Below are 72,089 nucleotides of genomic sequence, written 5' to 3' on the forward strand. Positions count from 1 at the left end.
TGCAGACCAATTTTGTGGGGAGGAAAGGCACTGGACTGTGCGGCTTGGGAACAGAGCAGTGGAACACAGCACTTGGCAGGTGCCCATGGCCACCAGCCAGAAGCATCTCCTCAGCCACCCAGGCAGCAGAGCATTCCCACTGGGAAGCAGGTACCCTCCACCTACAAGCACAAACAGCAGAATGTGCCCCTTTTGTATGCTGATACATTGACACACATTACATTTTCCAGGACAATCTTATCTCCCAGCCAAGATAAATTAAATTGTGTATGAGACAACTTCTATTAATAAGTGAACTTTGCTCTTTTGTAAGGAAGCTTTCAATTTCATGTTGCTGCTTTAAGTATATTTACAAACACCAGGATCAACTACCTCAGCCCACTTGGATACATCATTGTTGTTAAAACCCCTGACGTCTTGGATTTTAAAAGTTCCTCTTCAAAAGCAAGAGGTTTTAATTAATTATTTTAATCTCTATATTTTCTTTAAAAATTAAGAGAAAATATTTGTGGTACTTTTTATTCAGAAGTTTGAAAGACCTCATTTAGAACAAACCTCCTTTTTCCTCAGAGGTGCTCAAAGTAGGTAATTTGAAAAACCGTAGAGAACGTGTTTTAAGGAAAATGCAAAAGCACTATAATGCTTTCCGAGCTGGTACAAGTGACAGAAAATGTAGGTTTGGATTCGTAGAATGAACTACTTGAAGAAGACAGAACATTTTCTTGCACAATGAGGCATTCTGTTTGATTATAATAGTCTGTAAATAATGGCTCTATTTTGCATCTTTTTCTCTCCAACTCAAGGGTATATTTTTGAAAAAATAATCTTTCAAAGCATTTGCCTCCCCTTTCAACCACACTACTGGGAAGCTACATACCTACGCAGAAGCTCTCTAACCACTCTAACAAGTGAGAAACCTCAGTGCTAAGGCTTCAGCAGCAGGAGCTCCAACAAGAGAGAAGTGTCAAACTAGAAATATGCACATTTATAAGTACCAAGTTTTAATTCCTCACGGCAATTCTGCCCTATGGGGAAACAGATAGGGTCATGTGCTTGTACTGAGTGCAAACAAATTCAAGAGAGAATGGAATGGCACCTGAGAGGAGGTCTAATTCATGTGAGAACATTTTAGCAGGTTATTTGTACACCTATTCACATGGGACTGTTCCTGTCCTTACCAGGTGTATTAAAGAAATGAAAAAGTCCACTAACTTGTCATTGTTTAAAACACATGACTATGCATGCGTTTAACAGCACTGTCTACTATAAGGTACAGTATCAAAAACAAAAAACAACAAAAACCAAAGAAATCAAGCTTTAACAATAATTAAGATATTGACCTATTAAACTAAATTTCCCTTACCTGGGGCTAAGCAATATGTAGGCAGTGATTGAAAGTTCTTACGTTACCCACAGAGCTCTTGCATGGCCAAATTATCCTCTGTTCTCAAGAGAGCAAATTTGCTGTGATGATTCACATCCTGTTTTGAATCGACAAACACCAGTGCTTCCTCCTAACTGTATGTGGTAATTTCTTAAGCAAAATACCATTCTCTAGGGGTATAATTTGATTTTTTTTATTTCATTCTGACCAGAGTGTGAAATAAAATGATCAAAATTTCTACAATGCTCTGGAAAGAGAGGCTATTGGACTGTGCTCAGTAAAGTGGTCAGAAAAAAAGGGCATTAAATAACAACAATGGACCTCAGAGAAATTAACTGTATCTCTTTATTGTTAACCAATGAATGTTATCCAAAATAGTAGATGTAATTGTAGCTTAATTGTACAACACAAAACATGATGCTAAAGGAAAAAGCATGTGGAAAATTACTTCACGAGTAATCATTAGATGTATTCTTAGTATTTCTGCACCAGTAAGTGTTCCCAACTGCTGGTGACAGCAGCTATTTCCACTTTGTTCATTGTGAAAACCTGTATTACAAATGGTTGTTCCTGGTTGTTTGAATTAAAAAAAAAAAAAATCACACAGCTTATAAATGGATCAAATCCATTCAGTCCTACTCTACATGTTGTAGATTTATGAACAACAATCTTTACTGGTGTTTTTTCCAAACACTGAAACTGATGGATCAGTGTTAGTGCACACTTTTCAGGGAAAAATGAAAACTCACTGGAAGCACAGTATTTCACCTGACAGGCCAAACTGTTCAAATACTTCAGAAATTTGCTTAAGCTTCGGTGTATGAAGCCCGTGAAACAAAAACTGTTCTTACAATGCACTGCAAGTTGAAACACCAACTTCCACCAAGCAGCATTTTAAAGCATGTGCACAGCATCTGCACATCAGTCTTCAAGGTCAAGCAGATATGTTTAGCCCCACAAACCAAAAATATATTAATGTATCTTTATTTAATTTTCATGATGTCACCCCACATAGCCAAACTTTTACTCCGCAAAATAAAAAAACAAACTTAGTCAGACTGTTCATGAGAAATTTAGACTTATTGTGCATGAAAAAATGTTTAATAAAATGGCAAATTTTAATAGATGAGTGTAAATTTATGAGTGCATAATATCAAACAGAAAAAAAGCTGAACCATCCTCAGAGAAACCTAGGTTCTTCCGCTGCCAATATTTACTAGGGTACTCTAACACAGGGAGTAACTGAAGTCCACATTAACTGTAAAGTTATTACTCAAGTTCAATTTCTAAGCAAATTTCTTAAAAGAGCAGGTTTTCTTTTCAAGAGGGAAAGGACTTAATAATCTGACATCAGATATGACTAGCTTCACCAAAAACTGAAGCTACAAACACTTTTACTCCAATTCTGGGACGTTTCATTTTGTATTTGAAACCCAAACTGACTGACACACACATTCTACACCCCTCCCAGAATATAGTATACCAGTGACAGATTACAGCTTTAAATCACACCAGATGCTTTTACAATTTAAACTCAACAGAAGGCAGTTAGACAGTACTTAACATTATAAATCCATAATAAAGTAAAATAAAATCTTAGGAGTAAGGGCTCCTAGCAATCTTTGATGTTACTGTGTAGTGACAGTCAATTTAAACAGTTATTTTCATGGTGTTTGAAGGACCAGTCATCATGTACATAGTAGTGAGGTAGGATACTGTCCCCTCCCTGGGACTGATGTTTTCATATGCTCCCTTGCCAGAAAGGTCCAGGTCTCCCTACTGCAAATAAAATAATTACAAGCAAATAGCACATTTAGCTTTGTTTATTTTTTCCCTCTTTGCTGCATTGGAACATTTTGCATATCTAAAAGAATCAGCTAGGAAAAGCAATACTTACTCAAGCCTATCAGCAGCAATGTGCTGCCCACAGGTAGTGTTCCATTTAAAAACATTTCCTGGAACTACCACCTGCCATCCAGACCTTTGTGAACAGGTAGGCAAAGAAAACCATCAATGATGACAGGACATGAAACACCAAAGAATTTCACTTGAGGAAAAAAAAAAAGACCACAAACACAAACCCCCGCAAAACAAAACAAGAAAAAAAACCAACCAAAACTGAAAGTGAGCAGTATTAAACTCTTAATGGAGTAGCTACATTGAAAACTAATTTCAAACTTCATACTGAAACAGTACCTATCTAGTTTAGGTACAGTTCCATGCTTCTTTCTATTTTTTAATGTTTAAGCAGTATTTACACTTGTCAGTCATTAAACACTTCACATCTGTTTCCAAAGGGGGAAAAAAACCCAAACAAACAATGAAACTGAAAACATAATGGGGAAAAAACTGCTCTTAAGCTCCACACCCTGCTCCCACCCAAAACCTAGGGTTAACAGACTGCCTTACTGTTGAATAGCTTCCCCTAAATTTGTCTTCTAGTCACTGTAGTCAACCTGGTATTAAGTGCTTTGGCAAAGTGGGGTGCAATCCATCAAATCTGCAAAGGCCTGCTTTTTTTCTCTGTTGGTGGTTCAGCTTTACGAGGAACATATATGCAAAATACCAGCTCTCACATTGCTTCAAACTCATCAATACGCTGCTTTGTATTGCCTTGTCGGATTTGCCGGAGAGTCTTGTACTTATCGCGGCCTGCTTTAACATTCTCAGCATGAAGGACATCATTTTGTGTTTTCTTGGTTTCATCTCTGGCTTGAGCCAACTCTGAACTTAAAGCCTGTTGAATAAAATATTTGAATTTAAGTGCTTTGACTAATCCTTTAACAGTTCTGGAGTTTCTGATAACAACTATTCTGCAATCTGGATAAGAATTTCTTGAATGCCAACCTATGGAATACTTGTTGTGCTCCTCAGTAACTCAAGTTCTGAGGTCTATCAGAAGGAATGCAGAAGGAAAGATAAGGAGAGCATAGGATTCTTTCCTTTCATGAGCGTAAACATTGAGCTATATTTAAAAAAAAGCTTCATACACCATAAAATCCAAGCAGAAAGGGACCAGCAGGATACACCAGGAAAGCCACCTTATTTTTTCCATTTTTCTGTAACTAAAGACTTATCTCCCTCATCCGGTCAGTGACTGACCAAGCAAGAATACTACACATACATGCTACTAAGACAATGCCGCCAGACAAAGTAGCAGCTTTCCTTTTCTTCTGTTTTCTTCCCAAATAAACGTTTTGTAAGCAGGGCTACCAGTACTATAGATAATTATGCTTTGAGGGCTAAGACTTAGCCTGGGAGGAATTACTCAGTTTCAGGGAAATAAGAATATCCAAAATGGGTGTAATTTGAGTTTTTGCATTTTCAACACCTATGAGTGACGACAAACATACATAAATACTACCAAGCAAGCATCTGTTTGTACCACTTAATTAGTTTTGATATTAAAACATAATGCTTTCCTTTTTCAACATGCAGAGTTCTGGAAATTATATAATTATTAGAAACATTTATGGCCAACACAACAGCATACTTACACTTTAAAGCTATAAAGCACAATCAATCTTATATCCAATCTTGCTATATACTCCATTTCTAGAACACTATGAACAATATTGGCTGGTAAACTGGTAATAAACCTAAGAAATGATAAAGAAGCTGTTTCCTTGGCAGACCATAATATCAGAGAAATTTCTCACAAAAGAAGGATGAAAACCCAAAGCCTGAATTGTGCTGATACAACTATGAATCTTCATTACCTGGAGCTGTTTCTTAACACGTTCATTTTTCTGTGTTTCTGTTACCCGTTCTTCCTCACTCCTGTGATTCATGACACCATCAGAAGACAGTTCTGCACTGGCTTCAGCATTGTTCTCATCATGTTCATCATGTTCATTCTCTGTTGGAGGAATAACTGGTGGGGGTGGAGGTGGAGGAGGAGCAGACATCACAGATTTCAGTTCTTCTTTGGTCTTTTCCAAGTCCTCTTGGGCTGCAAAAGCCTAAATACAGCAAACAGTACTTAGAATCTTTTTAAATGATTTATCAAGAGTCAGAAAAATAAAAATTTGAGATGTTCTCAGACAAATGGAACTGATCTTTATAACTGACATGACTAGCTTACACACTTACAATAGTCAAATAGAGACAGAGTAAAAACCAGATAGGGCTCAAAATAAGCTGTACTAGAGTCCAGCTATTTCCAGTAGTAGACAAGAGAAGAGTGAAGGAATAGGACAATCATACCAACTGTTTTCCAACTTTCCTAGCCTCCTGAAATTCAAGGCTCAGGGATTTCCTAGATCAAAGTGATGACTTCAAGTTTCATACTTAACCAGAACTTACTAAAATTTGTTCAAACCCTCTTGGAACCCATGCACAGTAACTACTCACATTCCATAGCTAATTATAGATTTTATGAAGAGATACTATTTAGCTTTAAATTTTTGCTCAGCTACATTTCACGTGCCTTTGTTAACTGTTTTGGTTCAGCTTTCCATCAAATCTCCTGATTTTATACACCTCCCTCCTGAGGTGCTTTCCTCTCTAACATAAAACTCCAATCTATTTCACCATCACACAAAAGGATGCAATTTCTAATCTTTGACCATACCTTTGTCATGAGACTGCCCCCCCTTCTCGACTATGTAATATCAAGAAATGAGTTAAACAGAAGCATAGGCTGGCTTCAGTAGACTGGAGGACAAAAACCTTTAAAGAAAGACTTCTCTGAAGCCTAACAGAAAGAGAGAGGTTTGACCCCATAGGTTTCTAGTGAGATTTCCGCACTCATTTCCCTTAGCCTCTTTGAAGTTCTGACTTCACACAGCATGGGCTCATTACTTTGTGCTGCCATTCTGAAGCTTCCTCTTCTTTCTTTTTCTTGGCCTCCTCTAGAAGTGCAATCTTGGCAGTGAATTCAGCAATTTCTGCCGCCTGAAACAAACAAAAGAACAAAGCAGAAGAAGTTTTAATTTGGTATCAGTCTGGCTTTGCAGTGGAAGAAAGCAGAGCCTTTGCTATGATCCAGCTTGAAAAGAGTTAGTTACCATTCACCACTTCTGTGAAAAATAGAAATTTTAAGCATACATGGCAGGGGGAATGAATCAGAGTACTCTTGCCTAACAGAAATACATCCAGGAAAAAAAATATTTCTCTTCTGCACTTCCAAAGCTTGCTGGGAAACAGCAAGCTGTTGTTACAAACCAGCATTTCAGGCTGTTTCACTCTAATATAACTTTAATGGTCCCACCATTAGGATTATGATTCTGGATCATAATCTCAGTACTATTAAGCTAAATCTTCCCATCAGAATTATGTGCTAAGTTTACAGAAGATCAAAAGCTCATTTATAGTTCAGAAATAATTTCTTCTATTTTCATGCCTTTCTTGATTATTATGCACAAATCTTGCATTAGAAGTAGTCTAAAACAATGTGAGAAGACACTGCAAACACCGGCAACGGGAGAGGAGAAGCAACAAGAACAACCCAACAAACCCCAGTGTCACCACCACCATCAAGCTTCAGAACAAACCTGACTCAGAGAACAGGCTTCCCAAAGAGCTGGAGAAGGAAGCTACTCTTGTTCTCAGCTGGATAAGCCTGAGACTATTAGAAAGAGAATGTAATGAGTGTTGTCAGTCTGAAAGGTGGTGGTCATCTTTTAATCTCCTACAGATCCAGAGTTTTATTTTTGCCTTGCAAAGTAGTGGCAAGTGTAGCGCATTTTTCTAAAACAGTTCCCACAACACTCTGTAACAGTATCTCAAGTACTTTTGTGTTTCAATGTACTTCTTCATTTAGCATAAACAAGGGTAAAGTCTAAATTTGCAACTGTCTTTTCCAATTTTGGTCCTATTTTGAGGAAAAAAATAGAGTTTCTTACTAGCTGCTCCTGGTTCTTCATTTGATCAGCTGCCTGCTTCGCTAGAGCAGCTTTGGCTACTTCAGCTGCTCGACGCTCTTTTTCCAGGCGTTCTGCTTCCTCTTTTGCACGCTTCCGTTCTTGATCCAGTTCTAGAGCTCTTCGAGTCTGCTCCTCTAGCTCTGCCAAGAGGAAAGTTTGCAGACAAGGTATCACTACCTAGCTCTTCCTCATATGTATCCTAGATACCAGCTGTAATATGCCCAAAATAAAGTAACCTAGAACACTAACCAAGACTTACAAGACCGCCTCAAGCTAAGAAAAGCTGTTGAGCATGTTACCCAGAGCTCCATTCCATGTCTGGTTTCCCCCTCACTTTAAGATGTTCTTTGGATATACTTCATCTCACCTGTCATTTCTGACAGCCAAGTGTTTCAGAAAAGTGTCACCTCACTGATAAAACTACACACCCAAATACAGGAACATATAAACGCACGTGCTTCTACCACGAGGATATTTCATATACATTAAATCACTTTCTTAAAGAAAGCAAAAAAACTCTTCTTATTGAAATGCCTGACAGATTCCTTAATCGCAGCTGAAAATTTAAGCACATGCCTCCAGCAAAATTACTTAAGACCCACTGGAAGGGTCAGAAAAATTCTTTGTGTATCAGAGGAGGGAAATTTTAAATGAAGGGAGAGATAATAGCTATCCAGCTGCCTGCGTAGCAAAATATTGAAATCTAAAGGGCAGAACCCTTAGTGAAATAGGAAGAAGTAATAATCTAGGAGTACTGCAAGGTTAGATTTACACAGACAAAATTATACTCCTCCCCGATAAGAAAAACTAGGTGACTATGAAAAAAGCCTTTCTAAAGCTCTTTGCTGATTCTAATGATAAAATTTCTGCTATGATCTTGGCTCTCAGACTCCTTCAACAGAAAACCTAAACAACTACTCATTTTTTCCAACAATCCATTTGCCTTCACCACAAGCTTTAATACTATAAAAGCACTTCCCCAGATATGCTGACACATGCATCTTTGTACTTCTAGTGTTAAGTAGTAAAGTAACCATTATTCTTCAGTTGGTTTCCCAGGCCTACTACTACCTCAGTTATAAAATTAAATGAACATCATTGCAAGTATGTGGGGTTCTACAAATGCAGTACCTAGAAATTAAATAAAACAAAACTACTTAAAAACACTACTCAAACAAATCTTCCTATGAAGATGGAGAACACAAAACTAACACAGACCATTCACATAAAGACTTTTCCACGTGCGCATAGAAGGCTAAAAAGACCAGCAACACATGAACATTTTGTATTGCACCAGAAATAAGGCTATATTGCTCACAAAGTTGTGAGAAAATGTTTATCATCAAACCCCCAGAATTACACTGACACTGTTTTGTCCTGGGCCAAATAGCTCTCTCTAAACAATTCCAAGGCACAGTTAGTGTGTTACTTGTCTGGATGTGTCCAAGCTGTTCTGCATTGACAGACTGAAAAATGCAGGGGTAGAGCTGGAGAGCAGTGCCAGGCATATGTAATTTATTTGCATAGAGTTTATCTGTGATTCTCTCTATGATGTTTGAAGCCAAGAGTTAGGAAAAGAAAGGAGCAACAAAACTTCTATGAATGTGAACCAAACCTGAAGTAGGAAAAAAGAAGAACATAGAGAGGAGGGACTGGGAAGTCATGGAGGCAGGGAATCTACAGGGTGAATAAACACAAAGAACTGTCATTGGTGAAACTACATGTTTTGTCACTCATGTGTGACACTTTCTCAAATCTTACAAGGGAATAGGAAAAGAGGAACGAACAAGGAATTTCCAAATTAAAAGCTAAATTCAACAAAATCCTAGAGAAAGTACTTTGAATCTTCCCCTCTAATTTCTCTGCTCCCTTCAACTCCAGGTTTAGCACTTCGAGCATTTCATAATTCTGAGTTGAAGTGTGTATGCATTAATTTTCATTTTACTAAATCAAAACTTTTTCTACATTAGAAATCGTTTTCTATGAAAAGGTTTTATATGTTTTATATTAGAAAAGGTTTTATATGAAAAAGATACAAACAAAAGCATGCACACTGTCATTTAAACACTGAAAAAGAGTACCCCTCTTCAAATAAAGACTAAATAAAACACCACTAAATTCTTGCCACTATTAGTAAAATAAACTTAGCCCCCCCCAAAGTAACAAAACACACTTTTGACATACAAAAAGAATTGTGGAACTGAACGACACAGCTAAACCAAACACTGTCACTAGATTTAAGAAATCTATGACCTCACCTTTCTGAGCTTTCATGGTTTGCTCCTCTATTTGTCTTAAGCGCTCCATTAATTCCTCCTTTTCACGCTCTATTCTTTCCTTTTCCTTTTCTGCTATCTCCCTTTTTTTCTTCTCATTTTCTAATTGTGCTCTGAAAAAAAAATAGTGAGAAAGTTTTTTTTACTCTCCAACATATTAAATTATACTCTTTGGATGCACAATTTTTCAGTAGCCAATTTTTCAGTTTACTCAGCTAGTAAGGAAGGATGATTTTAAATGCTTCTAATCCTGTTTCTGCTTCAAAATACTGTAAAGAACAATTTATGAACAGAACTGATAATCAACCCTGGTTATGGTTCAGCCAGGTAAATCCAGAACTATATCTGCATTTTAGGCATTATGTTTCATCTGGGCTAGAAACAGCAACAGTATTTTTTAAATCCACGAAAGGTAAGCCAGGACACTCTTCACTGAACTCGCTTTGAGGGTTCACCCGTAGAGTATAAAATTCCCTAAGAATCAAGCAACAGAGAGGTAAGACTTCCACAAAATACATAGCGGGGAACAACAGTACAGCTACTATTACTGTGCTGGAAGCTTAAAAAAGATACGTTTTTGTATTAAGACAGGGGAGCCATGCCAATTCACAAACCTGCTTACACAGTGCAGAAAGAAAAGCAGTTATCTCTTTTCTACAATTCTAAGATATACTATATTCTATGACTTTTTAAAAAGGTAGAATTTTTTTCTGTTTCATGGAAGTTTGTTAATTACCTTTCCAGTTGTTTCTGATGTTTCTCTTCTCTAGCCTGGGCCTTCATCTGTTGCACTTCAATTGTATCAGGTTTCCTCCGCCTCATGTACAATTCATGATTTCCCATACACAGTGCCAAAATTCGCTTGTTAATTCTCAGACGGGGTGCATAAAAAACAAAATCCTAGGGAAAAAGTAATTCCAGTATATCCATTAACTTAAAAAAATACACCTAGACAGGATTCAGAGCATTTACTGCATTCTTGCATTGGTTAAATGAAAACTTACAAGTATTTTGAGCAAGTGAACACCATAATCTGTAAGTCTAGTTACTGCCAGAGACTTAAAAGATAAATTCAAAATTGCACCATGAATACTCCAGAAATTAGGTGGTTTATATAAAATATTCTTTTTTTTTAATTAGACTATTCTCTATTCTGAAGCCTTTTGAACTAGAAAGTCTCATGAAATGTGCTGTTGTAATAAAAAAAAAGGCAAAAAGAAAAACAGAGGAAAGAGGTAGAGAATTTACCATCTTATGCTGTCTTTTCAATGCATCACAGAGTATTAGTTGACTTAAAACCTCGCAACAATTTAGGAGTATCAATGAGAAGGAAAAGAGAGAAAATAAGCATACCATATTTCAAAATGAATCAAATTCAAAATTTCTTTTGATTACTGACTATTCTATCAGTAAAAGTAATAAATGTCACCAATATTTACTCATGCCTTGATGCCAGAGCAAGTCCCTGCAGGCTTAAATCTCTTCATATAGCAAGTGATACTATTGTACACTACTTACAGGGGCCTTTTTGTCAATTGGCTTTATGACAAATTTTTTGTCATTAAAAGAGATGTTTCTTATTTCACTCCAAGGAAAACCAATCTTGGGTGTCAACCTTCAGACAGAAAAAGTTCTCATTAGAAGCAGCATGGATGTGCACCATATATATATATATATATATATATATATATATATGAATTCAATAAGGCTTGTGTCTGTACCATTCTCACTATCACACATAGCTACATTTAGAATATTACATTTACAAAAATTTTTACACCATTGTTTTAATGTAAACATTAACAACAGTTCAAGCACATTTTGGTAGATTTTTCTTTTTACAAATATTCCATCAAATTAATTACATTTTAATAAATTACATGGCATCGTAACAATAGGAATTTTGATTTGTGACTTATTCTACTACTATTACCTACATGCTAAACATAACAATCATGTACTTATTCCTTATATAGCACTGGTAACTGTATTTTGACTTGAAAGAGTAACTATTTAAATGTGAGAAACTGACACTTCAAATACTGAAATTAAAGTAACTTTAGCCATGTTGTAATTCTGTTTAGCTCAGATTTGTGTTCTTACATTTTGAGAATTCAAGTTAAATTTATTTCCTTTTCATCTTAAACAAAATACATTAAATTCAAAAATTGTTACAATTTTTACAGTAAATTACAGTAAATATTTTTCTGTCAGCACGGATTTTTTTTCAATTCATATTATCTTAATTATAAATATCAGAAAATATTTAAGTATTTGATTGCTAACTATCAGGAGACAGGAAATACCAAAAAATTGCCTCATAGCTCAATCTGATCTGAACATTTTGAATATTTCCTGCTTTCAGGAGTTATATTGCCATCTAATGGCAATTAAGGCTTACAGAATTTTGTTACAGAGTATGTACATCTAAAGTTGACTGCTCCCATCTGGAATTTGACATATCATGTCTAACGTCAAATCACTGTGAATGGTCTGTTGACATCAGACACTACTAACAAGTGCTTGTAAAGAAAGAAAAGAGCAAGTCAGCTGTTCTATTTCCAAATTCCTCATATTTCCTGCATTTCAGCTCTTCCCTCTTCAAGTAGAAGAGATGATTTGATCTCTTTATCAGGACACATGAATGATCTATTTTCTTTGGTGTCAAAAAAGTTTCACTTTAAAATATCTAAGTTTTTCATGCTCCAACATCTATAATCCTCGTCATGGCTCTTACAAATGTTTCTCATTAAATACATTGAGCTTTAAAATGTCCTTTTCATCCCGACCCAAGGGAATATTTTGAGTGAAAAGTACAGGAAGAAACCATATAGAGATGGTCTAGTTGTAGTAATCCATATAAAGCAACGTAAATTTAAACTTCCATAGAGCTGCTCTTCCTTTCCCTTCTTTTGCATCGCTAATTGTTAAAATTCAAACATTCTGGCAGTTAACTTCTCTCTCTCTTTTTCTATCTCTTACATAGATTAGAAGGAGAACCTGTTTTGCCAGATCTTACTGAACATGCAGTAAGGTGGGGGCTGTACAATCTCAGATAGTATCTCCTAGGACAGAACTGCAAAATGAGTATTTCCCACTTACTTATCATCGTGCTCATAAATATTCAGACCCAAAGCATCAACTCCTAGCCACAATTCAGTTCCTTTTTTATTCTTTATTTCAAAATAGTTGACTCCATACATTTCCAAGTCTTGTGCTATCTTAAGGTATTCCATCATAGAATCTTCCCTGATGAAGAAGAAAAATTGGTACAGTTTAGACAACAAATCATAAGTACATTGTAAGAATAAGGGAACTGCAGAATAAACAGCTAGGTTAGAATTACTTATGAATTAAATCTCTCTCTAAAATAGTTTGACTCAGATATTTTTAAGAGCTCTACACTCTAATATCCATGTAGAGTCCAATCACTGCACTTTGTCTTTCTGCCCCATGAGCTAAGCAAATACTAAATGTATTTTAGAGGCAGGCAACTGTGGATGAAGGCATCATCCTTCTACATCCTTCCTACAAGTTGAAATCATGTAGGTAAAACCAATAACCTAGCTGGAAACTCAACTCTCACAGAAGTCTTTCATAACTACCTACCTCAGTCAGAATAAAAGAAAGCCACTTCCCAAACAAATACCTCCCAAAATACACCCTAACAATAATGAAAGGTCTTGTGAACATTTTTTACATTACTACCTTAACATTCCTCTGTGCTCTTCATGCCAGTTCTGTATTCTTTCTTCCCACTGTTCTTTCGTCAGTTTGTGCTGTTCTAACACGCTGTGAACAGAAATTGTTGCTCTTAAATGACACTGACACCAAACTTAACCTCTTTTGTTGCACAGCACAACATACGTTTTAACTGGATAAACTTAGAAGATTACTTTCTATATACTGCTCATATTTTCAGCACAGAAACAGAAGCTTTGTATTTCAACAAATTCCTTTCTAATTTGTATTTCCAAATTCCCACCCTGAAATTTTAGTGTGACTTTCACACTAAAATAGTGTGAAAGTCACCTCTTTTTCCTTGGTATTCTATAGTCTTTGTAATATAAAAGTCACACCATTGCATACCTCAGCTAAGTCATAAAATGTAATGTTTACAACAGCTGAAAATGCCCACCTATAGAATCCTCTGGCAACAATGCTGCAAATTAATCTCTAGGTGTGCAAAGATACACCCAAGCTTTCATTTTGCTGTCACTTGAAAGAAAAGGACCAGCCTTGGTCCTTTCTAACCAACCAGTTAGCAGACAGCCTTGTTTTGGTTTTTTTTTTTTTTTTTTTGGGTTTTTTTTTTTGTTTTGTTTTGGCTTTTTTTGGTTTTTTTTGTGGTTTTAGGTTCTTTTTATTTTTCCTTTATGAATAAAATCAATAGGGAAGCAGCTTCAGAAAGCTATTTAATGTTTAATCTACAAGAGATTGCAATGATGGAATTATATTTTGGCCTACTAGAACTTTCAGTGTAATACTGAGTAAGAAATCAAATGCATAAGATAACTTTATTATGCTTTCATTCCATGCACCCAGCATTTCAGGTGATTCTGGAGAAGCTGTTTTAAAGGACAATTAAAAGATCATCTGAGCATTTGTCTTCTGAAAAGGAACACCTTAAGTATATTAATTTGTGTTGTACTCCAGCACTGCAATATATTTTACTTGCAGTTCACTTACTTTCAGGAAATTATTGTCATTTAAGTGTGCAAAAACATGAAAATTGAAGAAAAGGAGAGAGTATCAAATTAATTTTAGTTACTTCTGAATTGGAGTATTTTGATTTTAATTTAGCAGAAGTAGGCCTCCACTAACATTAAATTATTTTGGAGTACTTTGGAAATGTGTAAAATTAAATCTGTGCAGATGTTTGTGGACAGGACAGGAAATACATCTCAAGAAACATGTGGCTGCGATGCTTCTTTGGTAAAGTCTAAATCAGGATCTCTAAATTTTACTAGCAAAACGAGGAACTCTAAGAAAGCCACTATTAAATGCATGTTATCACTTAATATTTTATTTATAAAAAATGTGTTATAGTTAAATTTATGTGCACCATTTGGTGCAAAACCCATCTCACTCACCGCTGGGGAAGAAGCCTGTCATTGGCTAGGTAACCCAGTTTATGGATCTCCTTACTGTAATCTCCATACTTGGACTGGACAGCATACGAAGCCAGAAGAACTGCAGTTTCTGGTGGGCAATATATTTCATCATTTAGGATCGACTCTTTGACTTGCAGGAAGAAAAGTCTCTGAGTTATTTCCTGAATTAATTCTTCAGATACATCCTCTGGAAAAAACTTGGCCCTGAACTTAAACTGCAAAGGATTTTCTTTCCGTACATCTTGCTGTGTTACCTGAGGGAGAGGAATAAAGAGAAAAATTAAAAGAGCACTAAATGGTAAATTAAATGTGATTTAATAGTACTTAACTCTTTAGCTCCTCTACACTGAAACCCAGAGGTTCCAGACAAGCCCACTGTGGAACTCACTGAAAGGTTCACATGGTGCAAACAAGTTCGTCAATGTGAATAAACGAGACAATTCTGAAATACTACTTACAGACTGATTAAGAATTTTTTTTTTGGTAGGCTTATGTGAATTTTTATTTATAACAATAAAGACCTGGAAACTAAGAAGCTGCAAGAAATTGAAAAGATCAAAATTGTACCCAAGGATGATTTGCAGGAAGTAATAAATTAGGGTCTAACAATGGTTCTTCAGCAAGAACTACAGCACATTTCTTCAATGTGAGTATGAAGTTGGTTCTTTTAGAAGTCTTTCAACTATTGAAATAAATATATGTGCTTTTTTCCTGTCTCTGTATCTCTAGCACTACAATGTTTATTGTGTATGAAACAAGACACATATGAAATTCTACGAGACAGATTTGGTGGTTAGCAGGGTAAACTGACTGGATTTACCACAGAGGAGAAACAAAGATTACATAAGTGCAGACTGTGGCACTTGCTTCTAAAACCCACCCATGGGACTTGCTCCTAAAACCCACCCAATTTTCCTCCTAATACTGAAGATGAAAAAGGCATTCTTGATTAGGTTGAGCTAAAAAACAAGTATCTCCATTCTAAACCGTGACATTAAAAATAATCTGACAGTCAATATTAAAATAAGAAATGACTATTCAAATTCACAAATACAATTTAAAGTAAAATTACCCAGTTCCCAGTAACTGGGAGACACAAGGTACTCAATGCCATTTGCAAAAAAAAAAATATTATCCTACAGTCTACCTATCAGATACCTAAATTTAGAAGCTGATTATTTTGCCTTATTAAATGACTCATTGCTGTATGCATAAAAATTCCTGAAGGTCAAATACTTCCTGTACACATGCCCAAACTGTAAAACAATAATTCTATTATGTTCTGCTACATGAAAATGGGACAATCATATGAATTCAAGTTTTCTTAATGCATGCATTCCACACTACTGGACACTATCTCCTCAAATTAAATATTGATGCAGCTTTGCACATTCTTTATAACTAATGTAACTTAACACTATTTTGTCATTTAAAGCACATGAAAATCAATTTTTCAACTAAAATTAAAGCCTCCTATACCTCACTTAAGATATTAAATTAGCAAAGCTTATAAAATATATCCAAAATGTACACTTGGCTAAATATGAGGGAATTGTTACCTTTTTATTTAGCTTCAGCCAAGTTGAGTAGCCTTTGCTGTCCACATACTGCAGCCCAAAAAACCAGACTTCACGAAGACCAACAGTTTTCACCACCTAAAGATAAATGAACCATAATCATCAGTAATCACTACAATACATTTTTTTAACTGGCATTGTGTAGCTTAATAAAGCTACGTGAACAATTTCAAACTGAAATGTAATAAAGTCTTACAACAACAAAAAAAAGATAAAATAGTAGCAAAACATCAGGTTCAGAGAACCCCAGAGTTCCAAATAAACTCAAATGCTCCAAGCTATCAAATGGAGCATCCAGCCCACTGTATAGATCAGCACCTGAGGAACAGAAGGTAGTAACAGGACCCTGAGGTTATAAAGCACATCTGGGAAGTGACCTGCAGCCCTATGTGAGCACACTTCAACAGAAGACAACTGGTAAAATGATAATCAAGAGAGGATAATAAATATTTGTGGACAAGTATGATGTAATGAGGATGAACTGCCTCCTTCAAAGAGTTCTGCCATCTTCTAAGAGTTAATGATAAAAGGGGTAAGGATGATCTACCTAATTTAACATACATGACTTTTCTGTAAGATTTCAGATCAGGTCTCAGGTCTACCACCAGAAGCTACTATAGATGCAAAATTGTCCTTGGCTAGAGGAATGGTTGTTTTATGGACACACTGCTTTAAAAGATGGATGAAAAACACAAGCTGTTTTCATAACAGAACTGCAGTGTAACCACTACGGAAGTCCCCCAGGACTTCAAAAAAGGATGAAAGTGGCGTGACAAAAATCTGCCGTAAAAAAGCCTTACATAAAGATCTGTGAGTAACAGTAAAAAGATGAATCTCAATAAAAGATCATATTTAATAAAAGCAAAACACTGAACATAAAATACAATAATTTAAATTATGTGAACAAAGTTCTAGTTGTAAAGCAAAAAGGCAAGAAAGCTATTACATTATTATACACATGTATGGTATTCACAAATCTAATTCTACATAAGGACTGGTCACATCAACTTCTAAAAAAAGGATGCTGCAGCAATGGAAATGTTTCAGAAATGTTGAAAACAATGATCAGTGACTTGGAACATTTTCTGCACAGCTAAGACAAACTAGGGCTACTGACAGAGAAATAAGGAAGCTTATGATACAGATCTATAAAATTTGCATGGCATGTAGAAGGAAAATAGGGAATGATTGTTCATTATTTCTTAAAATGTAAGAATCAAGAGAATCAACAGAAATCATGACACAGCAGGCTCAAAGCAAACAAAAAGAAGCACTTTTACTACAGAGTATAATGAAACTGTGGAACTGTTTTACAAGTCTTTTGCACAGCAAAAGCATATGTGGATTTAATAAGCAATTAATAAGAAAGGTCCAGCAAAGATTATTAAATGACTGTAAACTCTGGCTCCAAAGATCACGTATGGTAGTACTTACATATGTCCTCAGGTTGGACCATGGTGCCCAGCTGCTTTACTGAAGGCTGTTTTATGGAAGCATTCAGATGCATGTGAAGTAAATAGAATTTTACACATAGATCCTCCTCCATTTTTAAGTAGTACTATCGGGTTGCAAAATTAAGATTTTGAAAATTAGAAAATGTCATAAGATAACTATGTAAACTTACTTCTGCTGCCTTGCATATTTGAATAATCACTTAACAACCATTCGAGTGTGCACCTTTTTTCCTCCTTTATCATTTCACCTTCAAATTCCAAAGCACAAAATGGACAATGTGGATCCAACCTGACTGATGCCTTTAGTGAGCATGGTTATATCCTCTAAAATTCCCACATCATTTACTTTAGACCATAAGAAATGCTTAGAACAGGTGTATGCTACTAGTATGGTCCCAAGCAGCATTAAATTTGGTGCCCCAAATCAGGAATTTCAGACCTGCTCTTTCTTTTGGCACAGATACAATGCTGATCAAACTACTTATGGTTTTATCAGATGACTGAGAATGCTCTTTACTTAGCAGATGTCCAAGCTGAGCCCTTGTACCTTATCAGCTCTCTGAGCTGCAAAGAACTGCAGATGCTCAACAGCTCTGCCCGTAAGGCATAAGGAGACAAGCGCTTATGCTCATGTCGAAACATTTTGCTTTCAACCCACTAACTACGGCCCCTGAGATGCACACGATTTAAATACATACAACCTGGGTACAGCAACACAGAGCTACACACGTTTGCAAAATCAACACTAAAACCAGCAGAATCCACGAATAAGGAAAAAGCATCACCTACACTGCCTGTCAGCTCAAAGGAAAGAGAAATAACCTTTCTGAAACTTTGTACCGAGATAATACATGCACTTATGCGCTGCAGTAGCATGTTAATGAAAACTAAGTAGACAGTGAAAAACTTAGAATTTTGGGCCAGAATCAAACCTATTAAGTAGTTTCAGGCAAGTGTTCATCCCATCTGTAAAACAGATTTATCCACCATCACATCCTACAACTTGACTATTAATAGGCAATAAAAACTTCTTGGAGAAGAAAAGCATTGAACAATGTATGTTTGGGCAAATCACAACACACACGTAACACAACAAGGATTTCATATGGTCACCTTCCACAAGATTGTAAAGAGGGCTTTGGAGACATCCAGAAAGGACAATGGAGAAAGGATAAAGGAAAATTACAACATGAAATAAAGGAGACAACCCTAACATTCCATCTGAATAGACAGCGACCAAAACCTACTAATGCACAGTGCTAACAAAACAAAACAACTGCCCCACTATTACCACCAGTGTGTGGAAACATCCCTCACAGGGTTCTTCCTCTCTCAGGAAAGCTACAGATGCTTAACTGGTTGACTACAGGAGGACAGATCCCCTCTTGCCTATTCTGACCAGGGACAGGACAGACAGAGGGATCAATGATAAGTATGTTAGTACACCTTCTGAAATGCAAGTAATTAAGAAAAAAAAAAAAAAAAAAAAAAAAAAAAAAAGCTTGTGCAATGAATAAGAAGTTTACTGAGTTTGACAACGGAAGAGAAAAGAGAAAGCCACAGATTTTAAATGCTGCATTCTTGCCTGCTAGCAGATGAAGAAGATGAGAATATACATATGGAATGGGAAAAAAATCAACAACTCCAGAAAATGCCAATTAAAAGCCTAAAAGAACACCGGCTAGTAAAAGTTTGAAAGGTCGTTCACCAAAAATGTAGGGGAGCACTAGATAACAGCTGAATCCATGGAGAGGTTATTTTCTGCAAACAATAACCAACCTGCTTGTCATGTTCACCACTTCTGCATAAACCTCGAAGGCCAATCATTCAGTAACAGTGCTATTCAATTCTCTTTCTATAGAGAAACAAGATAACTTTTTGTCTGGAAATTTCATGCTGGTTTCACAATACAGTTCAGCTCTTGGTGTTACACGATGGAACACACACATGAATTTAAGATCAGGCTAAAAAGTGTTTCTCACACACAATTTCTCTGGTTGATTTTTCTTGACCTTAATTTTTTTTCAATTTAAAACTCCAGAGGTAAGAGTTGGTGAGATGTCAAACACCACACAGAGAACTGAGGAACAAAGAAGAGAGCATGACAACAAATTCAAAACCGTATCTTTGTTCCCTGTGTGCAAATGCTCCAATTTGGATGAGCCTGATTACCTGGGCACAAGACATTACACAGCAGAATGTCACTCCACCCAAGAGTGAATGGCATAAGATAGCAAAGGCTGGCAAAAGACAAGCAACAGCTTGAGCCTTCTATGCCACAGAATACCATACTTTTATTTGATTATGATGATGCTGGTTAGACAAAAAGCAAGACAGCCACTTCATTCAAGAAGTCTTTCTAAGAGTCATGAAGTTTATTTCTATGTGGGGGCTGAAGACCTACTTCATAGGTATACCCCTACGCTGTTACTCATATTAGAGAAAAGGGCAGGCAGTAAGTGTTAAGAGTCAGTCATTTCAAACAAAAACTGCAAAGGCGATTTCACTCATCTAAAAGTTCGGTATTAAAACAATAAACATTCTCTTCTTTTCAATTTTTATAATAAGACATTTAATTGACTGTAAAAGGTTAACTAAAAGTCTAAAGACCTTTTTTGATGTGTTACTTTCACTTGGTACTCACCATTACATATTTCAAGCATCTATAGTGGAATGGACAGAAACAACTACTAGACATAACTGTTGATCTACTTAAACTATTTTTGAAGAGTAATTTCAGATATTTCCACGCTTCCTAAATAAAGGCATACATCTTGGATCTAGATAATAAAATATATTTATTGGTATCTTGTTGGAAAATGACACAATACATTGACAGGTTGTGACTATTTTTAAGGTTTCCTCTAACACCCCACAACACAGGTCAAAACCTTTTTTAAAGATTTTGATGACTAAGATCACCTGAGTGCAAGAACAGCCCTGTTTAAGAAATCGTTCACTTGGTCCATTTGACTGATGTACAACACACCATCAAGTGACAGTGTGCAGTTGTGATAGGTTTGCAGACCATAAGCACATTAAGGTCATAATTTTCAACTATTCTTTTTTCCTTCTCTCTTTTTTTTTAACATAAATTCCAAACTGGTTCACAGGACAACTGTGGGAAGTGAAAAACCATCTTAGAGTACCTATTGTTGAAAAGCAATTGTGTTAGCTTTCATTAATGAACTTACTGTCACATACACATTTCTAAAATATGCAATTCTAACAACTATACTGCTGTAGCGACTATAATGCTATTAGACATGAAAAGCACCATGAATTTCAAAGCAGTTCCATACACAATTTATCTGAAGCCTCACTGGTAACATATTTAGAGAGTTGTCTTTGAATTCAATATGTTCCATGAGAAGTAACGAGGAAATTAACACTAACTCGGAGCATAGCTTAGATAACATAAGGAAAAACAATCTGTACACGACAACACTACCACTTTTTCAGACTATGCCTTAATAACCACAATACTCTTCTGTGCTTGTACTTATATACATAGAGACATGTAAGTTACCTGATCAAAGAGCTGCTTGCCTGTTGTATTGGGCTGGATGGCAAATTCCAACTCTGCATCCATTGTGGTTACTCTGACATTGATCTACAGAACATAAGGAAATATTTAAATCATACTGTAACAGTGAAATGCTTCTATAGCCTGTGATTAGCCTGTAAGAAACAGTAAGTTCAACAACTTTAATGGTCTTGTGTACACACAGAACATAGCAGTAAGAAAAACAGAAAATTTAAATCTGAAAAAAATCCCATCTTTATGCAGTCTAAAAGCATAATCAGCATAGTACTTACCAGTAGGTCAGAAGGTTAAATTAGAGAACAAAGCTCAAAATTAATTTCAGGGGAAAGCTGACATCACTACTGAACAGCTGAAGAACATTGGGATATTCAGCTACTGGGCACTATCTTTCAGAGGGCTTCCCAAATGCATGCAAAAGAAAAAGTTCTTGTTCACATATATGCCATTTTAAGGTATTTATGCCTAGCAATATAAAAAGACAAGCAGCCACCTGCTTGCCATTTCTGAAATCAAGCAGTTTGGTGGTCAAAGTAGGCACTTTGACCGAGCTCTAGGACTAGAGCTTGTACATCTCAGGACAGACTAGAAGCAGGTTTTCACCAATGGAAAGAAAAACTACAGCAGTTAGCTCTCCTTAGTGCCAACCTCCTTCAACTCCCTCACAACAAGACTAAAGATCACCACCATTCAATGAACCTCCTTCTCCTGAAAGGGAGGACCATTTTCCAGATGACTCCTGACAATCACTGGCTTTGTTATAAAGCAAGAAGTCAAATATTGCAGGAGATAACTGCAAGTTTTACTTGGAAGTACAACAGTCTTTTCCAATTTCTCTTCAGCTGGTACATACAGAAGTTAGATTTTCCATGAAACAGAGCAAAGTATTAAATGCACAGCACTGTCTTCTCAGTGTTAGAAAGGTCCTCCAACTCCTACTGCCAGGGTATCAATCACATTTTATTAATCTTTAGTGCATAAGAATGTAAAGTATTAAAGGTCAAATATACCTTCCTATAAATGCAGAAAAACCAAACTCACACAGATATATTCTAATTTCTCTCTACTGTAAAAAAGGGCACAGGAATAAATTAGGACTTGTATTACAGGTTCTTACACTACTTGATCTATGCATGTGCAAACCATTTCCATTAACTATTTCCCTAATTTTGCCACCAGGTGGAATACTTTGAGAAGTGATTGTCTGGAAAAGAAGGAAAGACAAAACATGGAAGGGAGATCTAAGGTGGGGAAAAGAAAACTGCAGAGCAGTTTGTCTTCATGCAACAGAGGAAGCTTGATCACTGCTCCGTTCAGCGTCAAGGTAAACACGAGGGGGATATACAAGACAAGAATAGCAGGAGCCTGAGGACATCTAGGTTATAGACTTGCAAACAAGAATGATAGAGGGGGCTTAGCCAACTTTACTGTGTGTGTGCAAACACTGATAAAAAACAAGAGTTGAAGACTTTGGAGTAAAAGATAGTTTCATTTTATTGCAAAAAGAAAAATTAAAAATAGAGGGTATGGGTCAGGATGAGGGAAAAATGTTTTCTGGAGATTCTCTCCGTCTCTCCATTTCAAGAAAATAAAAAAAAACCCTTATAGAATATAATTCATCTAACAAAATAACTAATTTTAAATGGTAGTTCTAATTCACTGCCTAACACACACACACACTCACTAACTCACACTAGTTTAAGCATGAGAAATTGCCCCTTGATTACAGAAAATTAACTTTTAAAGACAGTTTTTCTACTTAAAAAAATGAAGCCTTCTTTAGGGCAGTCACAAGTAAGCAAATTACAAAGAATAAGGCCAAAAAATAATTTTATTAAATGCCAAAGTGCTCTGTTATATAACAGCACCATTGCCAAAACAAGAAGCATCACAGATCTACAAAGCACAGCAAGTTCAAAACTAATTGCAGCAGCAAAAACTTCTTATATAAATATCCTTACTACAAATGTCATCTGCAAATGCAAGAAATACTATCTGAGAGTTTATCCTTCACAAGAACTAGAATATCCAAACAGTAAAATAATAGCTATAATACAGACTCAATACAGCTCTAAATTCTGTCTGCTTCTGGATGTTACTGCCCTAAAAAATCTGAGTACTCTAAGAGTACAGAGCTACACCTCCAACAGGTACAAACAGACATTAAGAGTACCTAGCCACTTATACACATTACAGTAACTGCTTAAGCCTGCAGCATTTCTGTTTATCTTTGTACTTCCGATTAACAGATCACTCATATGCTAATCAGTATTTACACATTCAGTTCTAATAAAAAAGTTGCAAATTAAATGATAGCAATGTTAAAACATTACCTTTTGTGATATGAATTATTTAAGAAGAGACAAAAGTTAGCACTACAGTTCATTTTCTTTATGAAGGAATTTGGACTGACTTCAATTTTTGGCATACAAACACCAGGCTTCTACAAACTCGTAACATTGTTTCACACCTTCAATTATTGCTGGGCATGGAACATAAGAAAGTTACTTTTGTCACAACCTGAAGAGCCCTGAGGGTCTACTTATCTAATTCAAACGTTGGTAACAGAGCAACCTCTCAACAAAAATCAAACCTCTGGTACCAGTTGCATTGTCTGTAAAATAAAGCTAGCAAACTACATTAACAAGAGTCATTGGGGAAGTTTCCACATCATAACCATGGCAGGGAATTGAGAAAACACAGGTAGAGAAAGAAGGTCCAGGAGCTTCAGCAATGGTCTGTCACTCACATAACCTCTGCTGCGTATCCAGCTACTTTGAATCAATGCTCTTTATGTGACATCGGTGGTGCGGGGAAATTATCTGAACCACAAATCACGAGGACAGGCACTAATCTGAACCAACTTTACCACACAAATACAGAAACAGGAAGGAGCTCTTGCAATGGTGACAAGAGAAATGCATAAAGGCTTCCTGTACCGAGTATTGGAAGGCTACCACTACACACACCTCAAGATCCATTCAGTGCCTGCTTTCCAAACTTGCTCTCACCAGAATCCCACATCTTTGTTACAGAATCTAACAACTCCCTTCTTCACATAGTTCAGCCAATTACTATCTCAAGTTTGCATATTAAATAGAATCATAGAATAGTTTGGCTTAGAAGGGACCTTTAAAAGTCATCTAGTTCAACCCCCCTGCAACGAGCACAGGCACCTTCCCCTACATCAGGTTGCTCAGAGACCCATCCAACCTGACCTTGAACATTTCCAAAGATGGGACATCTACCATCTCTCTAGGCAATTGTTAGAGTTTCACCTCCTGTATCATAAAAATTTTCTTACTTGTATGTAGTTCCATATTCTCATATTCTTTCAGTTTGAAACCATTAGCCTTGTCCTATTACAACAGGCCCTGATAAAATGTTTGCCCCCACCCTTCTTATAAGCTCCCTTTAAGTACCCAAAGGTCACAATAAGGTCTCCCTGCACCTTTCTCTCCCCCAGGCAGAACAACCCCAACTCTCTCAGCCTTTCCTCAAAAAGAGGGATGCCCCATTCTGCGAACCATTTTTGTGATCCTCCTCTAGACCTGTTTCAACAACACCATGTCCTTCCTGTGCTGGGGCCCCAGAGCTGATGCAGCCCTGCAGGTGGGGTCTGAGCAAAGCAGAGGGGCAGAATCCCCTCCCTGGCCCTGTTGCCCACCATTGGATGCAGCCCAGGACACGTCTGGCTGTCTGGGATGTGAGAGCACACTGACAGCTCATGGCCAGCCTCTCATCCCCCAGCACCCCCAAGTCCTTCTCAGCAGGGCTGCTCTCCATCTGTCCATGCCCAGCCTGTGTTGACAGGGGAGCAACCCAGGTGCTGCACCTTGTGTTTGGCCTTGTTGAACCTCAGCAGGTTCACATTGTCCCACTTCTCGAGCTTGTCCAGGTCCTTGGCATCAGCAGCAGGCTGAGTTTATCAGTATTTTACCAGACTTGCTTCAGAATGATTAAACACGGCCAAAGGAAAGAAGAGCACACACTAAAGAATTATGCATTGATTATTCTTTGCCAAGGGAGCAACTGATGTTTTGATAACAAATGTTGCTAATGGGTTATGAGGATATTTGCCACAGCTCACAAAATACTATTTATAGAAAAATATTACACAGCAAATTATCTATTAAATAATTTATCCAAACCAATAAAGAGTACAGTCATTGAAAATATCTGGAATAACAAACACAGACTTGCACTTTATAAAAGCACACACTTCATAAGGGAATTATATTTTTATTGCATGCATTCTTTCACCTTTAAGGACTTGAAAAAGTATGTCTACATTTTCTTGTAGTACCTAAATTCAACCCTTCACAATTTATGGGACTATTACACCGTCACCACATTAACCTTTGAACCTCTCCTCAAACAGATACAGTCCATGAAACATGCACAAAATCTGGCTGTAATCTAAAACTTTCTATTACTGTACTTCAGCCATCCTTTGCAAATATTAGTTACGGCACTTCATCATGAACTCCAAAACTAAGTAGGTACCAATACTGAGGAAAAAAAAGCCATTTAAAATAACATGGAAATAGTTTCCAGAGGTTTTGCTTTGGTTTAATAAATGCAATACAAATTAGTCATTTGCAAAAGCCACAAAAACCAGTCTGATTCATAAGAAAATTGCATATGGCAAAAAAAGTTTGTTCAAAGAGTTTCCTCACATGGTTCAGCCATTTAAAATCTCAAGTTTGTGTATTAAATTGCGTTAAGAGTAGCAGTGTATTAGTCCCGCTGCTTTAGACTGCACAGCACTCTCTCCATACCAACGGCAAAGTAGATATAGGAAGAGATGAAAGAAAAAAACTTTATGAAGAAGATAAGGTAAAAAGGTAAGGATTAAACAGCATTAGGAACAGAAGGCTACAGAATAATGCCAAACAGATTTTACTAATAGATGAATCAAGAAAGCAGTCCTCCAAGCTGACATCAGTTGTCTATTTATACTACAGAACTAAATCATAAATTCAAGCCATAATTCAAATACTGCATTACACAGACTCAAAGATTTTCCTGTGTAACAGCACCGTAGAAAAAAAAAAATTATACACTATTTCAGTTCAACCACCTTACAGATATTAGTTTGATCTTGCAAATATTAGATTTTTAAACCACAATATTATTCCAGATTTTGTTATTTACTCCTTCTGAATATACAATATCATAAAACGTTAAATAAACCTAAAAAAAACCGCTTTCTAGTCTTAGTAATTTTGACATCTATCTCTGTTATTCCCCAGTGTAATGCCTGCTTTCTTTCATGCCTTGCAGTCCTGTACAAAAGTGCTGCAAATTATCACCAAAACCAGATGATAATTTAACTCCTTCTACACCCTACAAATACAATATTTCAGTCAATTAAATCTAATCTTCTTAGCGTATGAAATGATTAACAGTTATGTAACCCATGATGTCTAATTTTAGCTTCTATGTTTCTATTTTCAGTGCAGATCTGTGAGAATGCCATACAGCTGAGAAACATTTTGAATCTATTCTTTTAGGAAGAAAGCACTGAACATAAGAGTCAACAAATATTCTGTTCTTCAGCAAGCTGAGAACTAAGCATACTGAGAGCAGCACTTGCAACAGCTCAAATTTTGATTACAGCAGCAAAGATGTAATTAAACAAAGAAGTCATCAGTTTTATTCAGATGGATCACAACATGCCCCATGAAACTAAAATTCACACTGCTAGGTAGAACTGAGACTGGTAAGCCTCTTTTAAAAAGAAACTCTTTGGTTGTAAAATCAGAGTGGATGCTAAGTAACAGTTGAAAAACTGGAAAGCCACTTTCTCACAAACCCAGGCAAAGTGAAGGAGCAGACTTTCTACTGAAGCAATCAAAAATGAAAATGTTTTAATTATGTATACTTTTCAGTCACATGTTACCTTAGTATCCCAGAACAATATACTAAAGTTGCTTTTACCCTTTCAAAACAGCCTTTTCACCCAAACTATTTAACCTACTAGCCTCTAAGAAAGAAAATCCAAAACACATGACCTTTTACTGGCACGTATAAGAATCATTCACAGTAGCATGAAACTTATTTCAGACTGAGACTTCCAGGAAAAATGAAATATGTTTGCTATAAAATTCCAATACACCAAGACTTTCTACTGGTTTTCATTCACTTAATTTTGTCTGGAATATTACATAACTTTAAAATGTGAAACCAAAAAAAGTGAAACCAAAATCTATTTAATTGCCTTTTCTGTGGTTCAGTGAATACTGATTTCATCTAAATTGATCTGCGGCATATTTGTTATTTTCTCAACAAAAAAATTACTCCCAGAAACCCATGAAGAATTTATAGTTGTACTGCACAAGTTTATATATTTACAAGACTACCAGACTTTTCTGAAAACTATCAATTGGATCATCACAGCAGAGTCTGAAAAAACAACCCTAAATAGGTCTCAGTAATACAGACGAGATAAAATAACACTGTCAAAAATCTCACCACTTATGCTAACTGGGTTTTCTTAGCTCTTACCCATGATTATTTCATTAGTTTTCAGGTTCAATGATTTCCACCAAAAAAGCCACAGAACACTGACTGTCTTACTGTAACAGCTGTCAAAAATAAGCAACAAGGAGTTAAAGCATAAATAGTTTCTAGACTAAAAGTACATTTGGTTATTGTGGATTGTCCATAAAGACAACTCCCAAGAGCTCCAGTAAATATCCATAGCAAGAGACCTCCTACTGTCCAGTACTATCAAATCTGAGCAGAACTGCAAGACTCTTCAAAGAACAACGTCAGATTCATTAACCATAACCGTGGCTAGGCTCATGCAGTCTCCAAAGAAGAAAGAAGGGGGGGAAAAAAAAAAGAGAGGAGGGGAGAGGAAGAGAGCTCCAAAGCCATCTGAGGTTTGATTTTTACAGGTAATATTACTTAACCTTCGGCAAGTGTGCTACTTCTTCATTCACTGATTACCAACTATAATAACAGCAACCTGCAGTTTACAGGAAAACATTGAGAAATGTAATCAATTTCATTTCATTTATAATGGCTCCTTTCACTTGGTTTCCTTCTAGGATTTCATATGCACCTACATCATCGAAAGACACATGAACTCTTCATAAAAAGTCCCTTGTAAAAGAAGAAAATTATCTTTGGCACAAGGCCAGCTTCTTTGCCAAGATCTAGTAGCTAATATCCATTATTAGGGTGGACTGTGCACTCTTTCAACACCACAGCAATCTCAGTTCTAAGGATATTGCTTTCCTTGTGAACAACCCTAAAATTCTTATTTCCTTCAATTTTCTCTGGTCCTTAAAATAGAGAGAACCCTGCCTGCCTAAATTTCATGGTTCCAATCCCAGAATTTACAAAGAAGTTAGCTCACCCAGGCTTTTTTTTTCCTAGTCACGACCTCTGTGGCTTCATAGGTCTCCAGCTGCATGAAGCTGAGAGCCTCAGAAACCATATGAGCTCACAATGACTTTTTTGCCTCATTCTTAAAACACAGTTTTCCAGTTGAGAAGCTCCATCAAAGGCAGTACTCAATTCTCATAGCCAGCACTCAAACAGGTCAGAAAATAGTATGCTGCTAATTCATTTTCCTGCCCTTTATATTGCAGCTTTCCCTCACCAATGAGCAGGATACAGACAGCCACTTCCAGCTGGAGAAAGTACCAAGACACTGCCCCTAATCCACTAGCAGGAAAAGAATAAATTACAGAAACAAGGTATGACTAGTTGGTCATCAGACCAACTACAGAGCTCAGAACAGAACTTTGAGCCCTTAGTCCCACGCTCACATTATTCATTGAGCTGTACAAGTTCCAAATACTGGCACAGAAAACTGATTATTTACAGGGGTAATTTCTTATTAATAGCAAAAACCTTTTATGTATCTGCATATCAGGATGTATGTGTATACACGTACACATAGACACATTTATCCTTAGCAACAAACCTGCCCTGCTCCTAATCTGCTACCAAAATGAAACATCAGTAAACAAAGAAAGCCTGAAGGCTATTACATAAACCAACCGAGTTGAGCAGAAATAATCTGACAATTCAGTTCCCTTTCTGAACGCTTTTCTCACTGGATACAAGTGGAAGAGACAAGCAAAAGTCATTTAACGCATGGCAGATGAAATCCTAACGTAGCAATAGAACATTAACAGAAAAATAATTATTCAGTAGGTTGATTACCTCCTCAAAGACTTCTAGAATTATTATCAAAACAGAAGATGGAGATCTTTTTTTCTACCTGGGTAGAAAGTGGAGAACCCCTTACCTTAGCTGAAATGAGAGAAACAGGAGAGCACAAACTCTGCTTATTTCCTCTATCCAAATTTACTTTCTATGTGATACCCTCTACCATGATAAAACTATTAACTTAGAGCAGACACTTTACACCTGTTCCGTCTTCCGCTGCCAAACCTTGCAGCAAACTCTTCCACCAATTCCCACAGATATTGGAGGCATAATTTGAGCCTGATTCAGTAACTACTGTAAGTCAGCTCATCGCAAAGTCAACAATTCCTGAAAAGTCATTCCTTCTGCCAAATGGGCTACAAGTACTGCTCCCATTTCCAATTGTCTTCCGTGCAATTTGCAGTACCAAGCTTTCTTGATCTCTTTTTCCACATGTTGGTACTAAACTGTCTCAACTTCAATTGTACAAGATCAAGTCTTACCAAATCTAGAAAGGGTAGAGTCACAGAATTCACAGAATGACTGTGCATGTGTTTAAAAAAAGACTGGATGTGGCACTCGATGCCCATGGTTTAGTTGAACTGTTAGAGCTCGGGTTGGATGGGTTGGACTCAATCTTGAAGGTCTCTTCCAACCTAGTCATTCTGTGAGTCAAAACAACTAGAACAGTTGTAAGATTATCTCTCTAAAATGTAAAAATCTTCCTAGATTTTAGATGAATATAAATCTGCTACTTACTGGTTTCGGCATTTTTCTTGTTTTCTGCAGTCTCCTGTCCACTTAAATCTTCCAAAAACTCTTTGCCCCTTTCTGCCAAAAACAAAATTAAAGAGGCTGTTTTTAAATTAATCAAAACTTAATCACAGGAAATAGTACAAATTCCTATACAAGTATGCAAGTGCTCTACATGTACAAAATACACTTCTCAGTAGGTGACCTTTAGAAAGAGCAACCAATTTAGCCAGAGCCAGAATCTACAGATCTCTAAGCAGTAACATCCTTCCTAATTTCTGTAGAACATTTATGCAGTAATGTTACAATAGAGACAACAGATCCCCAAGTGCTACAAATTCTTTTAAAGGTTCTGTTATCATACACCATCTATTAAAAACCTCTGACGACATTTACAAGATACATCATGAAGACAAAAAACCCGCTCTAACAATTTTAAAGCATCAAAACTTTTATTTCCTGCCTATAAAATAATTTGCTCCTCTCAGCAAAGAAAAGACATTTGGGAATATTTTCCCAAATGAAAAGAAATGCAAATACACCAACAGTAAAAAAAAGGAAGAAATTCTGCTGTGCTTAAAAAAACACTGATTTTTTTTTTCTTTTTAAGCAGAAGCTATAAGTTATATGTATGTGGTGATGAAAGTATCCACTATTCTTTTTCTGTTCAAAAAAAGTTTTTATGCCTTGAAAAAATATGCTTGCAAAATTATTGGGAGATATCATCCTACCTCCTTTTCAACTCCTTCTAACTTAAAACAAGCTGCTAGTCACCTTCCTGCACACATTTACAGTAATGACTTCCACAAATCAGACTGTTGCTGGTTGGCAATGAGCATCAAAGACTGCATTGCCTTCAAAAATAATATTAACTGGAATTACTCTTACACTAAGAAAAATGACTGTGACATGCTAGTCAGAAGAATCTGAGACTTCAGTATTATAACTCCATAGCTGCAACAGATGAATAAAATCTTCAGAAGTGCTTAAAAGAAAGAGAGAAAAACAGAATACTTGAGAGCAATCCAGTTATCAAAACCAAGCTTTTGTATAACTGATCTTTCATTCATAAAAGAAAAATGAAAAAATAAAGCATTTTTACAAAAAAATTACAGAAGAAAATTTTCCTTGCTTCCTGGCAATAAAAATACAGTAAATATTAGAAACATTTGCAAAGCAATTTAAGGTACACTAGCACTTTATTTTTTATTTCTTCTTCTACAGATCAGAATCTGTAGAGATATGTTTGAAAATGGACTAAAAAAACAGATAAAGGATGAAAACAGAATTTAAGGAGAATAACTGTTGTTGGCTGGTAAAGAAAACAAATGTTAAGACTAAAGATTACAGAAACAGATCTAATGGCACAATTCAGATATGAAACAAAACTGTGTTTAATGAAAAATCAACCTGAAAACATTAAAACACTATCTTGAAGTTGCATTCACTATGATATAACTAATCCAGCCCAACTCCAAAGGTATAATAATACTCTGCTTGCCTAGCATAAAGACAATTACATTCCAGTAGATTTTTTTTAATTACAGAAGATACTCTAGAGAACTGGACAGTATCAGTCACGTCCCAAATGCAGGCTCGCTGCCTGATGTGCAGTGCCAATTTACGCACTGAGCCAAGGCATTTCCATTTCTTTATTCCGATCTGCTCAGAACTGGGAGCTGGGTGGGAACCCACCAAAGGCTGGCACCCCAATCATCCAAACTTCACACCTTTCATACATTTTAGCAAGCAAAGAAGTCATGTTTTATTGGCTACAGGTCACATGGCTCTCTTCTTGATCACATTCTACCTTCTACTGGTTCAATGATTCTCTCACTTCTGCCAGTCATGCCACAGGCTCAGCCATTCCCCTCTGGACTTAGGGAGTCAGCGAGCCTTGAGTTGAGTTGTGGTCACAGTCACCCCCTGCCAGAATTACCTTCTCTCCACTCAGAGCTGATTCAGCACAGTTGCTGAGCCAGCTTTGTTTGTTTCTTCCTTATCTTGGAAGTTCTGCCAAACGTCCTTGTGGCTCGTGAATTCTGCATTCCCTGTGCCCACTTTCAATGGAACATCCTTCTTCCAAACTTTGCTAACTTTCCCCTTGGTCTGAGATGGCTGAAGAGTGTCAAGCCCCAAACCTTAACAAGGCAATTCTACTGACAAGTCATTTATCTTTCTAACAGCTGGACATCAGCAGTAAGACTACTGTTCTAAGATACTGTTAAATATATCCTTGAACACTATGAATACACTTTTCTTCTATTCCTCTCCTCTGCTTTTAATCACAAAAGTTTCCTGGGGAGGAAGAAAAAAATGGCTTTTGATAAACTCTGGCTTTTGATAAAAATTCAACAGCATGTCTCCCTTTCAGAGAAGAGACTGCCTCCTCTTCTCCCTTCTTTCCCTAATGTACACCTTGGAAAAATTCAAGAGAATTACAGAAACCAAAACAAGCTTGGCTCTAGTATCTGCTAACAGTTAGCAGGATTCCAAGCTGTAGTAATCCCTGGGCTCACCTCTGACAGCAAAGGCTCAATGCTTGAAAAACAGAAGGCAGATTGAAGCCCTAGAGTAACACTCAGTTAATTAAGGATGCAAAAGCTAAATTAGATTCTCATCCACCATTTTGTGAGCGTGCCAACTCAACAGTACCAAAAGGAACAGAAAGTAGCACAGCTACCTTCCTGTGCCTTTAGTTACACAGCACTGAAAAGAAGGGGTACGGTAAGATGACTGATAAGGGAGTCCAGTCTCCAGGAGAGCAATGACAGCACATGGCACAGGACCAAGATCTGTGTTACCAAATGATTCCTTTCTGAGGTCTTTCTAAGAGACAACATATCTAGCAATTTCTACAATGACTGTCATACCGTCATACATTTTATCACTACAAATTCATTCATAAACATGTCCCACATTTTTGCTTTGGGATTTACTCAAACATTTTGCTATAATACTACCAACAAACCATAAATCATTTATTTGAAAACTTACTTTAAAATCTTAAGGTAACTTTTAAAATCAGAAATGTGACTACAGAGTTTTACAGGTTAATCTCATGTCATCAAACCACAATTGGCAGACATGCATGCAAGAAAACAAAGTTATCAGCAAAAACTAAGAATCCTCTTAAGTGAAACTCAATAAAAATGAAGTCTCACTGTTAGTCCCACAGATCTCACGGGCCTGAGAAATTATCACAGAACATGAGCAACAGAAAAAAAAAATCTATGCAAAGCAAACAGCATCCCATGCATTTTTTGTTGAAGTGTCTGGCAGTGTCTTTTACAAATGTAAAAAAAATCTATAATTTCTTTTTTAAAAAATGTAGCCAAATATAAGTTTATAACCAACTATGCTGAACTTATTTCCATTGTTTTCATTTTATATATAAAACAAAAAAACAGCCTGTGTCACTCTTACTATATATAATACAAAAACCAGCCTCTGTCAGCCTGAATATGCTTTCATATTCAAAACACTGTGCAATTTTGATACAGTACATTCACACAAATGCATTGTAACTATTAGATTTATATACAAATCAAGTTCACAGATCTTAAAACTGCAAACATTGACATCAAATAAGCACTGAATAAAAACCGAAAATCACCCAATCTTTCTCAATGTTAGCACCAGCTAACATTAAAAACAAAACAAACATGAGGGAAACACTAGGCCAAAAGAAACTAAAAAATTGCAGCCAGGCAAAATATTGTGTATCTCCACTGTTATTACTGGAGTAGCAGGTCACTTTTGCTACTAATGCCAGTTCAGATAAATTTATATTTAGCAGATGCCAAGTTCTTAACTTTGAAGCAACTAATTACTTACACTTACTTTAATCTTAACACTCATGGGAAATGGCACTGAAAATAGTGAAAAAATAACCAGCAAAAAAGACCCCAGTCAGCTGGGATTTGGAATGATATTCCTTTTGATTCCTGCATTCTGAAACCAGCTTGGGACCTACAAGGCACAAAGGCTCATCACTTCAGCATTTAAAATTCTAAAGGTCCCTCTTCCAAGTCAGGATTAACAGGGTTGTGACTTTGCTGACTTCCTACTGCTACAACACTCAGGACCTTAAGTGTACGCAGTAATCTGGACTCTGGACCAAAACAACAAAAGTATCAGCAGGCTCCACATCACAAACAGATAAAAAAAAGTCATCCAGAACGTCAAGAACTCTCTTGAAATGAAAAGCTGTGATTTCAATTATTTTCACTACAAGGCAGTTGAGATTTTTAAATCAGTATCATCCAAGTTTCGAGTTATGCCACAAAAAGCAACAAAAAAAGCAATTGTTGAAAGATGACAATGAAAGCTTTCTTTGGAAAATGATGGTGCATAAAATGCCTGATGCCAAAATTCTGTCAAATAATTTATGCAGCAGCTGTTTTCAAAAGAAACATTCATACACACAGCCATGGGTCTGAGGTCAGGTGAGGATGGGTTAGCAGGCAGAAAGCTCGAGCAAGACGCTTGGCTGGTAGGGAAGCAACACTCAAAAGCAGGATCCCTATCTGATAGCTTAGGGCCTTCTCTCAGAAGCAGTCCCTCCAGCAGCATCCCTCCTAAGCTTGAGCAAGAGGTTTACCATCTGTTTCCCTAAATGCAGATAGATGTCAGGGACCACAGAGCTTTACCCACAGCAACATAACTCCCTCATTTATTAACAGAAACTTATTTAAAATTAATATACTTTTTCTTTTCAAAGTTTTATCCCATTCCATTTTTTGTGGTACCTGAAAGTTTTAGATCTTTGCGGGGGAAGCAATAGGCAACTCACAGGCCATTGGACCTGACTAACTGGTCTCAGATTTCTACAAAAACGTCTCTCTACTCCAAAGAAGTCTGTGAATGTCTGCAGGGCAATCATCTTTCACACTAACAGCTCCCTAATGACACACTTGCTGCAATCCAATAAAGAAGTTCATTTGCCACAGACTTTACTCCTGCATACATCTTTTTCAGACGGACAGAGCGACCGCCTACACAGTTGTCTGCAATATAAGCAAACCAGGGTGGGAACTAAAACAAGCCATTTATCTCAACCAAAAAAAAAAAAAAAAAAAAAAAAAAAAAATTCTGAATTGCACACCTAATACGCAAAAATTTATATTTGACTAGTGCCAGACATCACATGCAGAGTTTTAGACCCTAACTTCTTTTAATATACTGTATCTTTCCCTTCTTAAAACCATCATTTCCCCCAACCTTCCCTTCTCTGAAACACCCAAAACAGGCTTGCTGTATCTGAAAAATAATTGCTATAGAACTAGTACAATTTATTTATTCAATGCATCTATAGGAAAATACATTTTGAAGAGTTAAGTATTTCTTCTAAACTGGACTTCCTGCAAACTTCAGAAGTAAAACAAAAACCTGGCAGTTGCCAACACAGTATTCAGTTAAAAGCAACTTGATACCAATCAAAGAATATTTGTGCACTACTTGCAGTTTTGCCAGTTAATAAACTGGTATGTTTTAGATGTGCTACATGATTTACATACACTTAATATTTATTGAGTTTAGTAACCTTAACTTCAAGTACCCGCAAATGCACTACGGGAAGTAATTCAAAGGTTCTCAAGAGTCCTACAATGATAGAATGGCCAATCTTACCATTGGATGCACCATCAAAAATGGAAATCATGAATAAACTGATAGAAGTACTGTTGCTTGGAAGTGCAATGATCCTTTCTCTAAACATACAGTTAGCAAAGAAATAGGACATGCACCCAGAATTTTGGGTGTATCTTGTCTCAAAGTCCAATATTGTATTTTCTGAATGATGCTGTTAAGTCTCTTACAACTAGTTCCATAAAATAAAAGAAACCTATGAACTGGCCACTCACCATTCTCCATATGAACTAGCTGGAGTTCTTAAACTGCAAAGTACTAGTGTAAAGATTAATAGCCTTTTGGGGCCAATGTCATATTTCTTTTTCTTTGTACTACATGACTCGAAAGTTTCACTTCAGAGAGTGATTAATAAATATCTAAAGCAGAAAGAATAAAACCATTTTTTATATCCAAAGTACCACTAAGTATTAGCCTATTGGTACAGTTAGCCAACAAATGCAGTTCTTTGGTGTTGAAAGGAAAGAGTTCACCTAGGCTCCTTCAGCTCTGGAGTAAACTTGCTGAGCATGCAGGATACACTGGGTGCTGCTTTAATGGATCGGTATCTTTCCACAATCAGTTCTTTCTCCAGAAGTTTGTATAAAGCTTTGTTTACGTCTACAAACTTGAAAATCCTCCCTTTCCTCTACTCCCACAGACTTCTAACGCAATATAAAGCGATAGGATGGCTTTGATGTATTTAACACCTCCAACAGAAAGACGTCATGCCTACAACAACTTTCCTCTTCACCTCTGGCAACAGAGGCAGCCCTTCTCAAAAAGTGGAGCGAGGCTGCTGAAGAAGAAAGGCCGTTCACCTATCCTGGCAAAGGCTAAAGGAACTCTGCCAGGAACTGCCTTCTCACGTCATAACATCTACACGTCTTACCCTCCTGGTTTTGCAGCTCGTAGGTGGATCTAAATCCTCACTCTCTTTACAGCTTTACCCAATTTTATATGAAACAACCTTCTTCTGGCAGTACTATTACCATAGCCCTGCAATGGCAGAAACAGAGCAGAACTCTTTTTGTCATCTCTACACACACTTTCACCCCTTTTCTTTGAGTCAGCACTCAACAAAAACTCTCTGGACAGCTCCAGACATGTCAAACCATGTCATTTTTTCATGCATTTTCTAAAGATGTTTCGCTTTTGCTCTCCAGTTTCCCAACCTAGTAGAACAACTGTGTCACTTCAGTACAAAGCTTGGAAATACGCCACTGCCTTGCAATTGCCATTTGCTAGGAGGCTGCTTATCTGGGAACACTGCACTGACTCGCAGTTTATTTTTCTCACAGTCCCTCATGCTAAATCAATAGATCAATAGAGGTAAGTCTTACAATCCGACAAACAGTTACTACTTGTGCCATCTTTAATGACTGAAAAACAACTTCATTGCAGTAGCCATAGCGTTACTGTACACCAGCTCCACACCTTCCCTGGGAGCACACGTTGCCCAGCAGCGCTGTGCCAACGCACCCAGAGCTGACAGCGACAACCGCATCTCCACAATCTTCTCCATGTGCGAGGCGCTGCGCAGGCACACGCATCCCCAAAAATGCTCCCGTGGCACAGACACGGCGACAGGCATCTCCGATGGAAACAAACCAGAGCGACATACAGCGAGACATCTGAAGCCTGACACGAACCAGCCGCAGAGACTGAACTACTTAAAACTCAGAAAATGCCACTCCCGTAACTCAGTTTGAAGAATGGAATCTTTTTAAAAGCCTGTACTAGAAAGAGGAACACGAAATACTTGTCTAGGGTGTTACACAGACTGGAAAAGACAGCTTAACAGCACCTTACAACCAAAGTGATTAGTTGTGCTGGCATGGAGTCCAAAGAGATTTTTTTTTCCGCGTTCAGATTAAAAAACCGACGAAAAGAAAAGTGAATTCCACAAAGTTGAAACTAAAACCCCTTATCTGCGCTAAACTTTAAGCGACAAGGTTAATTACAAAAGCCCACGACTCGTGCAAAACATTAATCCATTCAAAAAAAACAATGCACAAAGGCTCATTCAGGGCCGCTGCGTCCATTACGTCGGTCAGTACTTAAGGACTCTTAAAAACGCGCATTTGTCGAAAACAATAGACAGCAACAGATGCTCCACAGCACTTGTTTATGAAGTAATTCCTTATTATTCTCCCACACCGCCGCACTCGGCTGGCCCGACCCGACTGCCACATGTCTGCTACGGTGTAACCTCGCGAGCCGCGCCGCTCGGGGACATGAATAATGCAGCGGAGGCTGCGCGGGCACGCCGGGGGCGCGCTCCCGGGGCCCCCCGACACAGCGGGGCGAGCCGGGGGTCGGCGAGCCGGGCGCCGCTCCCGGGCGGAGGCGGCGTCCCGCACACGAGCGGCGCGGTGCCGCGCTCCCGCCGCCGCAACAAGTCGCCCGGTGCCCCCCGCCCACCGAGGGCTGCGGGCGGGCTCACGCCTCGGGCTGCCGCCCCCGCACTGTTCCCCGGGGCCCCGCCGGCAGCCGCCCCCACACCCCCCGCCTCAGCGCCCCCGCCTCACCTGGGACTCCGCTCCCTCCGCGGCGCCGAGCGGAGGGGGGCGACGAGCCCCCGGGGCAGGGCGCTCGCGGCGCGGCGCTCTCCGCTCCTGGCGGGGCGGTGTGTCCCCCCCGCCGCCCCCTCGCAGCGGGGCAGGAGGCGCTGCGGGGCCGCCCCGCGCTGCTCGCCGGGGATGCGGCGCGGAGCGCAGCGGGCGCTGTGACAGCTCCGCAATATGGCGGCGGCCGCCGCCGTTCGGATTTTCCCCCCTATCAGATGTGGCTCCTGCGCGCGCACTGCGCACGCGCGGCGCGCGCGGGCGGGCATGCGCGGCGCGCGGCGCGAAGCCGCTGGCCGGAGGGGCGCGGGGGCGGCGGCCACTGCGAGGGGTTCCCGTGAGGGACGGGAACGGCTCGGGGACCGCGGCTCCTGGCCGGGAGGGTGGGGGGACGGCACTCCCGTGAGGGGACGCGAGCGCTCGCCTTCTGACACGGCGGGCCCTCCGTACGGAGTTGCGCGCTTCTCCGCGCGCTCCGGCCGAGCCGGTGCTCGGGGACCCCGCGCAGCCCTGCCCGTGTCGTGTGAGCCTGTGGCAGCTGCTGCGGCGGCAGAGCTGCCCTCCGGGAACCCCCTGCTCGCCTGAGTGAGGAGGGGATGAGGAGAAGCAGCTCTCCCGTTAGCGCGGGCGGGCGGGAAAGGACAATCTCAAAAAAGGCTTGAGCCAGGGAGGGAGAATTGGCGGCGTAGTTGGGTTTTGTTTTGGGTTTGTTTTTTTTTTTTCCGTCCAAAGCCCCGCCAGGCATAGTGCCGCCTTTTCGGCAGGCGTGTGCTCCGGGGCGCGGTGGGAGGCCGGGTGTCTCGCCAGATAGGGTGGCTCGGAGCTGGCGCTGGCACCAGCCCCGAGGAGCGGCGGGCAGGAGCGGGGTGAGCGGTGAGCCCGGGCTGGGAAGGGTCGAGCTGTGATGGCTCATGAGAACAGGGATGCCTTCAGGGAAAAAGCATGGAATGCAGTCTGAGTGCAGAGCACTGACCCTCTTCCTCTCCCCCGTATCATCGCAGTGATGGGTGTTCTCTCTTTTTTCATCACTCAGTCATGTGAAACAGTCACGCTTGTGGATGGGATCACACCTTTTTTTGATTTTTTTTTTTAATGCAGTCGCAATGGGAATGAAGAATAGAATAGCAGTGAGGAAAATCCTTCTGAAGGACAGAGAGGTTGAGGCAATCCCAGCCCCCACTGTGCTTTCTCAGTTTATTTTTGTTTGCAAGGAAGTGAAGGTGCTCCCGGAGCTCAGTGGCAACCCAAGCAGGGAGGCCAAACAGCAAAGCTCAGTGCAAAGGGATCCACTCGAGCTACCAACTCTGAGTCATGCAGCTGCTATTAATACACCTCTCACCCTCTGGCTGTCTGATAAAGAGAAGTTAGGGGAAGACCTATGAGGAATTTTCAATTAAAAGCTGCTTCAAAAAGAATTAAAGGAACATTCTGTGGTGAAGTTGAGATGGGGAGAAGGGGAAGTGGGAGCCTCACTGACTAAATATTTTTAAATTTTTTTGACAAAATTTAAAGAACATTCTGATAAGGTAAATGACCCCATAATACAAACTATTATAAAATTAAATCTTGATATAAGCTTGAACATAATTACTCTTTTGGGAGACATTTAGTTTAATTTGTGACATTTTAATGCATTTTGTTGTATATTTCAAACAGGCATTTATCTGAAGTCATCATCACAGAATCTGAACATCTCAGTCTATTAAAGGTATGTTCAATTTCCTCACATGGGCTAAAATTTCATTTACAGCTTTGTCTGTGCCGTTTTGCTCCAAGGAAGAAGTGGCAGTGGCTAATTCCTTCTTGTCTCTGTAGTTCTTCATTGTGAAGAACATCCTCATGTGAAACAGTATTTTGCAGTACATTAAACTTCTAAGGCACCTTGCAGTGTCTGCAGATACACAGTTTCACGGACCAGCCACTATTAGTATGCATTGTACTGCTCCCCGCTCAGATGGCCTTTACCTGCAGGTCAGAGCAAGGGACATGAAACAAACAAACAAAATGCAGAAAAACAAACGCTGTTTCATTCAGCCACTTAAATAAATTGGCTATGATTCACTGCAGTGGGCAGATAAAATGTGTTTACTTTAGTTGACCGAATTAAAGGCTTGCTTTCTTCTCAAATAGTCCATTCTGAACTGGCTCAAATGTAGGATTATTGCACTAGGGCTCAGTTTCATTACTGGTGTTGATAGCATGTGGAAGCCAGTTCCTTTCAGTTTGTGTATTATCACTGCAGGATATGCTTTATCTCTTATCCTATTACATGAAGAATATTATTGCTCAGAAATGTCAAGGTAAATAATAGCCTTATCTTCCTTGTCAACAGTATAATGTGGTTTTCTTCTCACCTTGCTTCCTTAACAAGGTGTAAAATTGCAGTTTGTCTGATAAAACAGGGCAGTAAAAACAGAAGTGTAGTTAGAGATCATATTCTTTGTAGCCATGAAACTGAAACTACAGAAAGAGCTACAGGCAATAAAGAGAGCTTTCAGATACCCCTATCAACTTAAATTACACAGTTCTTTAAGAGGTGGGTTATAAAGATAAAGCTAATGATAAGAATGCCCTAAGTGCAAGACATAAAAGTTTGTCTTTCAGCAGTAATGCCAAAACCCAGCTCTTCATTAAAAAACAGATTTTAAACTTCTATTGCCTGATCTGAGAAATCAATCCTAGAATCCTTGTAGAAAGTAATGCTTTTTGGGCCAAGGTTTCTCTTCTTCAGTGCACCCACAAAAGCATAAAGCATCAGTCAGTGAATACCCAATTGTGTGTTAGCATCTACTTTTATTAAAGCCAAATGTACAGTTCAAGGGGCATTTACTAGACAAGGCTTTTTGGAAAGGAGAACTAAAAAAAAAAAAAAAAAAAACCATGAGAAATTTCTGATTTTCTTTTTTTGCTTTCAAATGGTATGCAAAACACCTTGACCTTACCTAATTCAATTATGGTAGAAGTGTAGTGCTGCCCATACCATGCCCCTAACGTAAAGAATTATACGTGGACTCAGCCTACACGCCTGGAAGGCAGCCATTCTGGGAATAATTATACATATGACTCAACACACATACTCAGCTATTAATATGTTTACAGAAGCAGACCTGACATTGTCTAAAATTATTGCAGGGTAATTTTACTCCTACTAATTGCATGGTCTAAAACCAAATTGCTTTTTCTTTTGTTAATTTTTGAATAACACTACAAGGATACATTGCCTTAATGGACATTAATAGTAATTATTTTTCCAAAAAGTATGTTAGAGTGCTCTGTAAAATCTTTGCTAGAAACAAATGGAATTTAAAGTATTCTGTGGTCATCAGATTAATCCAATTCACAGATAGTTTAAATATTTGGTGAAATTACAATAAATGTCTAAAGTGGTAGTTTTTATGTCTCTTGTTAAATGTGTCTGTCATTTAAAACGAAATGTATCTAATTCCAAAAATTATTTTTCATGCATGGTATTAACATACCAGATTCCAATAAAAATGAAAGGGTTCCAATAGCAACACTGGGAATTCCAAGTTGCCTTCGTTGCATGCATATGTACAGTCTTAGCTTTGATCAAGTTCAAAAGGCAAAATATGGCATGATCCTGGGGAATTTGGATTTTCCCTCTCTGAAATATCATGGGTGTGTGACACTTATTTAGGTGTCCTCCAGGGCCAAGATCCTGCACTTGGGCTGCACCTCCAGAATCCTCAGCTCCACTGAAGAAGTCCAGTAGTCCATGTCCAGGATAATCCCCTGCACGAGTGTTGTAATGAGGGAGGACAGACCTAGTGTGCAAAAAGCTGTATGTGAGGGGGTTGCTGCCTATTCAGAGACACACAGCGAACAGAAAGGATAAATCAGCACCTGAAAGCCTGGACAAAACACCTGAACTGCAGTGGGCAGGGTAATCTACTGCTGAGCTGCAGTGTTGGCAGCTGGCTCTGTCTTTCACCCATTGATTTGATCACCCGGCTGAGGAGACTGAGTCTCTAATATTGACTGTGAAGCCTGGCTGGGCAGCACACATCTTTCCCGTTGAAAATCCAAAGGGCTGCTTGCAAAAGCTTTGTCCTGCAGCCCAATCAATTCCTGCCAGTGTAAGATTTAAGAACGTTGTTTCTCTTGCTGACTGTGCTCACTAGAAGCCAAAGACCCGGGTGGGTAAGAAGCCCAAAGGCTTTATCACTGGTGGTCTGTCACACATGGTGACTTCTTCCATTAACAGGTTTTTTGCTTTTCCCTGGTATTTAGTCTCTGGTGCTACAGCAAAGATACCATAGTGGTGTCCACCTATTGCAGAGTCAAATCTTAATACATTTTCTACTCAAGACAGGGAGTAGCAGAATCACTTGTAGGAGACTGTGTTTATTTAAGTGCCAAATATGGATCTCAGCAATTCATTCTAAGTGAATCAGTATTCATATCACTTGGTAATGATTTCTCATTTAACTTTCGTACATGAAGTGTGTATTATGCAGCACTTACATTCCATCTATTATTTCAGTCACTTTTATAATGTTATGTTTTGGGTTTTTTTTTTTTGCAACTCAGGAGACAGGTTAACAAATAAAGCTGCTTACACTTAAGGTTGGGGCAAGCTGTCCGATTTCTTGTGTTGTGTCACCCAAACATGCCTTCACTGATACATAAGGTTGTCATCTAACAGCTGACACTTAGCTGCAGTTCCTGCTTGCGTCCACTTAATATTTTTATCTCATTCATAGTTATAATTATTATGACAAGTACAAGTTGTTCTGCAGGGACAGCACTGTTTTTTTAGTGGTGGCATTTATTTAGATAGATTGCGGCAGTAGCTCTGTCATGTCCATAGCACTGGAAATCAAAGTCATTGATAACCATATTCACTTCAGCAAAATAATGTTATAACAAAATAAAATAGTATGTAAGGTACTAAGCACTTAAAGGCACCAATCCAGACAACTTTTTTGAAGAATCTATTTCTGCAGGCAAAAGCCCCCCAGAAATTAATATGACTACCAGGGAATTGGATGCAAGTGTTTGAAAACTTGAAAAATGTATACACCTGTTAGAGCCAAAGCAAATGCTTTCAGGACTTGTGTTATTGTGGGATTTGTGTTTTGTGAGTTTTTTGTTTGTTTTTTTTCTAAGGTGGATGTACACTGTTTAGCCATAAACTTTGTGAATAAATAAAATCATAATAAAAAGTAGAGCTTTTTACTAGGAATCCATCACTGGACTATTTTTAGGTCCTAGTCCCTTCTAATTTTACTGCATTTGCTTGCTTCTTTATTAACAAGTAGAAATAAGCAAAACCATAGAAAGAGTGCTACTACTTTTCAGGCAAAATCTATTCTCAATATATTATCATCTCCCGGTTTTACAAAAATATAGATGTCAAAACCTCAATATAGAAGTACATTTTTTTTTTGCCAAATCCAGCCTCTTTTAAGTATGGTTTTTTGGGTTTTTTTTGTGAATACTTATATATATTGAGGGGGGAGGGAGGGGGAAGAGTGAAAATTGAAATAGGTTTGTGTTTTCCGGATATGGGACATTTTTGATGGCATTCCAGTAGCATCACAAAAGATGCAAAAACGCCTGGAGGTAACACTCCATTGCCTCTTTAAAGGAGATGTTCCACAACAGTCTCCTCAAACCATTTTTGCCAAAGTTGTTTTCAGCTAAATCTTAATCATGAAACTGCTTTAAAAAATAGCAAAAACCCAAAAAATGTCTCAGCATTAACATTATGTGAAAAGGTAGCAAGAGACTGAATGCAATTCCTCTCTTACTTTAAATGTTCTATGCCTGCACTGAAATCACTGGCTTATTTCAGAGTTAATCTGCCAGTACTGAGTACAAGGTTTTAACTCCACAGACATTTTAAACATCTGAGGGAATTTAGGAACAAGAAGGCTGAGTGATATTAGCAAAAGCACGTGTCATTAAAACCAGCTACAGCTCTATTGCTGAGGCAGATATCCCCACAAATTAATTTTTTCCACTTTACAAGCATAAAAACCAAGGAATGTATCAAGGCACTTCATTTGCTGAACCAGAATACCACAAAGTTTTATCATCAGCACACCAACAAAGATGTCATTTGGAGGCATGAAGGTAATTTAGCCTTAAGAGGGCACATGCTTTTGCAGCAGCTCTGTTGCAATCGAAACTTATCAGATCAAATCACCCTTCACTGAAGTTCATCAAAGAGAAACAAGGCAGGAAAAGGAGAAAGATAAGATAATGCTAGGGTGCTAAGATCTTCCATGTGCTGTGTCTCCCAGAATATTTTTAAAGGCTGCTTCTTTTTCATTTCACTGTGTATGAAGAAGATCTGAAAGATTTTAGAGTATTTATTTGCCTTAGGAAATAAATGCTAAAAGATGCAGTCTTTGACTACCCTTAAGGATACCTCAAAGGCAGTTGAAGAACCAGGTGGGCTACAATATAACAAGTACCAAAACCATGACATATGAATAAACAGAAACAGGAAATTAGACCCCTTAAGAATTTGAATTCTGCTAATGATTTTCTGTTACCTGGTGAACAGAGATATGGTACATCGGGGCACAGCTGAAGGTGCTCCTGAAGTTGAAATTACAAACTAGTGAAGTTTCTGCACGCAGGTTGTGCATGCTTGGAAACAGAGCCCTGTGACTGACTGACTTGGAGTAGCTGTGATTCTGTCTTGTGGCTGAGGCAAACTTGAGAGCTCTGCCTGGTGTGGATTCCCTCTGGGCCAAGAAGTTACTAGACTGCTCAGTCAATCCTTCCCAGCTGGCAACACCTCAGTTGTCTTTTTCTTCTTTCCTGATGGATATTTACATAAAATTTCTAGGATATTAATTTTTTTCCAGGGCTCCTACCTTTGTTGCATTTGGTTGTATTTGGCTAAAAGGTTTTAAAATTATCAAGTAAACTTGCATAGAAGCCTACTTTGATGACAAAAGCTGGGCTGAAAATAAAGTTATAAAACTGAGATCCCTTATGAAGGCAGAAAAAATACCAATCCCAGCTATTTACCTTGTTAAACAATGAACAGTGTTTTTTCCTATATCCTGAACTAATGTTCACATTAGACTATAGATAACATATTATTAAATCTGATATTTGGCATTAAATGCTACTTGCAGCCTACATTGAAACCAGCACGTTTGGGTACAACCTTTTCCATCTGAAAATTCAAAATTTTGTTACACCCCAACCTTGAATTCTGGGAATAGGTTGAACATCTGTCTGGTGCATGCATCTCTGTAGCCCAACTGTTCATCTTTTGAGTTTAATTAGATGAGATGGAGCGTTCCTCCTGCAAAGATGTCTGGTTTGCTCACTTTTTGTTTCTTTTAAAACAAAATATGTTCCTTGCACCCACTTAACAAATCAAGAGGAGAGTTACTCTGGTTGCCCTGCTGATTGCTCATCATCTTCTATATGGAGTTTCTTCTACACAGAGCCAGTCAAAATCACTGAGGTTTTGCATGAAAATAAAGGTTTAGTACCTTGAAGATCTGCCCTTTCTTGTTCCTTTACATAATTTCCTATGATTTAAGTACAGTTGAGATTTTTGTTTCTTCGTTGCTTCAGTGGTGCCAGCGAACTTCATTTCTGTTGACAGTCTACACAAAAATGGGGATATTTCCTCAGTGTTTGTGTAGAGGGAGCACAATGTCAAGTTAAGTTTGCACAAGGTAGAGAAGATAAAAAACTAATTGTGCGCATTATATATTAAAAATATTGTTTCCAGAAAAAAGAGCTATTAATGTAGACAGTACAGTACTTGGTTACGATTAAGAAAATGTTTAAGATTCATATATGTACAAATGATACAATCTCGGCTGAAATCTGTACAGCTCTGGTTGTTGCAGTCCAGAAGGCTGCAGAATTAGGAGATATTTGGATACAGAATTGGCATGGAAAAACGGCCTGTAGCTGAATTAGAACATTTTGCCTAAGAAATTAAAAAAATAAGAAGAGATTCAAATATGCAGGCCTGAGGCTTAGGAGAGGACAAAACAAACAAAACAAAAAAACCTTGAAAAAACAAAGCCAACCCTTCTCAGAGCACTGTAGAGGAATGGAAAATCAAGAGGGGGTGAGTGCTCCATTTGCATCCTGTGGATACAGTAGGAGCTGAGCAGAAAGGAGCAGGCTTGAAACCTTCTGTTGGAAGGATATGCTTTGTTGTATTTCTGTTAACAGTTCAGACACTGCAAGAAAACATAGTATAAATTTGGAATTGTAATGTAATTGCAGTAATGTGTGAAAAGCCTGGGCAAACTAACTCAGTGTAAATGTGCTCAGGGCTGGCAGTCATCTGACTCTAAAACCTCCCTTTAGGCCTAGGGTTGCAGCAGCTCCTAGAAGGGAAGACTGTAAAAAAAAATGTTCCTGGCGCAACGAGGATTATTTGGGTCCTTATGTGTTATCCCCTATGAAGAAGCACAACAAAGTCACCAACAAGTGACTAACAGAAAGCAACAGCGGTCAAAATGGTGAGTAGTAAAGGACAGCAGAGGACTGGGATCAACCTACCCAAATCACATGGTGTTGCTTCAACACACAATAGCCTGGACTGAGTCTGGTGGTCGATACACTGGACTTGAGCTTTAGTGCCAATGAACAAAATATTACCTAAGGGGGTAAGGAGCTGTCACCTGCCCTAAGAAATCAGGGGACCACTCTAAGTTATGACTACTGTCTCTCAGGGAAAGTGTAATTGCGTCCTGTTTCCCTTCCTTTACTTTCCTCCTTTCTAAGTTCTGTTTTATTAGGCTGCTTGTGAATAGGAAATACAGTATTTTAAGGTCACTTTTTAGTAAATATTCCCTTATAGATTCTTCTTCAAGGTCTAGTGAATGGATTGCAAACACAAAAATGTCATAGAAAATGTGGTTTGAGAGCTTTCATTTTCTTAATCTTGTAGTACAAGAGGAGGCAGGCTGCGTAGCTGACAACTCTGAGTGTTGTCTTTTCATCAAATAACAAAACAGACTGCGAAAGTCGCTGCTCCAGGATGTTATTAAAGTCAAAACACACAGCAGGATTCTAAGAGGGAGGACAATATTCTCTTGTCCTGGATTACTATATTTTTGGATATTCTTGTTATTTACATAAAAGGTACTAAAAGAAAAAAAGCAGCTTGAAAGACAAAGTTTAAACAAGTTAGTAGGTAGGATGAAGTCTCCATCACCCCAATTCTGTCGAAAATATGTTTGAGTTTGCTTTGGTTTTGAATCTTCTCAAAAGCACTGGGAATCGACAAGAGTTACAGATACACAGCTGGGCTAAATGAACATAATGCAGTATGGCAAGTTATATGCTTCAGTGAGCTCAACATTTTCTTAGAAATAAAACTAGGTTTAGCCCACAGAGAGAGCATGTCAGTGATCAAACTATATATGCCTCAAGGAAAAACAGAGGAAGGAATCTCTAAGGTTTAATTCTATAAAGCAAAATTTCAAAGAGACTGCTGAAGAGCAAGTAATTGCTCCAAACTCTCTTTTTCTGAAAGGTCATTTTTTAGTTCCCTTTAGGAGCATGTACCCTTTAGGGGAATGTAAGAAATACATGTTACAGAACTGTTCAGAAAATCCTTCATTACCGTAGGAAGTCAGTTCTTTTTAGGCTACGTAGGCTTTTGGGAAATTCATTAATGCAGAGATCCATTTCAGATGTTACTATACAACTATTTGGGCTTGGAAAACCTTCTTCACAAATGCAACAGACCATGAAAATGGTGATGTGGCTTTCTGTTTATAGCTCTTCTAAGAAATTTAAACTTTTAAGTTAAACTGCAATAGTCATCTATTAAAATCCTCGAAAGTGCTACCATTCCCTGTGGAAGGGTTTGCTGTGGTTTCGCCCAAGATTCTTTATAGTTCACTGTATTTGCAATGGCTCATTTTGATATTAATTCTCTCACATATCCAAAATCTGATGGCAGTAGTCCTGCTTTACGACTGTATGGAAGAAGAGAGTCCAGGTCTCACTATAACCTGCTTATCTTTCAATTAGCAGCATGGTCACAATATTACTGCCAATGGTAGCTGAACAGAGCACAACATTTTTGCTTACGTGTCTTTTTCATTAGGAGTTGTATGACAAAACTGAAACACCACATCCTGCAAAATATAGCAAGGAAGGCTGTATTGTTAAGGTGGTTCTACAAGCAAAATTAAGATATGCCTGAAGTCTGCATAAGGGCTTTTAATCCAGATATTGTGAGTAAAATCAGCAGCAGTACTGTCACATGCACATGTAGGCACATTCTCTGCCCACTTCTTCACTTCTGCTGAATGGCTGCTGAAATTTCTTCATCAAAACTAAAGCCTTCAGAGCAATGCTTTAAAGAAGGTTCAGGCCTTCTTCAAGATGTTAGTATAATGAGATGCTATTTGCTTTGCATTACATTTTCAAAATCCCTGGAAGAGATTTTTAATTGCTAACACTTTTTTTCATCAGTTTAAGATACTCAGTGTGCTCATCTGCATCTTAATATATTCAGATATATCAGTTACAAAAATATTTGTGTAATAACGAATGTTATCTATTACTTAAAAGCTCACTACATTCTATTGCAATAAGATAAAATACAGAGTAAAGTTAGTCTCAAAAGAGCTATGAGTCTCATTAGTAGTACAGATCATTTTAGTCAAAGAACTGCTCATATGCATTTTGGTTTGCAGAACTCGTGATCTAAATTTTTCCATATTTAGTGAAACCTAAACCACTGGACTTGTATTTTTCCTACAAAATAGGCAAAACCAGAAAGAAATCTGTGGGGGGAAAAAAGATAATTCAGCAAGTCAAGGAAAGATTAACTGAAAGACGCTGTTTATCCTAAATTTAGCTGTGACTGTTATATTTCTTTACACAAGATACCAGAGCTATAGCAAAAGTCTGGGAGAAGAACACAGGATTTTCCCTAGATTTTTTTCCTTGTGAAGCGGAAGCAAATAAACTTAAGACATTGATCCTGCAGGGAAAGATGTGGGTAATTCTGGTTTCATATTTTATTTGGGGGGCTGTATCTCAGTTGCCTTTTGAGGGATGCTCCACACTCGTCCTGTAGAAGAAATGTATTCTGTCATGCACAAACCCGGCCGTGCAGCATGAGAGAGAGCCTCAGAGAACCTCAGAGGCTGCTTCTCAGTAAGTACAGCTCAGCCTTGGCCGCCACTCTGCCTCAGTACAGAGACAGGATGCCCATGGGCTGCCTGTAAGCATTTCTGCAGGTGTCACATGGGCTGACATCTCCACTAGGGACAGGCACATCTTGATGCAGGTTGTGTTCCAGAGTGATGCTGGAGGGCGAGTGCTGTTCTAACTGCTGACTTCTGTTTACTTCCACTAAGATGTGATACTCTCAGATTAAAGCATGGAACTCTGTGGCCTTGTGTTTGAATTGAAGTATTTTAGCTTCAGTAAAATTTGAGTGTTTGTAATAAAACAGATGTAAAAACAAAAGTATTTTTCCTGTAGCTGTTGAGTTACAACCTGGTCTTGCATGCAGTAAGACTTTTGAATGCAAGTGTTCATATATTCACAGTGCCAAAAACTTCCATCTTTCACACCTCTAAACCATTAACCTAGAATATGTAGATACAAAAGGAAACAAATTCAGTCCAATCAATTGGATGTCCCAGCTAGAAAATGGTAGAGTCGCAAGCAGGCCTGCAATGAGTAAAAAAACAGGGCCCCAGGAAACAGCCCACACACTCCTATCCTCCCTCAATAAACAAACAGTAATTCCTGGAAAAGCATTTGCTTTTACATTATATGACAGCATAGTTCAAATTTCTCCCACCTTGGCAAGACAGCAGTCTACAGATAAAAGCTGACAAGTGCAAAAAACACCCGTCCTGAAATCACAACTGCAAGCAAATCAGTGAGACCAGGATGTTACAAGGAAACTTTGACAGGCATTTGCTTTTAGGGTTACTAAATAAAGTATCACGATTAATTCCAGAGGGCATAAAAGCTGGAGCTAGACATTCATTTACTTGTCTTTGCAGAGGCCTCTGCATCAGGACTGTAAGCCTAGCTATGAGCTGGTGCAGCACAGCAGGACGTTACTAACTCCACAGCCATGGCTGTTTAAATCACAGAATTTGGCCTGGGTTAAGACTTGAGAGCTGCATGGCTCTGTTACCCTTGTTCCCACGTAGAGAGCAGAAGTGTATAAAAGAGTGACAGGGTAGGGCTCTCCCTTAGCAGTGAGGAACCACAGTGGTACCACAGCTATGGGTTGCTAACTCCAACCTTGTGCCCGCACTTTGGCTAGGAGCCCTCGGAGTGGCGCGGGAGAAACCTACTGCATGCTGTGTATATGCCAGCACAGTGCTCTGCCTTGAAATAAGAGCCGACAGGCAAAGCCAGTGGAGTACATTGGAAGCATTGTTTTATTGCTGCTTTACTGCTGAGATTGCTGAACGGTCACGAAAATGCCTGGCGCTGCTGCCGCACTGTTCCGGCAGGACGTGACCTGCTGCAGGAGATGGCTGCACACTGCGTCTCTTTGGAGTGCAGCAGCAGCTCGTGTGAATGCTGAAGAACTGGAAATATCAGCAGAGTTCTCTCTATGCAACCGAGTTTCCAGCAGCTGGACTAGTGCCTGCTAAACTAGCACAATTTAAAAGTCAAACAGAATTTCTACGCCAGCCAGAGTGTGTCAGCAGGACTAAATCCACATACAAGCTGGTCCCAGGGAAGCAGAGTGGCCCTTGGCTCCTCATCCCAGTCCCGCTGGTCCACACCACCAGCCGGGCCCCATGGCTTTTGGATCATTTTATTCATTTCCCATGCTTAAAAGTTCTTGACTGCACGCAGCAATCTTGGATTACAAAGGGGCATAGGCTACATCTCAACTGTTTTAAGTGCTGCCAAGAAAAAAGGGGACTTGGGTCAAGCCCAAGCTAGACAAGCACAGAATTGTCAAACCAAGGCTTTCAATAAGTTGCTTCCCAGAAAGTCATGAGGCTGGCATTATAAAACCAAGACTCACAAGGACTTAATAATAGTTTGGGGTTCTCTTTATTTCTTTTCCACATTCTTATATTCAGGTCTCTCTTCAAGCCTGGGAAGAGAACTTACTTTCTTGGGCTTAGATTTTCAATTCCTAGCTAATGACCAGATTTTGAAATGACATAAAAGAATTTTACTACAGTACTTTAAAAATCACAAAATTTAGCAACTTTGAAAACACTACTGATCATATTCCTGATGTGCTAAACATGCTTCTAAGATCAGAGAGAAGGATCTTTGTAACTCCAGCTACACTGTCAGAGGAGGAGCATAACTCATAAGCTTATCACAGCCTGTTTTACCATGAAGTCCCAAATGTGCAAGTACTTACTGGTAAACTTCCGGCTGGTTTTGCAACCTCTTTTATACTGTTAAGAGGTAACAGATATGACCATTCATATCTATAAATGTTTGGGGCATCACATGGTGTGATTTCTGGGGCAGTCCTGGGGAGGGTCAGGATCAACAATCTTCTGGGTCTCTTGTAACTCAAGATATTCTAAGATTCAATAATTCTAATCCTGTCCTTCTCCACATGTACATTAGATCCAAGGAAGTATCTAATTTGGCCTCTCACACAACTGCTGGTGTATACTTTAAGAAGCTCAGCCCCAGTATTGCTTTACACACTGATTAGCATTTCTATTTTTGTCATATTGCTTATGATTTCCAATAACTGTGAACAGCAACAAAGTTTATTTGAAATTATAGCCTTTGACCAGACAAAATTTTTACATATATGCATTTCATTCAGCCTCTTGCCAGCTCTCCACATTTTCTACCTCCATCTGTAAAAATCTGATGAACACTTTTGCTCCCCTTTTACTGCTGGTGGATGCTGCATGTCCAGGACTGTGAACGAGACAGAGCTCGCTGTGCCTCCTGGTGGACACACAACCCCCTGCATCAGTGCACTCACTACCTTTGAGCATCACTCCTTCTCTAAGAATCTTATACTAAAGCCTTTTTCATGTGTAATTGAACTACTTCCCGTTACAAACCAATAGACTGTCACTAAGAGGAAATTGATTCCTTCATAGAGGTTTATACAAAGAAGTCTTTTCCAAAGCTAGGAAAAATCAGCACGCAGGACCTTACACATCACTCATTCACTTGCTACCACCAGCACAGCAGGACTTGCAGCATCTAGAGCAATTGACATCATTGTTTGATGGAGAGATTTTACTTACACTTTGTTGCACATGTTCTTACAAAACAGCTGTATGGACTTCTTGGAAGAGAATGGAAAGGTGTTACTGAGAATTCATAACAACATTATCCAGAGAAGAAAAGTGGGTACCAGCAGACAAGCGGAGTGCATGTCAGGCTGTAATTCATTGCCAACACTAAACTTAGGCAGCTGAAAATGCTTTTTTATTTAATTGGACACTCTAATTACTGTCCTAATCACGATTTATGACACTGGTTATAGTGAAGAAGATTGGCCAGGTCCAAATTTACTCGGGAAATTGTCATGGATTTTGGTCCTCAAGTCCTGTCCTCCAGTAAGAACAAGTTCAACTTCAGGGTATTATTATACATATGAAAATTTGGAAAGCACCATACCAAAAAAATAGTCTGTTTTATGTTAGACCAAAGGCCCCTCAAGCCCCATATTTTTGTCTGCAGCAACTGTAAAAGTTGCCACCTGAGAAAGAAACTAAGAATGAAGCAAGTATTGGTTTCCCCAGAGTACCTTCCCATCTACCAACAACATGCAGGTGAAGGATTTCAAACATGAGCTGGACATGGTGCTCTTGTATTTCACAGTGGTTTTCCCTTCCATGACATTGTATGGTTGCATGTTGAACACACTTCAAGGTCCCCTATTGATGGAGACAAATAATCACAATGAAAATGTGGCTCTAGCTCAGTGCTGACAAATTCTGGTTTGTTTTGAAAATTTCACTATACACTGTCCATGTACTTTCTCAGCTTATCATAGGAAGGAACTGTTGCTATGAAATGCTATGCATAACATGAAGTTGAAGAATTTCAGAAATTCAAAACAGTACGAAAAGTTTTCCTGTGGAAAAACTCGCACATCTTTCTATTAAAGACTATCAAGACTTTCAGACAACTAACTTTAAAATCCCCTACTCAGAGATGCAAATTCTCACACAGATTTCACAGTCTATTATGTATGACAGAACCATGGCTTTGAAGCAATGGATTATTTACAGTTTAGCAGAATTTCTTGGCAGTAATTCACCTTCCTGTCATAAGACAGACACACCTCCTTGGCGTTCCCCTCTGAGTGGATAACAAACAGCAGGCTCTCCGGCTTATTCCTGGAGTGCCACCTCTTTGAATGACAAAACTCCAAACATTTCTATCTGTTTCCAGCTGTATTTCAGGTGCTATAGAGAAACCAGCAAAAATAAAGCAATTGCAAACAGAACACGCTCCCATCCTCCTGCACTACAGTTACCAGATCCTCAACAACAAAGTGTGAAAACTCCCAGATCTCCCTTTAGCTCCAGAATCACTTGGCAGCTACAGACACTTTCATGATCCTTGGATTATCTGCCCTTTACAGAAAGGCTTACAAGCCACAATAATTCTCAAAATAAAAACAACCACCCCATAAGCATTTCGCCTGTCCATTAATCTTTCATTGGTTGATGACCTCTCCTTCACATTCCTGCCTTTTCTCAAGCATGGGTTACTTCAGACCTCAGTGCTCTTAAGTCCTGGGCTCCTGGGCTGAGGGTAACAGAGCCTGTGTCCCATTCACTCAGCTACAGATGGAAACTCCATGGGTTTATGGCTGGATGGACTCTTTCCTTTCTCTGGATCTTCCTGAATGTTTTAACTGAACAGGGTAATTTGATACTATTTTACTTCCAAGAAAATCCTGGTTAAAACACATGTTCACAGAGGACTTGATAGCAACCAGGAAAGCTAATGGTATATAGAAGTCTGATGACTTGGTGGATTATTTTTTATTTTCAAAATCTCTAAAAAAAACAAAGTTGTGTTTCTATTTTGTAAATATGCATTCATACCATGTTTCTTTCAGATAGAAAAAAAAGGACTCAGAGAGGACTCTTAGTAGTAATTTATGCAAATTATCAGCTGATAATAATACACATATTTAATGTTTGTATCGTCCTGAATCTTGAAATTCTATGTCAAAGAAAAAAAAAAAAACAAAACAGTGGTACCTTTGTTTAGCAGCATAAAACAACCCAAGCTGGGACTGCTTTTCTCCCAGAATACAGCTTGTTCAGTGGGTCTCCAGGCTGGTTGATGAAAGTGAAATGCCTGGAAACTGCTTGCTTTCTTCTTTTTCTTCTTTTTCCTTTCCGTTTTTTTTTTTTTTCTTCTTGTTAGTCTCTGCAAAAATCACCTGTGTGAATCCACCACACACCTGACTCATGAATTGTACAACAGCAAAAGAGAGGGACAGGCAGGGAGAAGTAGGACCATGTCAGCTTCAACCCAAATTTCCCAGATCCAACTGACAGAGCTGCACAAGAAAAGGAATGATGAAGCTGAGGACAGAAGGTAGTATAAATACCCATGCATTAATTCTCTTGCTGAAACTGTTTGCCATCTAGTGGTTTGTTGGTCTCCTATAAATACAATCTTAAAAATAGTAAAGACTTAGAGGATATAATTACCATAAAAAAAGTTCTCCAAGGTGCAAGAACCTATACAAAAACCAAAAAAATTACAAGAAATGATGAAGTGCCTCTTGCAAAGTGTTTACCATTAGAATGAACATCCCACAGAGACAAGGAACAGAAACTTGCACACCACTGACATTCAGAGAGACAATAGATACATACAGTTTATAATTTTCCTCTTTTACTTCACTCTGCTACTCTTATTTCATCGAGAAGTACTGACCTAAATTGCTCCACCATTTTCTCCAAGTTTGTCCACCCAAAACTGTACATTATATAGAAATTATGAAGAAATTAGGGGGGCTCTGTGTTTAGGGGTGGTGAATGTCAGGGAGCAGCAAGATTTGGCTGCTTTGCAACAGAAGGTGTGCCAGCAACTAAGCACAATACCAAAGCAGGTGAAAGCAGTCACTTCATCAACAAGGAGCCAGGATGTAGAGCAGCAACCCAGGGCCAAGATTGGGTCGAGAGACAGTGGTCAGGGTCAGACACAGCCCATATGGTCACCTAGCAGAGCTGCGGTGGCAAGGCAGGTCCAAGGCCAAGCCAGGATGCCAAGACAGCAATTCTGGATGAGGGCCAGACCCGTGGAGATGCAAGCTGGTGCGACAGAGCTGCTGCACAGCTGCCCTGTGGCACAGGTGAGGGCTGGCGCAAAGCCACAGGTTAAAAGTGGCTCTCGAGGGACAGACAGGCCCTGCTGCTGGCTTTTTTCACAGCTGCTCTGACCAGTGAAGGAACTGACCTTGGACTCTGCCAACTAAACTTCTGCAGAGGGGTAACGTGCTCGGGGCCACGGTAGTCAGAGGGCTGGAACAGAGCTGTGGAACATACCCAACACAGGGGAAGCAGGTTCACGGAATTGGCCTTTTTTGTTGAAATGGAACATGAGTGAAAACCCCACATGAAAGTAGACCGAAACAAAGTTCAAAGACCTTACTCCCTTCAGTTTGGGCAAGCCAAGGACTCTTGCTGTTAATGACGGATTCATTAATGAGAAGCAGGGAAGGACACCTGGATTATTAACTAATCACACTGATTTGAGGCTACTAATTTAATTTGTACATGAAAAAAAGATCAAACACAATCCTAGGATGTATCAGGGTCATACTATTAGGGACACTCAGACTCCTTATCTATTAGAGACGCCCTATGAGACCTGAAGTGAACGTACTAACTAGTCACCCATGTTTAACAACGGGGAATTCAAACTAACATAAGCACAGATGGCTCAGTGGGATAACCAGGAGAACAGTGAGAGTTTCCTGAATTATGGAAGGAGACTAGTACCAACAGTGGCTAAAATAAAAGGGCTGGAGGAAGTACAACAAATGATGGGGTGAAATCCACAAAGAACAGAAACTGTTTGAATTCGTGAGCAGCTCTGGATGGGGAAAATTGACATAAATGCTTTCTATACTCAGAATTAAATTATTAAATTATTCAAAAATTGATAAATAATTAGGCTTTCTCCACTTGTAAGGAATTAAATTTTGGGACTGTTTTTCAGTGCAATTAATATGAGAAAGAAAACTTTAAGAAATGGATAAATACTTCTTTATTTGGTTGCTTGAGTTGAATGTGACAGTAAAGGTTTACATTAGAATGTACAGAGGGTCTCTTTCAGGCTTATTTCCTGCATTAACCATTAATTTACAAAGAGCAGCTGTCTGGTTGAAATCAAACTAGATTATGTGATGTGCTCTTTTGGCTTTACAATATTAGATGTCCAGCTGGAACGGTAGGTACGTCTTTAGCTGTATACTGCCTTAAGATTATGCATATATAACCCCATGCTATAGTGACAGCATTGAAATAAACAGCATTATTCACAGCCACAAAAGAGTGAAACCCAATGAAAATGAGATCAGTATGGTCTATGGATCACTTGGTTTATCGACAGACAGTTTGGAGGAGCTTGAAAATTCCAGCAGGACATTTCCGCCAGAACCTACTCTTCTAAAAGAAAATACAGAAGTTCAAGTTATATAGTATTTTATCTCCCTCTTCAATCTTATTCTGATGCAACAAAATTATAAGGTATCAAAAATAATCTTTGCAACCTCAAGTGTATCAGAAGTATCATTCCCTCCTCTTTTCCCCCATTCATTTCTATTCCCGATTGAAAGATTTCAAAGTAATTGTTATATTTCTTCCTTATTCACTCAGAACTCTCCAGTCATGGTGTGGTAGAATGAAGGGTATCTATATAACCATCTGATCAAAACTACCAGAGACAAGTTATGCCTGCATGTGCAGTTTGTGATTGCTCAGGAAGTTTCAAAATTTCCTGTGGCTCATATGGTACTTGAGCCATGACCAGGATTCACCCCTGCTAGACCCTCTGACAGCAGCACTGCTGTCCATTTGCTGATGCCCGTGTTTTAGAGGTTGGATCCTCTGTCGTAAGAAACATACTGAGGAACTGGGAATTTCCCCATAGTCCTGCCCGGACAGCAGAGGCGGCCGGCTCAGACTCCCCAGCTGCCAGCTCCATTTCCCCGGGAGTTCCACATTATTATAAGCTACTTCAAGGGAGTTGCAAGTAGCATCGACCACTTGCCCAGCCTGGAGCTGGAGCCCACTCCCTCACGGGCCAGGCGTCCCACAGGAGCATTTGGGAAATAGCGAGTAGTGGAGTGACTCCATCGCGTGTCAGCGCCGAGTCCTTGCTGTGACAAGAAATCCTTCCTGGACCCAGCCCGGCAGAGGGTCAGCACGTGTTGGGCTCCATAACTCCGCTCTCCTGGGAAAGAGGGAGCCGGCGCTTGGATGTGGGATCTGGGCCGGGAGCGGCGACGGGCAGCACGAGGACACCTGAGGGCAGCCTGAGGGCACCGGCGGTGGGCGGGGCCCTCGCGCTGGCCCCGCCCCTCCGCGCGCTGCCGCGCACTTTGCGTAACCCCGCGGTCACGCCGGCGGGGGCGGGTCGCGCGCTGCGTAAACGGCTGCGAGAATCGCCGCCGCGCGCGCTGTTGGCGTAAGCGGCGGGACTTTGCTCCCGCCCCGCCGCCGCCGAGCGCAGCGCTGCCGTCCCGCCGCCATGGCCGCCCCGGGGCCGGTGCGGCTCTTCCGGGCCGCCGCCGCTTCCTCCCGCCGCTGGCTCTTCTCCTCCACCTCGCCGGCAGCCGGGCCGAGGCCGGGCTGCAGCGGCGCTGCCGCTGCTGGGAGGGCAGCGCGTTCGTTCAGCCTGTCTGCCCGGGCGGTGCTCAGGTAAGGGGGTCACGGCCGTGCGGTGCTGGGCGGACTCCATGTGGCGGCTGCCCGGGGGAGCCGGACCCGGCCGGATCTCGGCGCTGCGGCAGCCGGGGCCAGCGGCTGCCTGTGGCACGGGCCGCCCGAGCCGGGCTGGCGCGGGATGACCTTCCCGCCGTGCTCCTGACGGTCCCGGCCCCCTCCTCCCCTCACCGGTGCTTGGCGGTGGCACGGAAGCGCTCCGGGGGCCCCTCCAGCGAGCTGTGCCCCGTGGGGCCCTGCCGGCGCTGCGGGCTGGCTCGGGCGCGGCCCCGCACCGGCCCCTGGCGCGGGTGAGGCTCGGGGTCGGTGTGACCTGGAACCCCGTTGGCACGGCTGGTAACGTTATGGAGCGCTAAAGCAGCGTTCCTGGTGCTTAGACTGGCTTTCTAAGAGGTTATGACCTTACTAAAGCCGCACTCGTTTTTCTTTTTTTCTGTTGTTTGGTTCTGTTAGAGTCTTTTTCTTTTCCCCCGTGAAAAAGTCTGGCTGGATTGTGGTAGAAGTATAGCACATATCAGAGAGATCCTAGTACTTAAAGTGTCTTCTGCCTTTGGTATAGTTTTTCTGTGCTGAAGAGCACTTTTGCATCTTTCTTCATGGAAGGACGGTATGTGACGCTTCGTGCCATGATTTAGGTGACGTGGTCATGTTTGGTCAACCTAATTGATTCTGTGGTCTGATCTAAATGTGCAGAGCTCCTCCTCTCCTCACCAGTATGTGTGAGTAGGTGTTTCAGAATGCATTATATCTGTGGACATGTAATATTTTACACAGTCCACAGCTGTAGTTTGGATGCTTATTACTAGTAGTCACAGATTGTTTATGCACTGCCCTCTGGCTTGTAGTTTGTATATACAAAGATAGATGAGGGTCTACAGCTAACTTTCAGTATTTAAAAAGCAGAAGTTTAAAAAACAATGGACTTGGTTGCTAGAGAAGTAGACTTGGAACAGGACTCAAAATCAGCAGCCCAGCATCAGGGGCGTAGCCTGGCCTGTTTCCAGAAGATTAGGATAGTGCCCTCGACATCAAAGCTGTCTGAATAGTTTGCTTCTGAGCTCTCCTGTAGGTGATCTTTGCCTTTGTTCCAGCAGATACTTTTAATACGGAGAGAGGGACTTAACTTCTGTAGCCCAGGACTACCATATGAGATGAGTAAGTCACTAGTCAGATCTTTTCTCTGAAGGATCCTGCTGGTGATCAGATGATTTTGAGGTCCCTAATTTGCAGTTTTTAATTACAAAAATTAAAGATGCGATGAGTTGACAAGTCTTTTTAAAAGGTATTAAAAGAATCCTATAAAGGGAAAGCATTTCCTTACCTAATAGTAATGTAAGATTTGTAATCCCCTCATGTCTTTCACAAACAGGCTGAATACAGAATGGAATTTATTTGCATTCATTTTGCAAGCACACCAGCAAAAAAAGCTTATGCAAACAAGTGTTTCCAATATTGTTTGTATACTCAGTGTCATAACCTGGCTGAGTGAGTTGGGAGAAGAGGAAAGTTCTTGTATATTATTGTTTTCTCCATTTATGCATAGATTACTTTCTCTGGTCATGATATTTGAGACCCAGTTCCTGACCTTTACATAATCCACCAGTGTTACTTCAGTAAAGACATACTTCATTGTTTGTGTGTGTAAAATTAGCTGTATTTGTGTCTAGAGGATGAAGACATCACTATACAAAACATTACCTGAGGTGGTTCCTGTGAGCAGAGGTTTCCAAGGGTTTCAGTGGAGGCATTATGTTTTCATTTCCATTTCCTCCTTTCTCTTGCTTCTTTTTTATCCCTTATCCTTCCTTTTAATTTCATGGTGAACAGTAGTTATTTCAGAATTCTTTTACACCAGTCTGGATATCTGTGCAATGTCTTTGGTGCACAGCATAATAATTGCATGCTTTAAAGATTAGTTCAGATTTACAACTTCTGTTGATTGAGGCCTGTATAATAGTTTAATTAATGGAACTCCTCAGGCAATTAGGGCTGTTGGATTTGCTGTTTATTAAAAGATCTGAGAATAACAGAGCTGGTCTTACCATGTGCAATACCAGATTAAAGTTATATTTTGTTTGGAGGAATATAAGAGGTGATTCTTAACTTGGAATTAATAGCTGAAGATTCAAAAGGCTAATTCTTTTAAAGGGGAAGAAGTAGTTCTTGAGACTTTTGCAGTATTTACTAATTTTTGCATGAGAGGAACAACAAGCAGCATTTACAGCTCTCTGGTGCTCCTCTGTGCCTTTGCAGTATGCCTAATTTAGGGTATCCTTGTGAAACTTGATAGAAAATGTTGATAGGACTGTGGCAACCATGTGAAGAAATTAATTGTATTTTACATCTGGTGAAAAGCATTTATCTGAGCATGAATTGGGATATTTATGCTTCATGCAGATAACACAAAATAAATTGTGTTTTTCCTGATAATCCCGAGGCTATTCATACTTGCATGGACCTGTCTCATGTTTCGTGTTGATTGCCTGTGACTGGTTCACAGCATGTTGGTATTTGGATAGTTGTTTATCTTGATGCAACAATGTCTGAGTGGACAAACCCCATGTTATTTGAAATTTATATTGTTTCATGTGGGTGAGACTTTTATATTTTTAATGGTATCCCCCAGTCATTGAGAAGATTGGCTCAGTGTGTGTTTTGAATGTCTGACTAGTCTGATTATTGCATACACACACTTCTGAAAGTCTTTGCCCAAGTAAAGCACCAGAGATGTTTTAAATATTTTGGCTAAGTGAAGAGTGATAGAAGGTGACAATAGCAAAAAAACAGATCTGCTGAAAGACTTAAGAAGGCTATATCTAACTTTACACAAATAAGTTTTAATTTCAGTTATAAATCAGGGTGGATTAGGTCCTGTCATAAGATTAAGGACTATGTCAGTTTTTACCAAGTGAGTGACCTGGTGGTGATGCTTCTGTCTGTCCCCTTGCTGTGTGCCACACCACAAGGCACGCAGAGCCACAGTACAGGTCCCCAGCTGGCTGAAGCAAATATCAGATTGTTCCTATTGACAAGGGGATCCCACTGCTGATTCCTTTTTTGTTGTGGGCAGTGGCACTTTTGTCAATTTTGCTTTCTGGTCCAGTTGAGTCTACTTTGTTTTTGATTTTCATCCACATTAGCAAAAGGAGCTGACTTGTGGTAATACTGGTGTAAGGATGATGGCAGCGTGATTTGGAGTGGGGATCACCCGAACCCACACTTTTATACTGTGAAGAGGTTGGTTTAATCTGATCGTGAAACCCAGATTGTGCCATTGCAGCATAAAGTTGCAGTAACACAGCCATTCTGTATGGTATGAATTTCATCTGAGGGTCAGATCTGACTCTGCTGGTTCTGACAGCTGTGGGGTTATTGACCTCGGCTTTCAGCCAGTGCGTTCCCAAACGGAGGTTACTGCAGGACAGAGGGAGCGCTGGAGAGACGAGGAACAAAGGAGCGGGGGCGGGACTGTTCCTCTCCTGGCACTGTGGTGTTTTATCAGATTCAAGTGTAACCACAGCTGAAGACAGTTTCAAGTGTCTTTCGAAAACTGGGAGGGAGTTCACTTGTCATTTACAAACGTTGCAGGGATTTAATGGATGCCCAGACATCTTACTGTTTGGTCCATGGTACTTGTGAGTGCCTAATTCTACAATAAACATATGTTTAGGATATTGGAATAAATATTCAGTACTTGCCATGTCTGTACCTTGGGCAGAGCATACCCAGAAATGCAAGTACACATTGCCTTGTGTCTCCTGTCAGCGTTGTTTTTGTCGTGTTGACAGAAATATTTCAGCAAAGGAGAGTGTACTTTGAGCTCTGGAAGGGCTTTTTGAGGCAGTTTAGAGTTAGACTGTCAGACGTTAGCTTAGGCTCTCAGAATGTGAATCTGTACCTTTCCAGATGCAGTCTAAACCCATCTGACTTAAAGTCCTAGAGGAGGTGGTGAATTTTGTACTGGTTTATCTAAGTGGGTGCTTGTTTCCTTGGTTCTGCTGTGGGAGGTGTTAACATAGCCAAGGAACAAAATGAAAAGCAGAGAGCTTTCTGAAAACCCCCACAGAATGGTTTGCTGGTGGTCCTTGGATAGCACAGGTAATTGTGCAACATAAAGCATATTTTGTAAAGATATATCTTTAAAATTTCTGTATTTTTAATGGTATGTGCTTCAGTTGTGTTCTGCAGGTCAGCAAGGTCAACCCTTCATTATCAATTACAGTTGTGGAATGAATTTATAGTTAATAGTAGCTTGTGGCTGCCTTCTGGAGAGTGGACTGAGGGATGATATGAGAAGAATTGAACATTACATCATAATAAATAATCACAGAGCAATGGAACTCTAAGAGTTGTGGCAAGTGTATGAAGTCTATAGCAACAAACATTTGTTGTTGTTTCATAACAAGCCAGGACTCAGATTGCTAAAAACACATTCTTTTACAGCCAGTTACAAAAATAATTTCTTCACTGATTTTTCAGCATGGCCACTTTCAAATTTTTTCTTTAATATTCAGATGTACAGGTTAGAGTTTTCCAGGGGGCGACTTGATTTTTGACTTGTCTTATGACATAAATCACTCAAGGCCCACAGTTAAGAAGAGTATGGCTAATAATGAAACATGTGGGTCTTAAACATGGATTTCACATGGAAACATACATTTTTGAATTGGCCTTTTAGTTGTTCTATTTTTATCTGTCATCTCTTGGTAGATTTCTTCACTGTCCATCCAACAGGTTTTTGTTTGGCTCACTTACTGTAGGAAAGAAAATAATCTGTTTAAATTTGAACATACTGCTTGTTATTAGTATATCTAAAGCTTTCCTTTAATTTGTGTGTGAAATAAAATATGGAATGCAAAAAATCAGTTTTTAAATGTTAAAACTTTATTCTTAAGACATTTTTGTCCAGACTGCGAGTGAATTTTTTCTTAAATAAACAATTGTGTGGAAAGAAAAGGCCAAAAATTACAAAACCCTCTTTCCTTGAAATCAGTGTAAAAACCTTGTACTTCACTGGAATTAATATTTACAAGATGAACTCCTCAGAGAATCTGTGCCTAAAAACAGCGGAATGTTATTGGACTATTTCCATTTGTGGGAAGAGAGAAGAAATAAATTTTGGAACTAATAAAGTGAAATATCTAAAACTCTAAGCAGAAATGGGAAAATTTAGAATTCATCGTGAATGATAATTATGAGAACAACAGAAAATTCCTAAATCCAAAGCAAGAGTTCACAGAAAAGTGGTGAGAGAAACATTTAAAATTAGCTCATTTATTTGTTAAAAATACAAATATTGTGCCTAAAGTAAACTGTCTGTCTTTGGTGGAAGGCAAAACATCTGGATCCCAAATAGCTTGTAGTGACAAAACATATACCAAGTTGGTTTTTTTCTTATTTTTCATGGTCTTTGTTCAATGTACAACCGTAAAAGCCTGTATGTGTTAAAGGTTTTAAAAGCCAATAACTTAGATTTCTCTCTTCTTGGAGTTGATAGTAGTAGTATCAACTATTATTTTAGTAGTATTCAATCAATTCTGAAGTGCTAAAAAAATCTAGAATTCTTTAATTGTATTATATAATTTTCTTTTTCAGCTCAGAAGATAAAATAACTGTTCATTTCATAAACCGTGATGGTGACAAACTAACAGCCAAGGGAAAACCAGGGGATTCACTGCTGGATGTTGTTGTTGACAATAATCTAGATATAGATGGTTTTGGTAAGTAGATTCACTGAATATTTTATTCAGTGTCTAGAAATTATGTTTCTCTTTATGCATAAATATTTATAGTATCATTCTGATTGCAAAAGACCCTCAACATCATTGAGTCCAACTCTAAATGAATATTTTATATATAAAACCTAGCTGTACTTCACTTCGGTTTTCTCCCCTTTTTTTCCTCCTGCAGGTGCATAGAATATTTTGATTCAAGTTTTAAAAAAACCTTGGGGTGATCTGGGCTTGAGTATTAAAGAGGGGAATATGCACACACCACTGTCATAGTGGAGTCTGAAACATGCCCCCTGCAGTCCTCCTCTGAGCTGAAAGGTTCTGTTCTGGAGGCAACGCAGAACTGGTGCATTTCTGTCAGTGTCTGCTTACCTCTGTAGTCCCAGACTGTCTCAATTTACTATCAGGCTTTTTGAAGCACCACCATATCTATAGCAGAGGAGTGCAAAGTGGGAGAAACAGCCAAATCCATGGCTGTTAGCAGGGAAGAACAAGGAGTTTAATTCTTATTAAAGAACTGGGGTAAAGGAGACCTTGTGAAATTCTAACTTGGTACAAGTTCTGTTAAAAATCAAAACATGAAGAAGTTATAACTTCTCTCTATTTCTTCCAACCCTTGCATTTTCCATAGGAAAATGCACCACTCATAGGATGGTTTGGGTTGGAAGGGACCCTGAAGATTGTTCAGTTCCAAACCCCCCTGCCATGGGCATCTTCCACCAGCCCTTATTGCTCAAACCACTAGACCACATTGCTCAAAAGTATTAGGTAGTTGCAATTAAATACCTTGGGGTATTTATATGAACATGAGCTGAACAATTAATAGAACTAAAGCAGAAAATTCTGCACATTACACAGAACTGAATGTGTAATGTGAAGCAATTGGTGGGAAAGAAAAAGCAGCAGGGTGTTGTAGCACAGTTTGAAATTTGGTGTGTGTTTTAGTTAAGTACAAATAAATTTTACTACCAGTAAAATCTCTGATAAGATTTAAAATCTTATACTCAATATCTGAGACATCTTTTATGTCTGCTGATGCATATGTCTGGGGAAGAAAAACGGTCTCAAATTTGTAATGCAACTAGCTTTATGTATCACTTATTATTCATTTAGGCTTATGGCTGGTCTGCTTGTATTCTACAGTAAATGTTCTCTTGTCAATATTAGCTGTGTTAGAGCATTATGGTAAAGTGGGAAAAAGCAATGCTGTCAATAAAAGGAAGCCAAACTGAAAATTTGGAATACTGTTACAGTCTTTAATCATAATGTGTGCTAGTCCCATTTCAATAACTGCTTGCTAATGAAACATTGTACTAGGGCAGAGAAATAATGTAATAAAACAATGTATGTTCTGTGTTTAAGAAAAAAGTAATGAGAGAAAAGTAAAATGTAAATCCTGCTTATTTGCTTCTATCACTAGGGGGCATCCCATGTGCATTAACAATAATAGATTTATCTTTGTATAAAGGCTTACAGATCTATTGAATGATTCAGCTGCACTCAATTTGTTATTGCCAGTTTTATGGTTGTGGAAGGATCTTCCACTGTTCAGAGAGACTGGTCAGTGTTCTTTCCTTCCCCCCTCACCCCTTCCCTCGCTTCCCCAACATAAATGATCCTTAAGCTGCTGATAAAACAAATTATATGTTTAGCACTTTAATTAAGCTCTGCTTTTTCATGTGTATTTGAAGACATGATATAATTTAAAAATCAAATGTATTACGGTGTCATGCTCACCTTGAATACATGCTTTTGGTTCTGCAGCAGCATGGTGCTTTCTGTGTGGCTCTCATGGTCTAATGATGAGTTCCACTATTTCTTTTCATAGCTGTGGTTATACATACAACCTTGCTTCTCTTATTTCCATGACTACAAAGGTGTTGTGGTCACAGTTTTTGTTCTGCTCTCCCTAGAAATAAGTAAATAAGTGAAGATTGGCTAATGTGTTATTTGATTCTCTCCTGTCAATTTAAATCAGAGCCTGAGGTTTGTAATCTCCACAGTATTTAGCTGTCTCAGTCTTCTTGAAGTTGCATATTTCTTTTTCAACACTGTGGAGAACTTGGTGCCAGCCCAAGATACCGACCAATATAGTGACAGAGACAAATTTGTTGTAGTTCAAACTTTTACTGTGCTGTGGGGGCCTAATTGCTGTAGCAGGTAGGTGGAGTTGTGCTTGTGCTGCTCTGCCCCAGCAACTTACTAGGTCCTTAAATCATACTGGAGCACCTTGCAATCCATGTAGGCCATCTCTCTCTAGCCTGACTGCCTTTATTGTTGTCAATTAGTGTTCTGTTGAGTGAGAAGAAATAAGTATAAAATCCCTCCTCCCTGTACTTCTAAGGAATTGTTTTTGTGTAGCAGGTGTCTGCTGTTGAACTTCTGGAGAAAACCTTCTCACAACCTTGGGAAAGAGAGAGATAACAAGGATCATCATTGGAAATAAATGAAGTAGTGTTGATTGACAGCATTGTCTGCTTTTGCATTCTTATAGTAGAAAGCTATTCTTTCTTTAAATGGTGGGAAGGGAATTAGTTAAGTATTTTAACTGATTATGTAGCATTTTTTAACTAATTACTTAGCATTTAAGTAAATCTTGGTGCTATAGTAACTGTAGAAATGCTATTAATAGTTGAATGCAGAGCAGGTATACGAATGTGTGAATATACAGAACATTAATTTTGCTAATCAACTGAGACTTCTTGTATGAAACAAATACACGTAGGACTTCTTCTGAAATTCATCTGCAATTTGAAACTTGGATTTTCTATTATCTTGACTTATTTTTCTTTAGGTGCATGTGAAGGAACGCTAGCCTGTTCAACTTGTCATTTAATATTTGAAGACCACATATTTGAGAAACTGGATGCAATTACTGATGAAGAGATGGACATGCTGGACCTGGCTTATGGCCTCACAGAAACGTAAGGCAACATAATGTAACATTTCCCTACATTGCTTCTTCAAAGAATGGGAAGAAAAATTTGCAGATATGGCAGTCCAATATTCTTGGAGCACCTTAATCAGCTTTTAATTAATAGATGGATTCCATTACACAAACGGAACTGCCAAGTTTAAAATCTTGTTTTTCTGAATTAGTATTAAAAAGATGTCAGTATTGTTTTTGTGACTGAAAAGTGTCAGTACTTGGTCTACAGAGGGGTCTGGTGTAGAAATGTTAGTGCTAAAGTATGACTGGAAACCCAGTTCCCTCCATGAAAGCTTTGCCACTGTTGTCCTGTGTGTGGATTTTCTTATTCTTGTTTCTCCTCCCTTCTGTTTCCTCTCCCTTTTTAGTCTGTAGCTAGTTAATGTGTTTTATGAATGTGGTTATGTCAGTGTCTTAGGTTTTGGTCAGATCTTCTTTTCAGAGTCACAGAAGGCTTGAGGTTGGAGGGGATCTCTTGAGGTCAGCTGGTCCAACCCCCTTCTCAAGCAGGACCACCTAGATCTAATGCCCAGCACCATGTCCAGACAGCTTTTGAATATATCCAAGGATGGAGACTCCACCTTCTCCAACCTCTCTCATATTTATGTACCAAGGTTTGCTAAGATCCTTCCTCCAAGCCTTCTCTAGGACAAACAGTGTAGAGATGTGTCAGTGTACACACTTGTTGTGCTTTGACTCCTATCATAATGATCCTTGTGCATACAAACCAAATTCCCTTTTGGGAGAAACTGATCCTGAAGTGTGCTCTGACTGCTGATAGGCATTAGGATTAGACTAGTGGTGCTCCAAAGTAAGCCTCTGTTCTGCATCACTCCCACCATCACACATCTCGTAGTTAGAGTGTTAATCCTTATCACAGACCCATTCCTGGTGGGCTGTGGTACTTGCTGGTGCACAAGTAGCCTTTACCACAGAACATGCTCACACAAACAGTAGGCAGCTGTGCCTTATGAGGTTTCATAAGCCCATTCCTTCATGTTTCAACAGAACTGCTTGTTGAGGTTTTTGAGAATCTTTCCAGTGATGTCAGAGCCATTATACCTGGTCTGTATAGCATAGAGTTTGTGTCTCTGCAAAGAAGTACTCTGAATTAACTTGTCTGTCTCCTTATATCAGTAAGAGGAATCCTATACTCATCATTTCTACATGACGTTTTCTCACTTCAGCCAAATTTGAACATTTATGTGAGGTTGGAAAGGCAAAGAAGTCAAGCTATGAGAAACTTGCAGCTTCTTTTGTTTTATCATTTCTCCTGTCTCACAAAAACCCATTTCCAGTTTTGAAAAAAACCCATAAGCCTATTAAGCCTGCCACCTACCATAATAAAAAGAGCCACTTTTAGGTTCAGGGCCAAAATAATTCCTGAATAGCTCTGGAGGCATATGATCTAATAAAAACCTTTTTTCTTTGGTTGCCTTTTAAGTAAAGGTTTAAAGCAAGGAGATTTTACTGGAAAATTGGAAAACAGTAGAAAACCAGAGCTCTGTTTAAATGTTTCTATTTTCCCCTCTAAGTTCTTCATATGAAATGAAGTTTTACACCCTCTGAAGGTGTTTGGTACTTCTATTAGGTTTTTCTAGCATCACATGTTCTTCCTATGGCCAGGGACCTTCCATTTATGTGAGGGGATGACTCTTGGGAAGTCTTAGTCTCCACTAAGATGGAGCTCTAAGTGGCTGGTATTTGCTGCAGGTTGGACTTCACCTGGACTCCTGTGCTGATGTAAATTTGTGTAATGGAGATGCACTTCTATATTCTGTCACAGGTGTAAGCATGGCAGCTTATTCTTGTCAGTGACTGTGTATTTGGGAAAGTTTCAGCCAGCAACTGTCATGGAAGCTCATGATTTTTAAATGGGAGGATTAATTGGGTTAATAAAATGAAATTGTTTTGACTTACTGCAGAACAGTAGAAAGTATTAAGATGGGGGAATGCAAACCCTGGCAAGTTAAAATAAGAATAATAAAGCAAATAACAAGATGAGAAACAGCTTGCAAAAAGTACGCAAATAGTTTTGTTTCTAACCTATCAGGAACAGGAAACATTGTCTACATGCCGAGCCAATGGGTGATGTAGAAGGTGCGCATAAAACAGAAAAAGATAACGCAAAAGAAACTTGTCTTTTATCTCTAGACGTTTTATGGGCTGTCAATGTACTGGAAGGTTTCTTTGCAGAGGGTGTCCTGGTGTATTCTGTGACCTTTCAAACAAATGTGTCCATAGACAGTTAACTAAAAATTAATTATATTATTAATATGAGTCACTGACCTGAAGAAAGATCTTGCAGTTCATGCAGTTATGCAGTTTACTTAGGTCTAGAAATTGTTTATGAAATTTTGAGGTGCAACAGCATAAGAGCAAAGGTCCTGTAAAGGCTAAGTAATTGGTTAAACAACCCCCACCTACCCGGGCCCAGTCTTTAAACAAGAAGTATTAAGCTGCCTGGTAAGAGTATGTGATCAACAGCATGATGTAAAAGTGATTGGTGCTATGTTTTAATTAGTGTGAGCATCCTTGTGAAAGACTTAGGAAAACACAGTGAGGAGTAAGGGTTGTTTACAGTGTTGTGGTAATATCACCTGCCTGTGAAAACATGCACAAGGATTTTATGCTCTTTAGCAATCGGAAATGACATTTGGAGTTAAAAGGCAAATGCAGATAAATGCATATGGAAAGGTGGATAAAAGAGTGGGAACTCTACGTTCTTGAAACAGGCTGTTGGCTAGTTAGTATCTTGCCAGGGACTGGTGCTACGGAACATTGCCCATCCTTGTGGATGTCTTTAGTATTCTATACTTAATGTCCATGTCTCAGTATTTAGTATTTGAATTAAAGTTATCCCAGCAATAAATAAAAGCGGCTTGCGATGTCTGCAGAGTTTTGTTGTAGTATTAAATCTTCTGGTTTTAATTGCTTGTGTGCAACATCTGGTTTTCTTGTGCTGAATGATAGGTATGGAAATGAAGGACGACATCTCCTCTGGTGCCTTGAGTGTTTTACCCTTCTTCTTCCTATGTTTCTTGTCTTTTCACTCTTACTTTTCTGGCTTACACCCAATCTTGAGTTTTTTCATTTGAGAACATTGAATTCTAGATGGAGGAGCTAGGCTTTGTTTTTTTCTGGGTCTTTCATTCAGATTCATTGCCTTTATCTCTTCAGAGGTGCCAGATGTCCCTTGGGAGACCAAGCATCACTCCCTGTGCTGGACTGACCTGTTAGTGACCCACTGAAAAGGGAAGGGTCACCCATATCCTGCATTGTCTCAGTGAGCAGGAAGTACTCAGTTGCAGGACTTTCCAGTGTGCTGAGCTCTGTTCTGGCTGTAAATCCTGGCTATTGCCACACAGATCCTCGTGCTGATGCTCATGGTTCACTCTGTGCTGGATTAAGGCTCTGCACAAGAGCGGCTGTTCCTAGTTCATGGTCTGTTTGGGATGGCTGAATGTTGGAGATGTAAGAGGGTAAATGCTGTTAGATTGCTGGTGGGCTAGAACTAACAATAATGTCCTGTTTCCCCACAGATCACGTTTAGGCTGCCAAATCTGCTTGAAGAAATCAATGAATGATATGACTGTTCGAGTACCAGAAGCTGTGGCTGATGCTAGACAATCAGTAGATATGAGTAAAAACTCCTAAAAGAAAATATCCTAGGGGTTTTAAAGAAGCTTAATTATTTTTATAACTTATTTTTAAATGTGTAATTAAATATGGAAACTTACATAATTGTGAGTTATTTTATATGACTATCAATATTAGATTATTGCTATTTTAATTTTCTTTATAGAACCTCTTATATTTTTACGCTTAAAATGCAATAATACTTCTTATAAGTAATCATTGGATTATAAACATTAGCAAGTGTATTACAGATTTCATATAATGTTATTCTGCCAAAACATTTAATGACATGTAAAAACTGGATCACTTGTACAGGACTTCTTCTAAAACAAACTCTGAGCATTTCTAGGTGTCAGACCTGAATGTGTAAGAGAAAAGAACTTATGGGACTGCACAGGGTCTTTCTGAAGTGTTGCCATTAAAGATGGTGTGCTCAGAGCTAGTTAAAATTCTCAGTAAATATGACAATTCCTCAGCAAATAGTAGATTTTCAGAATAGGAATTTTCCAGACTTTGGAATCTTAATGAGATGTGGCAGATGTTGTCTTGTGAAAATACTGCTAAACCCATGAGTTCTAGGAGCTGTGTTATGGTCTAACCCAGCAGGCAGCTAAATGCCACGCAGCCATCCATTTGCTTGCACCCCACAACTGTCCACTCCCTTTCCAAATGGGATGGGGAGGATAGACTTGGAGGGGAAAAAAGTAACATTGATATGTTGAGATAAAGACAGTTTAATAGGACAGAAACAGAAAGGAAAACAACAGTAATGAGGACAAATAAAATACGTAAAACTAGTGAGGCACAACACGATTGCCCACCACCTGATGAGTGATGCCCAGCCAGTTTCTGGGCAGTGACCCCTAGCAAGGTTTTGCCCCAGTTGATCTTTTGAGCATGACACCATACAGTGTGGGACCTCCTGTTGGTCACTTGGGGTCAGCAGTCCTGGCTTTGTGCACTCCCACAAGGTGAGGTGAGAATCTGAAAAGGCCTTGACTGAGTTGATGCTAAGCCGTGTTTACATAAAAACACCAGTGTGTTATCAGCATTATTCTGATTCTAAATTCAAAGCAGTACTTTACCAGCTACTGGGAAGAAAATCAGCTCACTCCCAGGTGAACCCAGGACAGGTGGATGCAGGATGTTGGCACCTGCAGCTTAACCCTGGCCCAAATGTCAGTAAACCTCAATAATATTTATATTTGACTACACCACAAATACTGCGGTAGACCAGGCTTAGAAGAATGAATCCTTGGGGCTGTGTAATGGGAGAACAATGGGAGAACATACCCAGTGGAATTGCAATTTACCCATCACAAACTCTTATTGTTCTCTGAATATGGCTGAGTTGGGATTGAACAGGGCAATGTTTGTCAGTGTCAGGTTTGTTCTGAAATCTTTATTCCTTTTTAGTTTTGAGCTTGTGCAGGAGGCACTCTGACATTAGCTAGAGTGTTCAGCTTTTGAAGAAATTGCTTGATTCCGGGCCTTGCTCGCAGGATCATTTCAGTAATGGTTGATGGAAAATGACCAAGTTTATTTGTTTCATAAAAATGGCCTAGGTTCCCCAGAAGGT

General features: G+C 39.2%; 2 protein-coding genes and 1 long non-coding RNA gene across 4 annotated transcripts in view; 2 read left to right on the forward strand and 1 right to left on the reverse strand.

Moving 5' to 3' along the window:
• Positions 1–1,709: 1,709 nt before the first annotated feature.
• On the reverse strand, positions 1,710–38,436 carry RDX (radixin). Of its 2 annotated transcripts, XM_038126908.1 has the most exons (14): positions 38,298–38,436; positions 30,145–30,216; positions 21,202–21,285; positions 16,201–16,296; positions 14,621–14,895; positions 13,236–13,319; positions 12,630–12,776; positions 11,046–11,142; positions 10,264–10,427; positions 9,510–9,640; positions 7,231–7,391; positions 6,188–6,280; positions 5,104–5,346; positions 1,710–4,121 (listed from the first exon to the last, which is right to left on the reverse strand). In XM_038126908.1, the coding sequence occupies exons 2-14, from the start codon at positions 30,154–30,156 to the stop codon at positions 3,957–3,959; spliced, it is 1,752 nt and encodes a 583-aa protein (XP_037982836.1). In that variant the 5' UTR covers positions 30,157–30,216; positions 38,298–38,436; the 3' UTR covers positions 1,710–3,956. The 2 variants fall into 2 exon arrangements, with proteins under 2 accessions (XP_037982836.1, XP_037982839.1); XM_038126911.1 differs by lacking the exons at positions 30,145–30,216; positions 38,298–38,436 and adding an exon at positions 17,653–17,776 and having other exon boundaries at positions 21,202–21,263.
• A 346-nt stretch (positions 38,437–38,782) lies between these two features.
• LOC119696956 lies at positions 38,783–43,721 on the forward strand. Its single transcript, XR_005255691.1, has 3 exons — positions 38,783–38,918; positions 39,990–40,041; positions 41,992–43,721. It is a non-coding gene; the product is annotated as an uncharacterized LOC119696956 (long non-coding RNA).
• Positions 43,722–57,910: 14,189 nt separating this feature from the next.
• The window catches only part of FDX1 (ferredoxin 1), a 15,617-nt gene continuing 1,438 nt past the window's right edge, over positions 57,911–72,089 (forward strand). The window contains exons 1-4 of the mRNA XM_038126923.1: positions 57,911–58,186; positions 63,806–63,930; positions 66,737–66,866; positions 70,414–72,089. The exon at positions 70,414–72,089 is cut by the window's right edge and continues 1,438 nt beyond it. Coding sequence (XP_037982851.1) covers positions 58,017–58,186; positions 63,806–63,930; positions 66,737–66,866; positions 70,414–70,528 — 540 coding nt within the window. The 5' untranslated portion in view covers positions 57,911–58,016 and the 3' untranslated portion in view covers positions 70,529–72,089. The remainder of the gene's footprint in view (positions 58,187–63,805; positions 63,931–66,736; positions 66,867–70,413) is intronic.

The sequence above is a fragment of the Motacilla alba genome, chromosome 1 (genome assembly GCF_015832195.1).
Source record: "Motacilla alba alba isolate MOTALB_02 chromosome 1, Motacilla_alba_V1.0_pri, whole genome shotgun sequence".
NCBI classification, from domain to species: Eukaryota; Metazoa; Chordata; class Aves; order Passeriformes; family Motacillidae; genus Motacilla; species Motacilla alba.

Bases quoted from the DNA above. Each gene is read 5' to 3' on its own strand.
- RDX (XM_038126908.1), bottom strand. The intron at 7,392-9,509 runs GTGAGGTCATAG...TCCTCTTGGCAG, and splicing joins AACCATGAAAGCTCAGAAAG to AGCTAGAGGAGCAGACTCGA. The intron at 6,281-7,230 runs GTAAGAAACTCT...TGTTTGTTTCAG, and splicing joins TGAAGAACCAGGAGCAGCTA to GCGGCAGAAATTGCTGAATT.